General features: G+C 43.5%; 4 protein-coding genes across 5 annotated transcripts; 3 read left to right on the top strand and 1 right to left on the bottom strand.

The window, feature by feature from the left end:
* Positions 1 to 200: 200 nt before the first annotated feature.
* cyp1d1 (cytochrome P450, family 1, subfamily D, polypeptide 1) lies at positions 201 to 5,814 on the top strand. The gene is made up of 7 exons (XM_071924020.2): positions 201 to 488; positions 568 to 1,197; positions 2,302 to 2,425; positions 2,578 to 2,667; positions 4,412 to 4,535; positions 4,646 to 4,732; positions 5,532 to 5,814. The coding sequence occupies exons 1-7, from the start codon at positions 201 to 203 to the stop codon at positions 5,812 to 5,814; spliced, it is 1,626 nt and encodes a 541-aa protein (XP_071780121.2).
* A 664-nt stretch (positions 5,815 to 6,478) lies between these two features.
* On the bottom strand, positions 6,479 to 20,767 carry kifl (kinesin family-like). Its single transcript, XM_078285164.1, has 23 exons — positions 20,665 to 20,767; positions 19,578 to 19,775; positions 16,887 to 17,005; positions 15,805 to 15,897; positions 15,572 to 15,694; positions 15,206 to 15,298; positions 14,975 to 15,035; positions 14,765 to 14,866; positions 14,629 to 14,638; positions 14,193 to 14,361; positions 13,816 to 13,979; positions 13,477 to 13,589; positions 13,198 to 13,292; positions 12,827 to 12,926; positions 12,513 to 12,705; positions 12,082 to 12,262; positions 11,663 to 11,900; positions 10,924 to 11,084; positions 10,539 to 10,643; positions 10,067 to 10,164; positions 9,875 to 9,953; positions 9,594 to 9,710; positions 6,479 to 6,730 (listed from the first exon to the last, which is right to left on the bottom strand). The coding sequence occupies exons 1-22, from the start codon at positions 20,765 to 20,767 to the stop codon at positions 9,660 to 9,662; spliced, it is 2,649 nt and encodes an 882-aa protein (XP_078141290.1). The 3' UTR covers positions 6,479 to 6,730; positions 9,594 to 9,659.
* A 3,200-nt stretch (positions 20,768 to 23,967) lies between these two features.
* anxa1a (annexin A1a) lies at positions 23,968 to 29,548 on the top strand. Its single transcript, XM_078285054.1, has 12 exons — positions 23,968 to 24,089; positions 24,962 to 25,042; positions 25,602 to 25,692; positions 26,483 to 26,577; positions 26,725 to 26,838; positions 27,199 to 27,289; positions 27,455 to 27,534; positions 28,001 to 28,145; positions 28,300 to 28,395; positions 28,509 to 28,567; positions 28,676 to 28,795; positions 28,954 to 29,548. Exons 1-12 carry the CDS (start codon positions 23,976 to 23,978, stop codon positions 29,011 to 29,013), a joined length of 1,146 nt encoding a protein of 381 aa, XP_078141180.1. The 5' UTR covers positions 23,968 to 23,975; the 3' UTR covers positions 29,014 to 29,548.
* A 2,733-nt stretch (positions 29,549 to 32,281) lies between these two features.
* Positions 32,282 to 52,316, top strand: slc33a2 (solute carrier family 33 member 2). Of its 2 annotated transcripts, none has more exons than XM_071924169.2 (5): positions 32,282 to 33,079; positions 40,055 to 40,202; positions 44,831 to 44,931; positions 47,600 to 47,709; positions 50,250 to 52,316. In XM_071924169.2, the coding sequence occupies exons 1-5, from the start codon at positions 32,380 to 32,382 to the stop codon at positions 50,454 to 50,456; spliced, it is 1,266 nt and encodes a 421-aa protein (XP_071780270.1). In that variant the 5' UTR covers positions 32,282 to 32,379; the 3' UTR covers positions 50,457 to 52,316. The 2 variants fall into 2 exon arrangements, with proteins under 2 accessions (XP_071780270.1, XP_071780280.1); XM_071924179.1 differs by lacking the exon at positions 50,250 to 52,316 and adding an exon at positions 47,996 to 48,051.
* The last annotated feature ends 8,632 nt before the right edge of the window (positions 52,317 to 60,948 follow it).

Here is a 60,948-nt window from a genome sequence, read left to right as displayed (position 1 = left end):
CTCTAGAGTTCTAGCTAATTCATTGATATAGATATTAAATAATGTTGCTGATATTAAATAATGTTGATAGATATAGATATTAAAATAATTAATAGATATTAAATAATGTTGATATTAAATTATCTCTCTCTCTCTCTCTCTCTCTCTCTCTCTCTCTCTCTCTCTCTGTCTCTCTGTCCAATTTTGCAGTATCTGGTATGATGAGACTGACCTTTGGGATCCTGCCCATCAAGGAGAGCCCCTGTGTCTCCCTGTCGGGCGTCACCGTGGCTCTGTGTCTTCTCACCCTCCTCCTGGTGGCCCTCAGGGGCTGTAAGGGCCACAAGTCCCTCCACCAGCACCAGCACCTGTCTCAGCAGGACCAGGTGAAACACCCGCCTCCTCCTGGCCCCACACCTTGGCCCCTTGTCGGCAATCTACTACAGATGGGGGACCAGATCCATCTCTCCCTAACCCGCTTGAGGCTGCAGTACGGCGATGTGTTCAAGGTATCAAAATGTTGGTGTTTCTGTATGAAATTATGTTTTGGATGGGCAAAGGATTAAATATGAATTCACTCATTCACAGATGCGTCTGGGCTCTCTGACTGTTGTCGTTCTAAGCGGCTACACCACCATCAGGCAGGCATTGGTTCGGCAGGGTGAGGCTTTTGCTGGGCGTCCTGACCTCTTCACCTTTTCGGCCGTCGCCAACGGGACCAGTATGACCTTCAGTGAGAAGTACGGACCGGCCTGGATGCTGCATAAGAAGCTGTGTAAGAACGCCCTCAGGTCTTTCTCCCAGGCTGAGCCCAGGGGGTCTGGAACCACCTGCCTGCTGGAGGAACACGTTTGCGCCGAGGCAGCGGAGATGGTGGAGGTGATTCGGGAACGGGCCGCTGCAGAGGAAATGGGGCGCGAGGGAGGCCAAGATGTGGCGGGTATAGACCCGGTGGTGCCCCTGGTAACCTCGGTGGCAAATGTCGTCTGTGCCCTCTGTTTTGGGAAAAGGTACGACTATAACGACAAGGAGTTCCTCACTATTGTTCACATCAACAATGAGGTCCTGAGGATCTTTGCTGCTGGGAACCTGGCCGATTTCTTCCCTGTGTTCCGGTACTTTCCGAGTCCTTCGCTGAGGAAGATGGTCCAGCACATCCGGAGGATGAACGGCTTCATGGAGCGCAGCATTGAGGAGCACATCAACACCTTTGATAAGGTAAGGAGGCCGGGGGACACACCTGGCTGCAGACCAGGATTTATATCATCTGTATAATGTGAATTCATTGTTGGAGCGAACAGGAACACAAGAGACAACAGAATTAGGTCATGACTTTAAAAAGATTCCAGTTTAATGAGACTGTTGTGCTGGATGATGAGACATTGTTTGTTGTGGGACAAGATAAGGGTCACAGCATCAATTTGGGAGCTATGTTTCCTGTTTTGAAGGTCCAGATGACCTGTGCCTTCATATTGAGGTCTTTGTTTCCTGTGTAGCTTGGAGTAGGTTTTACAGGTACATTAGTTTCAATACTGGACTAATTGCAAAGAAAAATGAAGGAAGAACTAAAAAAGGAGGTGTGGAAGAATAAAGGACAATTTAAGGGGTTTTGTCAGGAGATGTAATTTCCTTTGTTAACACATACAGTATATAATGATTTCTCTTCATTAACAGTAGATGCTTAGAAGAAAGGGGCAAAAACACCACCATCCCTTGTTAAATATGAACTAATTGTGCACTGGTTTGATGAATATTATCCCTGTGCATGTTAGCTGGTGTATTGAAGTATTGTACTGAGTGCAGTTCACACACAAAAAGGCAGAATATTTTCAGGACAGCTTCATGTTGTGGATGGCGTGTCAGTAAGTGTTGTTTTCTGTAGATCTGCCCCACTAATTTGCTCTCCACTATTTAATTTGACATTGCACACATACACTGGTAGCTGTGAGTGCGGTTGTAGCCAAAAAAATAACAAACAAGTTCCCTGGGACGGACCTTTGTTCTTGCGCAGAGTGGCTAAAATGTTCGCACGCACTCTAATTAGGAATTAGCAACCTACTGGAAGACACGCGTCGTTTTGATGCTTACCATAACCGATTAGTGTTAGTGTTAGTGTTTCCAAATTATTAGGGTTACAAATTTGAAGCCCAATTTCAGCATAATGACAAATAGTCCTATACTTAATAATGACAATTTGATTTTTCAGTGAAATTATGACAGAGCCAACCTTTGACGGACACAGTTGATGTTCAATTATATTTCCTGTCATTTTACTATACTGTGTGAATGTGTGTGTGTGTGTGTGTGTGTGTGTGATTCCAGAACTGCATCCGAGACATCACAGATGCTCTGATCGCACTTTGTGAGGACAGAGAAGAGGATACGGACACATCCATGCTCTCCAACTCTCAGATCATTCACACCGTCATAGACATCTTTGGAGCAGGTTAGATACACTGGGAAATAGGTTAACATTTTACTTGGATTGCAGTCATAGACGGCACATACTGCTGGTGATGATGATAACGTTGATCACGGTGATGAAGTTGGTCATTATCCTCCATTCACTGCGATGGTGTAATGTGTTATTTCCAAAAGGATTTGACACCATCATCGCTGGCTTACAGTGGAGCCTGTTGTACCTCATCAAGTTTCCCGACATCCAGGACAGAATACACATGGAGATAGGTACTGTCTTTAAATATCAACCATTTAACATGACCAACCACTGCAATATATATGAAAAAATGTGCCCTGCTTCCCTTTTTGTTAGTAAACCAAACATATTTATTTTCTCTGGAATCTGAGCTAGAGGGGTTTCTAACTGGTAGAAGTTGTTTTTTCAGGAGAGCTTGACTCTTCAACCCAGTCTTTTATTATAGAGTAAAGATGAGAAAGAATCAATGATATGCTAAGGAGCAAGGGCCTGTCCAGTGTCCAGTTTCATGAATGAATCGTAGTCGTTGTGTATCTCGTAGTCCAAGAATGAATGGCTGCCCGTTAATGAATAACACATCACTAATGAGCAGAGATTGCCAGAGTGTGTGATCCAGTGTAGATAAAATGGCTAGAGGAAAAGAAGCTGCTTCTCATATAGAATCATTCATATTTGAGACAAGCCATACACACAGAGATCAATACCAAATTTAGCCCTGATTTTATCCATTAAAAGATACATTGAGAAAGAATATTCATCCAAATAGGTGAGTTATGTTGAGATATTTTTCAGGACATAAAACATCTGAATGTGCATTGTTTATGTAACAAATCTATTAACACATGATTAGTCAAGGACCCGTATCTTTTAGGAGTGTCAAAATTGCAGGCAGAATCAATAAAAACCCAACAATACCCGACAACCCTAGTGCCCTTCCCGGATAGACAGAAGCCACCAGCCACCAGAGTAACTCACAAAAGATCAGACCAATTTGCTGACGCCAGAGCTACTTTTGAAGCAGGCTGAGAAAACTGGTGCTGTCTGTTCTGAGGCACGTTGCATTTTCACAGAGAGAGGGGGCAGTAAGAGGAGACAGGATGAATCAGACTGAGAGAGAGAGGGAGGGAGAAAGAGGCAGAGAAAGAAAGGTTAGAGAGTTGATCCAGACAGGCACAAAGGCAGTAACACGCAAGGCCTCAGACACACATGGTTTAACATTCTCCATTCAGTCACCGTGCACATCGGGATTTGCCCAGTCAGTCAATAAAATACTTTGTTCAGTAAGATTATTAGGTTGAGAAGCCTTCATTCATTGGTTCACAGTGGGCTTCACAATTTACTGCCTCACTGGTGAATTAAATCATAGCAATACTTTTCATTAGTCGAAAATCATAAGATTACATCCGCCCCAATTCTGATGTCTTTATATTAATTTGTAAAGTGGCTGTTCATGTTAGAACTGGTTATGTAATTTTACAAAGTCTACTCCTAAGGCACAGCTGAGTTTGACCTCTGGCTGCATCACAGACCTTTTAACCCCCAAAGAGTTGCAGCACAGCTGAAGATCTGCAGCCAGGACCCTTTTTGTCATTTCAAAGTCTACAATAGACTGGAGACTGAAGATGATGCAACTATTGTACCTTTTTTCCCATACAGCTATTCAGTAATTTCATTTTATTGTAGACAAGAAGCATCAGCAGTTATTATTAAGTTTCAATTGAAACCCCCAACCTCAAGGGGTCTACTGGTCAAACTGATTTAGTCTCAGTAGCGTAGAAGATGTCATATGGCTTTACACTAAGCTGAGTACAAAATCGTCCAAAATTTGGCCTGACTGATGCCCTGCCCAATAGAAATATCTAAATCTATAACTTGCGCAAACCCAGACTTAGGAATTTTTAAATGGCTCCCCAATTTCCCAATGTCACCCTTTAAAAGTATTTTAGTATTTAGTATTTGGGCATGACTCTGTGACTTTGTCTCTTTTTTATTAAGATGACCACATTGGCGCGGCCAGACTGCCCAGGTTTGCAGATAAGCCTAAGATGCCTTTCACTGAGGCTTTCATGTATGAAGTGTTTCGTCATGCTTCCTACGTCCCGTTCACCATACCTCACTGGTAAGACAGTAGTTATGTTAGATGTGTTTGCAGTGCATTAATGTTCGCTACTGCAAGATGTGTGATATACTTGACCTGTCTTGGCCTCCCTCTCCTCTCCTCCCCTGCAGCACCACAACAAACATCACCCTGAATGGATACTTCATTCCCAAAGACACCTGTGTCTTCATAAACCAGTATCAAGTCAATCATGATACGTGAGTAAACATTATCAATCATCACTCAATTATGACTTTGATTTCTGAATTTTATATTGCACACTTTGATGGTGCATTTGCCTCATATTGGGGGGAGCAGGACATGTGGATGCTGTGGTCGCTGCATGTCTCTTATTAGCAGCACTGCTGCCTGCTCTCTCCTGCTTTGAAGTGAGGGCAGGACTTGTAAAGTGACACCTGCTCTCTTCTGATTATTTTAAGAGCCCATGCTTGGACTCTCTTGAACTTGGCTTCTTGTTTTTTTTGGTGCATCCCACTAAAAGCACTGAGCCATATTAAAGGCATGGCCTGATAAGAGTTGCATAGACCATGACCATGTCATATGCAACTTTGCAGGTAGGCCATTACTGGTCAGCACTGTTAGGGAATGAGTCTTTTTTTACTGCCTCTTCAATGTGGGCGTCTCTATTGAGGTCTGAGTCGAGATAATAGTCCAGACACTACAGGTACCTCTTGTCCCCCCAGCCTCAGAGACTCTGGCTGTGGTGGGTCACGTGTAAAGCATATTCTTAGCTCCACAGGTTTCTCTCCATTTAGCAGCATGTTGTTTCTTTCTGCCCATTCATCTGGCCCCCTCGCCCCCTGTCCATGGATGTATCCTCCTTGCTTTTGGATAGGAGGATGGTGCCTGACAGCCTTACATCATCTGCACAACTCATTACCTCCTTTGCATTTGATATGTCTTCCTGATTTGACTTCCTAGTCTTCTTTTTTGTTTTTTGTCTTTATTTTCTGTTTTACTGGTTTATTGATCTTCATGTTCTTCACTCTGGTCCAGTGATCTTTGGGGCGACCCAGACACGTTTCGTCCTGAGCGCTTCCTGGATGGGTCAGGACTCCTCAACAAGGAGCTGATGGACAAGGTCCTCATCTTCGGCATGGGGAAGAGACGCTGCCTCGGTGATGGATTTGCACGTTTGGAGATATTTGTCTTCCTCACCACGCTGCTCCACGGGTTGCGGATCCAAAATGTTCCCGGGCAGGAGCTGGACCTCAGCACCGACTTCGGTCTGACTATGAAGCCTCGACCCTACAGGATTATCATCTCCTCGAGGTTGTAGACCTTCAAGAGCCCAAATGATGCTCTGTGTGGATCTTTTGGGAATCTCAAAACACTGCATATTCTAAAAATGTCTGGGTTTCTTGTAATAATATTAGCCATTACTGGCTTTTGTGGTTTTACCATTAGCCACCATCTTAGGCCAGACTTCATAATATACCACAGAGATACCTCTCGCTAAGACATACTTATTCACAGACTCGATATAGGATGGCAGCATCATACGATAGCCTTGACCTGATATTTATTCTGTACATTTCAGAATTCTGTTAGGGCAAAGAGATCACACATGAACAACAAAAGGGAAATATACTGTATTTACAAATGTCTTTCTAAATGCTGCCGAGAATTATATTGTAAGAGAAGTCTTTTTTTTTTGTACATAAGGTATTGAAAGGTATGTACTAACTGATGAGCTTGATGTTTGTGTTTCTTATTTGAAAAATTGGAACACAATATTTGCACAGCGAGGGTCATTCAAAGTGCTGCTGTGCCTGTACTTTGTGATAGGGTAGAATCCCTCCGCCTTCCCATCCCAACCGCATTAAAAATGAAACCAGCTTCAAGACAGCCATTCATTAAAAGTCCTTATCTTAATTTATTAGTTACAGTTAAACACTGAGGGAGGGAAAGAGAGGGTGTTGTTACAGATTAGTGATCAGCGCTGCGGGCCTCAAACAGTGTTCATGCAGGGTTCATCCATACCCCTCTCACTCTCTTCAGTCCTCCTCTCCCACCCCTCCTCTCGTCTTTCCTCCATATCTCCTCCTCATCAATCCTCCTCCTATATGTCCTCTTCCTCTTCTTCCTGTTATCATCCCCCTCCTCTTGTTCCTCCTCCGCTTTAACTGTAGCTTCAAGGCATACAGTGACTAGCTAACTCATCTCTCTTCTCCAAAGTCTTCCCCAGTGGCTCTCTAAGGGATGGAAAAAAAGATATATTAAGATATATAAGAGTTCCCCATCTTCTTTAAACGCCCTCCTCCTCACCCATCAGCACCAAAACCTACAACACACCCAGATTAGATACAGTCTCTGGATTGTTCGAGACCTCTTGGAGGGAGGTAAAGAGGACAGTGAAACGCACAGCCGCTGTGAAATCAGGCATTTCTATTTTCATGAGCTAAATGTAAAGAAGCATGGCGATATGTGTTTGAACAAAAGGAGAGTCGGGCAGTATTCCTTACGGGAACTTCATCTTCAAATGGGAAGTTTGAAAGTTATGTTCGTGACAGATTTTTTTAATCTTTATTTATCCAGGGAAAGTTGACTGAGCGCTCATATACATTTCCAGCAGCACACTGCTTCACATGCTATACACAGTTGCACACTATCACACCCAGTATTACCACAGTCTTCTACTATTGATCAGTGAGCAGCAGTCAAGTCAACTCAAATTTATTTATATAGCCCTTTACCATAGGCATGTCTCAAAGGGCTTTATATACCATATCATATACATGTCATATACCAGACTACACCATATACATATATCATGCCACTGCCTCATAAGATAAGGAAGGATATATCGTTGAAACATTTTGCCGAAATCACAGTGAATCCTGAGAAATGGCGGTCCTTATTTCTGTGAATTGTTCACTCTGTTGCTGAGGATGCTAATGGAACGGTTCATATGTTTGTTAAAGCAATGGTTCACTTTGGTAGAATGGCCACATTCCTTGATAGGAGTTCATGAATCCTTGACATTTGTTGTGTGAATTCATAACCATCATAGGCATTTCAGGCTTTCTCTTATTTTATTTTTTTTGTCATTATTGATCATTGTGAACATGCCAGATTACCTCCAGAAAAGTTTGGCTCAAAGCATAGAAATGATCTGGGCCATATCATTGCAGCTAATACTGTAAGCAAAACAATTTCTTGGACTGTGTATTCAAAGTGAAAGGAAATTAATGGCACCTCTACAGATACATAAAGATACAACTAGATACAATGGCAGTTGACTGTTTATGAAATCTTGTCGGGGTAAAAGAGCTAAAAAGTGAAAATGTTCTAAAGTGAAATAGTGGTTTGAATTTAGACTAATACTGCCTGGGATTGTTGAATATTTTAATTTCTGAAGTAAAGTGTATAACGTGTAGAACATGCATAATTGTATTGAACTTTGTATGTAACATGGCTAACTGAAAATGGTTAGCTTTGAGGTAGTATCTATTCTAAAGTTTACAAAGGTCTTAATGACGAAGTAACTGACAGTTAGTCTTGAATGGCAGACTGATGGCCTCCAATACTGCCAGCACCGTCATAACAACAGTGGGCCTACAGCCATTTATTACAGGCGGTATTTTCAATTTGCCTGTGTGTGGTCATGTAGGATTTGAGAGGGCAGCACACACAAAACCATGTACAGTGAGTGAGACTTGGTTTGAATGGTTTTGTGTGTATGTGTGTTTGATTAATTAACAAAATAGCTCCAGGGGATGAGACCCCTCAGTCCCCTCATCAACCCATCAACCCTGTTCCCTCTCCCTGTCCTTTCTGTAGCGCTCTGTGCTTTTGTCCCTCACTTAGTTCTAGTCCACAGAGCGCATAGTATGGTTTAAACTATGGACGTTATTAAAGAATAACAAATCACAGTGAACATGTGCTAGGTGGCCTCTGATCTAAAGCAGCCAATAAAACACAGCACGCAAAGCTAGGAATCGTGGCTCTAGTGTGGCGTAAAAAGGAAAAACACTTGTGGGGCCCGCGGTATAGATTAAAAATGCTGAACAATTAGGATTGGGCCCCACTGTAGACAAAAGACAGTCTACTTATAGAATCTGTTACCCTTCATCACACTCGAACACTGAGCCCAGCACTGCCGTGCTATCCTAGGTCAAATGGTTTTCATTTTCCGTTTGTAGCCTTGACTCTTTGTTGTCGTGATCGTGAGCTGGAGCAGATGCCTGGAGTGAGACAAGCGGGTGTTCCTTACAACTGAAACTAAATCACACTAAACCAAAATGATCCCCCCAAAAAAACAGCAACTAAAAAAAACCCTTCAACTAAATGATTGCTTCTCCAACACAGTCTCCTATACAAAACACTTCCATAAACTTATAGGGAAACAAAACCTATGAGGCCTACTTTAACTCCTAAAAATGACAAGAACACACTTCCCAGTGAGCACCACTTCCCTCTCGGCCTATCACAACGACCAAACAGCCCCACTGTTTACCCCTCCAAACCTTGGCACCCTTTCAGCTCCCTCCCTCCTCCCTCTTCCCCTCGGCTGCCATTGCAAAGCTCTAATTTTAGTGAGCTCCCTACCCTCCTGAAAACCCAACAGGACAGGCCCTGTGCGTGTTTGAGAGTGACCCCATCTGATCCCTGCAAAGGAATCTGACTGTGTGACAACAGGGATGGCCTTGGAGGTTTTACCTGCCAAGAAAGCCCTAATGTGCTTCAAACTGAATGCCTTTTTTTCTCCCTACAATAGAAGTACAAACCCATTGGCCAAGTGACTTCCCAACTGCCTTGCCGGTACACGGGGCCCCGTGTTGTGGGGGCCTCACTCTACAGACCCAGGCAGGGAGCTCCCATTAACAACCTGCACGCAATGCCCTGAATGCCACAGTTTCCTTTCCACTCTGTCTCTCTGGCTCTGCCCCTGTAGTGATGTCTCCTGTCCCTGCATCTGACTAAATGGGCGCAGATCCAAATGAACATTAGAATACCTATTTTATCTTTATTTATTCGAACACGCACACAGCTCATGAGAACAGACAGCCCTCTCAACGGCTACAAACTGTCCACTCAAAAAATTATTTTTATAACCTGGTCCAAACATTCCCAGTTCACCACTCATCTCTGCTACTGCAGATCGCTTCAATTCAGTGCAGTTCAAACCTCCTCCTCCTCCACTGTCTGTCCTGTCCTCAGCTTCAAGATCACCTATCAGAACAAGAAGGGGAAAGACAAAACAGAAATGAAGTCAGTCAAGTTCCAGTGTGGGGTATTAGATCTTGCATTATAACATCATTTTTTATTTTTTTACTGTAAACGGATGCTGCACATCACAAAGCTGGCTTTGGCCGTTATAGAGATTAACACAATACCTCTTTTAGCTGGGCAATCTCTTTACTTTCTAGGTTTCTCTGAGCATTGTTGGTTATGGCCTTCACTCTTGTTGCATAACTGGGGGGTTCAGAAAGTTCAAGTGTTAGTGTTCAGAGGTTGTTCACCTTCATCTGTGAAATAAATTATAATGTTGCTCTCTCTCTCTCTCTCTCTCTCTGTGTCTGTCTTACATGAGCGAGGTGAGTGTCTCATCAAGGTTGCATTCTGAAGGAGAGATGTTGACGATCATGAGTGTTTTGGCGTTGCCACCCAGGGAGTCCTGCATGACCTGGGGTAGATGAAATAAGTAGATTTTGTGTGTGTATCGCCTGCAGTTCTACATTATAGTAACACACACTTATTGTTCAGTGCAAAAGCTCATTATGTGGTTGGAATTCATGCACTCTATAATAAGGTCTGGGGTCAATGAACCTTCAATTCAGAATTCAATTCAAAATCAAATCAAACTGAAAATGAAAGCAATTCATTCACGAATAATGAAACACACTGTCAAACAGCACGAAATTCATATTTTGCAATATGAATTTCATCATTTTAAAGATGGTTAAATTTGTTTATAGAATTTTAAAACAAAATACCAGTTGATTGATAAAATCAAAAGCAAATTGATCATAATGATTGTAAAATGTCTTCTTTTATAACCTGGGTCAGTTTACTATTCCTGTAGGGTACGTGGGGCAGTTCAGAGGACAAGGCTGAGATCACATCACCCAGGGTGCTGAGAGACTTGTTAATGGAGTTAGCCTCCTGAGGAGAGGAGAGGAGAGGAGGAGAGGAGAGGAGAGGAGAGGAGGAGAGGAGAGGAGAGGAGAGGAGGGGAGGGGAGGAGAGGAGAGGAGAGGAGAGGAGAGGAGAGGAGAGGAGAGGAGAGGAGAGGAGAGGAGAGGAGAGGAGAAAGCCCCATGGAGGAATTCAGAAAGGGAAAATCTCACACATTCTATCATCATTCTATCATCATATCAATCAATTTATCAACCAACCAATCAAAATCATTGATGGGCCAATCAGAACATAGCAAACCAGCAACCTTGAGCTGGTGGTCCTTGGCACCGGTCTTGGCTGCTCTCTCGCTGCCTGCCAGGTCCACGAGGCTCAGCTTCCCACAGCTCACACTGCCATTGGTCAGATTCCTGCTCTCCACCATGATGCCAACAATCAGGTGGGAGCGGGAACTCTCCACATTCATCTCTATGGAAACATTAAAAAATCCTAACTTTTTAGTTATACATTCTGATTCTGATACATTGTTGATGTTCACATTGTTGATCAAATAACCCTCACTCATAGCCAGTTGCAGTCAAGATATTGGCTATGGGTTATTTGATTGAAGTCTGATATGATGATGGTATTGCCAGTAAAGCATATGTAATCTACATAATAAAAAAATCATAACACTATCATTCTGTACTATTTCTCCTCCTACTTGGGGAGAAAAAACAGGACAACACATGCTAGCGAGGAGCACACTGGCCCCTCACTCATACAGTATGCTCATATCCCCATCAAAATCACAACATTTTACATCAACCAAATACTATGCAAGTACTGTACCTCGCTGACATGTGTGTATCTATAAAACAATGTTGCTCCTCTTCCTATGCTGACTTCACCGTTTGGCCGCTGTCCTGTCCCACTCACCGCCCGGTCCAGTAATGATGTACCTAGCTACCGCCCCCTCACACTGACTGTAACTAACAGAATTAATCCAAACCATTTAGCAGGGGCCTGTTTGAACTGGACGGCATGGCATGGTATACCCGACTCACTGGTGGCAGAGATGTGTCGGTTGGCGCAGGCCTGCTGGAACAGAGCGTAGAGCTCCTGGGCGCTGGAGGCCTCCTTTGTCTCTGCTCCTTGGGCGAACACAACCCCCTTTCTGTTCCTCTTGATCTCCACCCGCCTGGGCTGGCCATGGGACTGGGCCTGTGCATGGGCCTCACCAGCCAGGCTCACAAAGAGGTCCTGGAGCTTGTCATTGTACAGCTCCAGCATATAGGCCGAAACCTGAGGTAGAGGGAAGAGAAGGGGAGAAGGGGAAAGAGATGAGGTGAGGTCAAGAGTTAAGAAAAGTAGAGATAATATGAAAGGAAGGAGAAAGATCTTTCATATCTCCCAGAGTAAGTGTTTTTTTGTTTATTATACTGGTGTACTGTCTGATCTGAACCCTCTCAGCTCCCCCTCTCACCTTGAAGTCAAATTTGGTGCTGTTCTCCTGTATGATATCAAATATAGCGTTGAAAGCTCTAGGCATGATTCCCGGGTTCTTCTGTTCCTTGTCCCCTACCATGGTGAAGGTCTTCCCGGAGCCCGTCTGGCCGTACGCAAAGATACACACATTGTAACCATCCATGGCCAACTGGATCAGTCTGTGGGGGATGATTCAAGGGGAAAAAGGTTTTTATAAAAAACATCCTGCTCTAGATTATTGACCCGCTTTCCACTCATTGCTGTCATCAAGTGAAAGTTGAAAAACTCCAGATGATTGGCCCACATTCATTGCTATTGTCACACTTAGTTCCTGATATGGACATAACCACCTCATCAATTAGGAGTTTATCCATCAGTCAGTCATCGATCAGTTATCAGTCACTGATCGGAGAGCATTATAAGCCTCACCTGTTGGTGTCGTGGAACAGGTCTTCCTGTGAGGACTCAGCGCTGAACACCTTGTCAAACTGGAACTCCCTCGGCCCCCGGGGGGTCTCCAAATTGACAGAGAAATCATCTAGTTTCTCCACAACGATGGCCCCACCCTGCGCGGCCTCGTTTCGGCTCACCGGTCGAATCCGACAGAACACACGGATTTTACCTGAGAAAAAACAGACAAGAAACCTCAAAAACCTGAACAGAGGCCTAAACTGAAAGGCACAACAAAACTCACATGTGGTTAACTTTCATTTCATACAGAAACAGTTGATCATAATGTGTACCTTTCATGTCCTCTACCATGTTGTAGTACTTCTTCCTCATTGTCCTTTCTGAAGTGTAGTTCTCTATTACCTTCTTCTTCTCGTCTTTCACTTGCTTCAGCTTTGCAGAAAAGGGGTGCAAACGGGATGACAACACAACTGTCACAGTGAATAAAAACATTTAAAACATATATTTCTAGCTCTTTGCAGTCAGATAGCTTAACTTACTGAGAAACAAACACTTTCAGGCCTTGAATAAGTGCATGATGGTACATATGTTCTACAAAGAATTTCTTGTCTAATGTAGAGGGCAACTGGGAGGTTACCATTACAGTTTTACCCCTGAGACCTCACCTGACCTTATATTCATCTGGTCTGAATAGAAAGCTAACCTGATCTTGCAGCAGGAGGAGCTGCTGACCGACACTCTTCACTCCCTCTGAGGTTTGGATCGTCCCCCGTCCCAAGATGTCCTCCAACTCCGAGACTGCATCACAGTCTGAGCAGAAAATAAATGATTGGTTCTGATATAAGCGATGCACCATATCATCGATTAACCAGATGTACCCGCAACACAGAAGCATACGGTTTGTGTGAAGATCCCAATATTACAGTTCATGTTGACAGCATTGTTGATCACAAGCAAGTGAGAGCAAAATGTATTCATTTACCAGTGGTTGCAGGGCTTTCTCCAGTTCTGATGCAGTCTAAAGCCACCTGAGCAATCTCAAACTCCCTCACTGCTTCTTGCAGCAAAGACAAACTGGACTCAAATTCATCTGACCTAGTGGGAAAAAGAAATCAAAATATGCTAGATTAGTATCTACTTTACATGACAAACAGAGGAAGGTAATATGAAAGTTGACTCATTTTTAATCTGGCTTTGAGTTATTGTATTGTTTAGGCTAACTAACATTTCAGAAAGCGAATTATTGACTAGTTAATTGTGGCTATTTCAACCAATAAGAGGCCATAGTGTATATCTGCAAACTATTTCTGTGATCTCTGACCCCTCTTGGCCAACGGTCTTCTCCTCTTTATTGCTGTGGTTGTCTGTGCTCATCTGCAGACGGTCCAGTTTGTCTCTGGCTTCGATCAGAGCGGCCCGATTCTCCTCAATCATCTGGTCCAGTACAGTTCTGGTCTCAGCCACTGCACTGCAGATTGCATGAGCCTAGGAGACATAGTAGTCATTTGGTAGCAATACAGTAGAGTGATCTATAAAATGAAGGGAATGCACAGAAAACAGAATGAAGCATATCCTGCCACCAGCAGAACAGATAATATCAGATTTAAGAGGATTTGATGCACAGGATAGTAAGCCATTGATTTACACACAGTTGCATCTTGGTTGGGAATTAAATGGGTTGATAGTTTCACACATCACCTTGTGTATGACAGTGGGCAGCAGGACACTGCAGGGTGCCTGGGGGACGGGAGGGATGGGGCTCCTCTCTGCCTCCAGCAGCTCAGTGATCTCTCTCTCCCTCTGGTACAGGCTCTCCTTCAGCTCCTCCAGACGGGCTTTAGCCCCCTCCAGTGGCAGATCGGACTCACTGCAGGCCTGCAGTTAAAACCACCTTATTACAACTTCAGAAAAACTCCACTCTGTTTCAAGCCTGACATGAGGTTCCATTTAATTACAAACTATGAGTCCAGGCACACAGCTCTTGATGACTCTTGTGTCTATCCTGACCACACTGAGACAATTTCCAATCAAACTTGGCTGCTGCGGCAATAAACGATCAAATCTTAAACTTGTGATGTTAGGAGTCGTGCCCCTGCCTGTTGTATAAACCACTCCTAAATATTGAAGCTAAGACTTATTGTTGGCTGCTTTGTTGATACGTCTGTGACTAGATCATAACCCCGAGATACGAGCAGCAGGCTGCCATGGTAACCAGTTCCAACCCACCACAGTTTGTTGTGCTGAAGGTTCTTTGTTCTCTGAGCTTTCACCTTCCTCAGCAGCTTCCTGCTGCTCCTCCTCCTGCGATGATGTCATCAACATTTCTTGGACCTTCCCTACTTCCTGTCTGGCCATCTGCAGCTCCTGCAGCGCTGTACAGAGTCATAGGGCATTTATAACGGGTTTATAATAGTCATAGATTTCACACAGACACACACACACACACACACACACACACACACACACACACACAGACTCACTGGAGGCCTGGTGGCTGTGCAGGACGTCTAGCTTGTTGGAGAACAGTTCCAGCATTTTGCTCTGGTAAAGACACAAGAACTAAGTTAGTCTGATGATTATGTAATGGCAAAAAACCCCTCAGTTGCCTCATGATAGTTGTACTCAAATCAGGCCACAAGGGGGCGCCCCGGTTCACAAGATGACATAAGAGGTCGCTGAAAGCTGCCTGGGATTCCTGTGGTAGCTCCAACCTTTTCTCTGTGCCACTGCAGGGCCTCCTCTTTACTCCTCCTCCTCTCAGCTCTCTGCTCCTCCAGCAGCTGCTCGTTCTGTGTGGCCAAGGCCTACAGAAGATAGGACCAGGCAGGGAGAGAAATACATACACATGTGTTTGAGGTTTCATTCATTCAGTGCAGGCAGCTATAGGAGCTTTAGTGTGTGCACCAACATGACAGACAGCAGAAAGTGAGATAATAAGGGAGACGATGGGGTAGGAGGTAGTTTAGGTTTGTATTTAGGGAGTTGGAGAGCAGGGAATGTAAGGGCTAAGTGAGTTGAGGGGTGGATGGATGGGATCATTGAGGGAAAGAATGGACGGAAGAGGGAGGGACACTGACCGTGACTCTCTTCTCCCAGTCGGTGTTCTTCCGCTCCACCTTCTGCTGGTAGAGATCCAGGATTCTCCTCAGAGCGTTCAGCTTGTTCTGGTAATGAGATCTGATCGTCTGCACCGTCCGCTCCTGATCACACAACATGAGAGGGTTGTAGCATTACTACCAAATGCAAGTGCACACACACACACACACACACACACACACACACACACACACACACACACACCTCTCCTCACCTGGTTCTCTCGTGCTGCGATCTGAAAGTTCTCCTCCAGCTCCTGCACCATTTCCAGGTGTCTGCTCTTCATGACCTCCATGTCATCTGCTATCTGTTTGTATACAATGTACACACACACACACACACACACACACACACACACACACACACACAAATACACATACATATGACTTAGACTAAAGTTTATGTTATATTTATTGGAGTTCAAACCTGCAGGTTTTTTTTTCAGTTCACTCATTTAATGCCCAGAACTCTATAAACATAAACACTCTGCTGTCAATAGATGGCAAGCTAACCAACATGAGGGAAAAGGAATATTCGATGTGATGTAAGGATAGTTTCTAGCAAACAGTAAGTCAGATGGTTGATGACGCACTCATACTGTGTGCATGTACTAAAATGAATAGTTCATATTGTATATTGTTTACATTGTTTACATAAGATGTTGACATTTTGCCTTCTCTTAGGAAACAGAAACACCCACTAAATACAGAGCATGAGAATACATATTTTTTTTCTCTCTCTCTCTCTCTCTCTCTCTCTCTCTCACACACACACACACACACACACACACACACACTGCTTGCATCCACTTCAGGACACCATTCTCCACACTGATACAGTGTTATGGTTCCACACAGACATCATGGAGGCACATACTAATCAGATGCCTTCTAGCGAACACTGGGAGCGTCAGGGCGACCATGTGAGTAAGAGGGAGAACACAACACAGTTTCTGACAATGACTTCAGTATGTGTCTGCAACAACTGGGCATAGCCTTGAGTCACAAGTCTGACTAATATTCAGGCCTCTGCTCACTGTTTCATCAGATAAATAAAGGTCATTTCATCTGCTCTGCTGTATTGGGTGGGTTTAGAACTATGGAGTCATACCAATTATAGATGGTTTTCACTGTTTGTTTAGTATAATGGAACTGGAACAAAACCAATTCAACAATTGCTATGTGCAATTGTTGAACATACTTGTCTTACACTTAAAGTAAGTCATGAATGTACTGTATGTTCTGTGCCTGTATCCCCCTATGATGCATGGGGGACTCTGTGTGTGATCATTTGTACCTGAGTTATGCAGAGTTCGGCGGACTCGTAGGGGATGTAGATCTTAACATCTTTCGACCCGTCGCCTTCCATCGCCTGCTCCACATCGCTGCCGTCTGACAGCTGAGACTCTGACAAGCCTGGTGAGACCAGTGCAGAAATAACGGGTCACAGACTAGTCTCCTCAGAGCAGGTATAGTGAAATCCACTTTGAATAAACTTCTAAATGCATTTCACATGGATAAATTTGATTCGATTTAGCCTGAATCAGAATATGCAAGACACATTCAGTCATCATAGGGAATAGTTGATACTCAACTATCAAGTAGACGTTCAACAAAGTGTCTCTTGCCTATTTGCTGCATCTCTAGACTATGTAACCCTAACCCACACACTGACTATCAATAGACTACTTTTCACACTTCTGCATCATCTGAAACTCAATAGACTTTTTAGTGACACATTATAGTCACTCGATAGTAAGTTGAGCATCAGCACTGGACTATCCAAATAAAGTATGACCAAATCATTTACACAGAAGCTTTCTCAGAGCACGCTGACCCATGTTGTGTGCATCCAGCCCTTATCAGAGTTTGCAAAGACACACCTTTCTCCAGATATTCCTTAAAATCACATCTACCCCCCCTATTGGTCATACCTTATCAGAAATGCATTCCATACTCTGTCTAAGACACACAGTACACAGGGTGATGGTGAGTAGCACGCTTCACTTCTCTCCTTACCTCAAAACCTCTAGAGTTTCCATACACCGACAGTATCTTTCTCCCCTCCCTACCTCTAGTATCCCTCTCCTCAGACACACACACACACACACACACACACACACACACACACACCCCTCCCTCTCTGCATAGGTCTTTACCGCACCTCGGCTGACCTGTTGTCCAGGGTGTTTCCTGCGATCGGCACCAATCCAGCGGCGGAAAGCAGCCCACCTCTTCAACCACAGAGCCTTGTGATGAACCACAGCTTGAACAATGAAGCAAATGTTGATGGACAATTGAAATCAACTTGGGGAGTGGAGTAATGAGCCAGGGGGAGGGGGGAGGAGGGGAAAAGCAGGTCTTACAATACAGAGTTTTCTATTGCCTAATTGTGTTGCAATGTAGTGAATGCACTATTTGATATTAAATTGTAACACAGCACCACACCCTGATTAACCAATGAACTGTTGCAATTTTAATCATTGTAATGCAAAACAAATTCACATGAATGGGGTTCAAGTTGAACTTCTTTCTGGTTGGTAGATTTGTGATTTGAGAATTTTCTCTGTCTGACAAGGTCTGACAGTTCTGATCTGGTTCATATTGGTCTTACTTTTCTTTTTCTTTTTTTCTCACTCACCTGTGAGGAAAGAATTTCCCCCAAGGCAAACAAAAGCATTCCAGATATCCTAAGAAATATCTTTCAGCCGCTTGACTGAAGAGGATTAGAAATATTCAAGTATATTTTTAAGAATACATCAGTGATAAAACCTTACAAATGAATGTAAAATGCAGCAGACGCTTTTATTTGCCGTTATCCTTGTCATGGTGTTATAGATTGTGCAAACTCCTTCATCTCCGGCCCAAATTCAAACTACTGTCAAAGTTGCAGTCTGGCTGCTGTAAACTGTTGCTATTGTCAAACTGGGGAGAAGTTCAGGCCCGAGTGTTGCTGGTGTCTCTCTTAAGTGAACAAATCAATTGTATTCCAGCCAACTGAAACAAGAACTAAGCCCTTTCAACCTGTTCACTTCCCACTTTTCCCAACTGAAAAAAAGCAAAGTGTCTATGATCTAGTATGCTTGTTTATAATGGATTTATCATCATTTTATTGCAGTTTCATATGTTCTGACGCGGATGCAGTGTTGGGGAAAATAAAACACAAAAAAACCTCAGTGAGTCAGTTTACCTTTTATTCATCAAGTTTAAAACGCGCTTTACATCTTCATGATTATGATGAGTGATTTAGCATGCAGTTTAATGTCTTTATTTACATGTTTATTTCTGAATATTACAGTCTTCATTAAGAAAAAACAGGAGAAAAATGCATCCTGAATGTCAATTGTTAATTAAATTCATTCTTCGTAGTTAAGTGTGTTAGGATCATTCATAATAGTCAGTAGTAGTTAGTCCCTGTTTATTTTCATTTTGAAAGTAATGCCAACAATGTGGCTGGGCTTATCTAAAATATTGACACATTCCAAACATGGCCCCTTCATTTCATCACTCTGTCTCGCCCATTCCCATCCCACCCTCTTCCCTCTTTCTTTCCTGGTGGAGGAATGTGGGCGTGGCGTCATGCTGTTACTTTCCTCCTAGAAACACCTTTTAGTGGAGAAACAGAAATGATGTCATGAATGACAGGGAACAGTCATGCAAAAACACACGGGTCACCTGCTGCCTGAGCTGGAGACCAGACAGAGGGTAGACCCAGAGGCAAAAAACAAAAGACTCCAAACACAAAAGACTTAAAATTTGTGTAAGCATGTGTGGTGAACACATACTTTGGGTTTGGTTAGGGGTTAAAAATGCATCTATGGGCAGATGACAGGTTATAATAACATTTTGTAGTTTGTAGATTATGATGAGAAGGGAAGTGTGCATACTACAGTACATGCCTCACTGATTGCATGAGTGTGTCTCTGAGTGTGTGTGTGTGTGTGTGTGTGTGTGTGTGATGGGGGTGGGTGTGTGTTACCAGGCTGACCTGCTGTGTCATCCAGCTCCTGGTCCAGGTGTGTGTTGTGAACCGGACACGGCCTCTGGTGCCGGGCCTCCTCCCTCAGGTCCGGCACGCTGCCCGGTAAATCCTCCAGCACCGGCGCTGCCACTGGGACGCGCCCGGCCCGCGACAACACCACGGGGTCCTCGGGGCACGAGGACCGGTTAGTCGTCTCCCAGGCGCCTGAACAGAAGTCAACATGGGTGGTGTAGAGGGTGTGGGGAAAAGGGGAAAGTTTGATATACCACATGCATACAAACAGACAGAGAAAAAGCTTTTTACACCCGGATTACCGGAATGCCAAACACAAAGACAAAACATAAGTGGATAGACATTAATATGAAGTGTTGAAAAGAGGGAGAGGCAGGAGAACAGATAACCTGCAGGTAACTGAAACATCTGGAGAGAAGATGGTGGAGTTTGCAGCTACAGAATGTTGGCATAATGCTGGTCTACGTATTTCCCATGCAAACATACACACACACACACACACACACACACACACACATACACACACACACCATGTGTATACACAAAGACATGCAGCAAAACACCCACACACTTGGATACAGTGTGCTAGTCCTTTGCACCCTACTGGGTACGAGTGTCCACCAGCTGTCCCTACTGTCATTGGTTTTAGGGATCAGCGTGCACATATGCCTGTTTATGATTATGTGTGATTGCATCTGTGTGTGTGTGTGTGTGTGTGTGCGTGTGTGTGTAAGTCTGGTTCGAGTGGACCCGACTGGCCTCAGATCCAGGGCTCCAATCCAGACCCCGTCAGGAACAGCGTGCTATGTTTGTTCTGATAAACTGGCTGCTTCGTTGCCTCGCAATGGATCCAGCCAAGCAGCTGAAATATTTAAACCTCTTCTACCTTCGCCTGTCTGTCTGCAACACATTTCTGTCAGGTGGAGCGAACAGCGCGGACACATGCTAGGGCCCATAATCTGCACCAGGGCTGCCCGAGTCACCTCACCCATACACAAACACATACAAGGACATCATTACCTCCATAACGATGAATACAAGTCAACATTAGCGTGTGTGTGTGTGTGTGTTTTATACTCACGTTGCTTGCCTGCAGGGGCCACAGCATGATGTCTCCCTACTTTCTTTCCCAGGAAGGTGAGTGACAAGGACACATTCTCAGCTCCAGGAGAATTTACATACATGATGTATATGAGTTGATATGTGTATATGAGTCTGTGTATGGCAGTGGCTGCGACTGGTGTTGTTGTGTATGGTTTTTATGTGTGAGCACATGCAATTGTCCTGGTCCACGAGCTGCAAAGAAAGCATGACATTTAATTTATCACAAAACCACAAAGATCTTATATACTAATTTCTTAGCAAAAACAAACAAAATTCTTCTTCTATCTCAGTGTTTTAGCAGTTTTATTGTGAGCATTTTTCAGTTTTAGTTTCTGAACTCCAATTCAATCCTCAAACAAATTGCAGATGTCAAAAAGCCCACACAGCAGAATTCACTCAGGGAAAGGAATCCTTATGTCATCCGCTCTAAGCTGCTATAAACTGTAAGTACCTCTGCAGCAAAGACAGAACGTCCCAAAGTTTGAGTTGAGTTTGGGTCTAAAATTCATCTTTCATATCAGTCCAGGTTTTAGATCGAAATTGGGTCTCCATCAAAGACAGTATCCAAGAGTAAATCTTACATCTCACTTGGGAGTGAGACAGTAAGTCAGTTGAGTTGAAATGTGCACTATGCCAGTTTTTTCACATAATCACTCATATGTAAAATCCCCTACAGGATATACAATTTAAATTCCTCTGAGTAAAACACTCACCCACAAGAAAAGATGATGAAAGACAGAAAAAAAAATCAAATCAAAAAAAGGCTTGATTATAAACGACCACCTGGTATCAGAGCAGATCAGATCCCTTCAGTGTGATTCAGGCGCAGCTAACCTGCTGCTGTGCTGAGCAGGTGTTGAGGAGCAAGAGAGGAGGAAGCTGTGGAACACATCGCTCCTGTTCTCTGAGGGGAACCGAGCTCTCAACAGTCTTTAAATATTAAACCTGGAGAGATGGAGTTTCACCAGGTACCGGCTTAAACCCCGCAGAGCCTGCGGGTAAAAAGATGCCCTAAACAGTCCTCAGGTTTCCCGTGTGTAAGATAGAGATTGTAACTTGATGCTAACTGCCTCACACACACAGACATACACACACTCTCATGTCTGTTTGTTTTTCCTGGAGACCCCCACTCTGTTGTGGAATTATTGGGCTAATCTGATCCTCCACTACTGAGTTGGGGGGGGGGGGGGGGGGGGGGTCACAGGTCACTTGTATCCAGGTAAACAGAATTTGAATACATGATAAAACACCAAGAATGATGTAGGAACTCTGGGACAGGTAACTATGTTTATGTCTGGTTGCTGGGATGAAGGGGTTGAAACCTCTGGTCAAAACAGAAATTTGAATGTTTAGTTATTGTTACTGATGACGACGAAGATGATGATGATGATGAGCAGGTTTTGCACTCTCTAGGCCTGCTGTTCTTGGCCAAGGTCTTATGGAGATTTCCTTATTTGGAACATTTGGACGGCAGCTAAATCATCTGTTTAACACTCCAGCCTGAGATAAATCCCTCATGAAAAATAATTGATTAATGAAAATGGGGTTTTGCCCCTCCTTCCTCTTTCTCAACCCAATCCCTGCCCTGACCGTATGCCGCAGATTTGGGCGGATATACAGATGTGTCACTTTGAGAAATGAGAAATACAAACACAGACTGAGACACACAGGCATAGCGGAAGATATGCTACGGCAAATAAATATAGAGGTGCTGTAACAAATATACAGACACACACGCACACACAAAGAGATACACAATAGGATACTGCACAAACGTTGGGTTGGCACACTAGAAGTACATGACATGGACCATGGACCTTATCAAGGACCTATCAAGCTTTAATGGGTTTGACTCAGCTGTATCTCGTCTGATGACAAAGTAACTCCAGTTGTTTCATTATCTCAGCTGTGTGAAAGCATTACGTTGTGTTGAGGCAGGTAGCCAACAGGTAGCGTCAGGCCCTGGCTGTGCTGTCATGACAACACACCACACCTTAGGGAAGCTCATTACCTCATCCGACCAAAAGGAGAATCCATAGAGGAATTGCCTAGAGGTTGTTAGGGTGGTCTTTTTTTTTCTTTCTTTCTTTCTTTTTCACTCCTGGCGGAGCATCTTGTGCAGGCATACAGGTATTATAATGCTGGGGAATAGCATAGATGAGGGGCTCCCAAACGCTTTCATGTCAAGGCTCCCCAGATTTGATGAGGCTTTGTTTGAGGGAACCTCGTCTGACAAGATTGTTGCAAGTGGGGAGATAACATTAGGGATGTCTCTGATCAAAAGAGACATTCCTATTTCATTCTCTCACCGTCTTTCAAACAAATGAAACAGCAGCAACTATTCCTCATGCTGATGACACCCTGAGGACACCCTTACTTTGGGAGCCACTGGCACAGATAAGACCTGCATATCTGTATCCATAGAGAGATAGTCCTATACAACACAGACTAAATGGCTGCTTTAACAACATATTATAAGAGTTGTGTTTACTACTGACGCCTGCACCCAGGCTACCAGCAAACACATCAATAGATCTATAGGTTACAAATATTGAGTGATGGAGCAATGTGGGTAGAACCTTTAATTCTTCTATTGGAGGTGTTCAACTTGCAAAAACATTAAACATTCACCTCAGAAAAATAACTGTTGTAATTCTGTTAGAAAGTGTAGCAGGACAGAGGGAAGAGGAACTCTGAAAGGCGCTGGAGGCCAAAAAAAACACATAGGACATTCAAAAAGAAAGTCTTCCACACACTATCTCCATTGCAAGCTTCACATAATTTATTCACAAGAGTGCTAAGCTTTCGGTCAGTGACCTGTGTCAGAGCATGACACAGTTCAGAAGGACACTATATAAATATCACAGTACAACTTTAAAATATGCAGCTACTATAAATGATACCACAGATACCTAATTACCACAGAAGATTAAAAAAGCCATAAAGTACAATAAAGTCACTATAAACTCGCTATAGTGAGTCCCTATTGGACTATTGTAGCAATATTACAGTGATACCATACGATATTAAGTAGAGATTTTTCATTTGGGAATCCATAAATTAATACAAATAAATCCAATGTGTCCAACTTTTATGGAATATTTATGGAAGATTATGAACTGATCTGCATCTGTTTTCAAGTAGGCAGAACTGCGTGCGTGACTTTTTTTTTTTTTTATCTGCTGGAAAAAGCTGTTCCATGTTTTTACGCACGGGTGTGCGTTTTGGATGGAGTCTCCCTGCGCTCTGCAGGCAGCGGCTCTGTCCAATAGCAGCGGTGCAGGGAGTATGGGCTGGACCCTGTTACTAGGTGGGGTTTATCATGGGTATAAATATACTGTTTCTGTCGCTACAACGCCCCTGGAATCACAGCAAGAAAAACTTCTCCCTTTATCCCAAACGGTAAGTCTTTTTTCCTTAAATAAAGATCACAAATCTGTCCTGCAATTCCTGAGATTGAGACGTGGTGAGAGTTTGATACTTGGTGTGAAAGGTGAAAAGTTTTTGTCCCCCCCTAAGATGTTGATGCAACCTGTGGGTGTGGTTGGGAGAACTGCGGTGATAATTGTTTGAGATAAACTTTTGACTCCAGTGGTGACAGGATTTAATTACGCAGCAGAATTTGCCCTGCATGAATATGAATATTATCTAATGGCACAGACAGTTAGAATGGACCTATAATCTATCCTACATATCCGTGTCAGAGCTGAGCGTGGGTGTGGCCCGGCAGTCTACACATGTTTGCCGTTATGGAAAACCGCCTTGCATAAACCTACGGTAAATATACATAGGATAGCGCGATCCGGGACTGGCTGATGGGAAAGTATATAGGGGTTAAGTGTTGGCTTTGTTGAACTTTTCTTCTGTTGACATGTTCAGTAGATAAGAACTTCAGCACAAGCGACAGCACTCATGTCACTGATTTGCAAAATAGTGGTGATTTCTAGATTCGAAATAATCTGCAGTGTGTGTGGTACAAGTTATGAGATCAAACGAGGACAGAGATTCTGTTCTATTTTATTCTATTCTCCAGTGTAACTTCTTCTATGTCTTAACTTAAGGTCCCTCACTCTTCTTCATCACAGACTCCCATACTCTTCTCTACTTTCTACATTTTCTACATTGTATAGAATGTCGTGTCTTTTCTGTTGCATTGGGTCCTATTCTACTTCATTTCCTTAATATCCTCTCTTTTTGGATTCCAGCAGTGCCCAAACTTCCTATTCTATTCTATTCTATTCTATTCTCTAATCTTGTTTCTGCTCTCCCTGCAGACAGACTCCAGCAGCCCCACCATGTCTTTCATCCAGGCGTTCCTGCAGCAGACGGTCTATCTGGGCCTGCCTGATGAATCAGTACGTCACTCTGTGGTTCTGTTCCAGTTACGAGGGCCAACCAATCCAAACTGGCTTTTTTTTTTTTCTTTCTCTTCCTGTGGTATGCTGGGGTGGAAAAATTTACCAGGCAGAGTTCAGTTCACCACAAGGGAGGCAGAAAAGGGTAGAAAGGAGTGAGGAAGAGAATGAATGAGTGGGAAGTTTTAAGGTGTGGAAGGAAGGAATAAAGAGAGGGGCAGAGCAGAAAGGTAATGTGAGAGTAGATAGGGTGAAAGGGAGTTTGAGTGATAAAGAGTTCATGCCCACACAAACTGAGGAAGATGACCATACTAAGTCTTGTGAGTGTGTGACTCATTGGAGCAGGAATTTGAGCCCCTCCCTTCATAAACTCTGCAAACAGAACAAAATACTACTTCTCCTTTCCCTTAGTTTCTTAAAGTGAACTCCGTTGAAGTCGCGCAAGGTCATCCAGCGTGATTTCACTCTGCTACTGCTGTGCCTCTGCTCATCTGCTGCAGCTCGATCCAGTCCAACTCATGTAGGTTGAAAACATAATAGTCTGTGTTGTATCCCTCAGGTCCTGCCCAACGAGGGAACTGTGACCTCAGCACCCAATTTCAGCCCCAATGGAGATGCAGGAGTCTTGGATAAGGCCATCAAGGCGAAAGGTAAGGTTTACACAAACACACACACACACACACGCAGACAGAATAAGAGAGAATGTGAGCGTGTGTGAACTTGTCTTGGCTTTGCAACATCTCTACTGAGAGAATGAAGTGCATTGTAGGAACACTAATGCCCTCTGCTGGAAAACACTTATCATTACCAGTAACAATACCATCCCCTGTGGTAGGAAGTCACTCACTTTGCTAATCATGCATAATGGTACCAATAACAATTGAAGGTCCAGTGCAATGACAATAGCATTTCTCAATTTCATGGTATAATTTAACAAAGCACCTGTTAATGTAAAGTTACCCAAATTGTTATAACTGTCAGCATTGTGAAACACCCTTTGGAAAACTCTCCCTCTGGTTGCCAACAGAATCAAACAGATTTACAATTCCAATCTACTTCTTGGTATAAATGATGTCACCTACACCCAGGTTTTAATTAATGCTCTGATTGGTCGACAGTATGCATGGTTAAGAGACAATAGCCAGCCAGTTATTTGCCAAACTAGTTGAAATGTCCGTGCCTTCATTGTTGCTGGGTGCCGAAGTTCCAACACGAAATCAACATCATACTTATCCTGACTGACTGAGTTGAAATCATCACACTAGATCTTTAATAATTCAAAACTCAAACTGAATTGCAGGGTGGCTTTTTTTTGTCTGTGACAGACAATTCGCTGTTTATCAAACTTGACTCTGTTATACATATGCAGAATAATAGAAGCCATCAGATCCGTCTTTCTAACAACCTTCTGTCATTCTGCCATTTGTGTGTGTTTTGTAGGTGTGGATGAGAACACCATCATCGAGGTTCTGGTAAAGAGGAGCAACGAACAGCGGCAGCAGATTAAAGAGGCGTACCAGCAGGCCAGCGGCAAGGTGAGGAGAGGCAAACACAGTCACACAAAGACCGTGTTCATAACACAGGAGAGAGGAGGCAGACAAATATTAGATTGTGTTAAAGTACACACAGAATGTACACGCACACACACACACACCGTATCACTCATCAATTGTTCTCCGCAGCCTCTGGAATCTGCACTGAAGTCTGCTCTGAAGGGAGAGCTGGAGGATGTGGTGCTGGCTCTGCTGAAAACACCGGCCCAGTATGACGCCCAGCAGCTGAAACTGGCTATGAAGGTACACACACACACACACACACATGCACGCACACACACACACACACACACACAGTCTGACTTGCAGACAAGCAGATGAATGCATTAACTACACAAACCCTCTGAAACCAAAGGCACTGGAACAAGACTGAAATCAAAGTTTTGGCGTTATCATGTTATTTTTACTGTGCAATCATATCCACCCACTTCCACACATTCATTCCCCATTTGATGTTTTCTTAATGGGAGGGCAAAAGGTGTGTTTGTTTGTATTAGGTCAGTGAAGAATAACAGTGATTTCAGAGGCTTACAGTCCATATCTCTCTCGCTCTCTCTCTCTCTCTCTTTCATCCATCCATCCCTCCCTCCCTCCCTATCTCAGGGTCTGGGCACAGACGAGGACACCCTGATAGAGATTTTGGCTTCTCGAAACAACAAGGAAATCCTAGCTATAAAGAAAGCCTACAAGGAAGGTGTGTGCTTAGTTTAGCAATTCATGCAGAATGGGTAAAAAGAAGTAGTTTATTAAAATAATAAAAGGTTCCAAACAGATTGTGATGGTGAAACACTAATCTCAAATTTTGAACATCAATATTTTGTACTTGCCAATGATATTTTTGTGATTTCTCTCCCTACAGAATACAAGAAGGAGCTGGAGGACGACATCAGGTCTGACACAGGTGGAGAGTTCAAGAATGCCCTCCTTGCACTCTGCAAGGTGTGTGTGTGTCCCTGCTTCCTTACTGTCTTGTACTGTATGTTTAATTCTATATTATGTAGCAGGATTTCCCCTGGACATTTTTTCAGCCAGAGCACAAGGAGACCCTAAGGTGCTGTGGCAACGCAACACACTCCCCAGCTTCTGTAGTGCAAAGCTGACTTTGGTTCCTAAAAATAAGCACAATCACACACACACACACACACACACACAGACCATAAGGTGCTGCCTAAGACAATTCCTACTCCACATTACACAATTACATAATCAATTTTAAATGGAAATTTAGGCTAGTACAGCACCGTTTAATTCAGATCCTCAAAGAAGTTTCATTATTGAGGATAGGCTACGCTGTCCCATAAAAACATTTACCAATACAATCATCTGAAAGTGAATTCTGATTTTGGGATCCTGGAGCCAGCCTGGTTTGGTTCAGCACTGTGAAGCCGCCCTCTGTGTCTCGTAGGCCAGCAGGACTGAGGGAGTGAGTGAGGAGCTGGTAGACAGCGATGCCAGGTCTCTGTACGAGGCAGGGGAGCGGAGGAAGGGCACAGACTGCTCCGTCTTCATCGACATCCTCACCACCAGGAGCGCCCTGCATCTCCGCAAAGGTCAGCTGGCCGGCCGCCTTGTTCAATGACGTCTGTCTTTGTATGTCGCCGTCAAGAATCTAACGCTCTACCGTCTCTCTCTCTCTCTCTCTCTTCTCTCTCTCTCTCTCTCTCTCTCTCTCTCTCTCTCTCTCTCTCTCTCTCTCTCTCTCAGTGTTTGAGAGATACTCCAAGTACAGTAAAGTGGACATGGCCAAAGCCATTGACCTGGAGATGAAGGGAGACATTGAGAGCTGTCTCACAGCAGTAGGTAAGAGAAAAAAAACCTACTCTAAATTCATCAACTGCCTGAAGATACATTCATTGATTTCTACGCAGACTTGGTGTAAACTGAAACCACTCTTTTTCTTTTCTTAACCGCAGTGAAGTGTGCTGGAAGCAGGCCTGCATTCTTTGCTGAGAAACTCAACCTGGCCATGAAGGTACTATGTGTTAAGTTACAAAAATATTAAAAAGGCATCGAAGGCAACTGTACGATACTGTGCCTGTTGCCCAAAGCCATCCCTCCCTGACTCTTTGCCCCACCTCAGGGTAAAGGAACCCGCACCAAAATCCTGACCCGCATCATGGTGAGCCGCTCTGAGGTGGACATGAAACGGATCAAAGACGAGTACAAGAAGTACGGCAAAACACTCTCCCAGGAAATTCTGGTGAGTAAGCATTTGACGCCCTACAATAATGAATGAGCCTATAGCCTATATAGCATGTCAGAATTGTTGAGCTTTGTATTGGGGTACATATAATATACAAAAGGAGGAATCTGAAACCCCTCTTTTTGCAGTTTATTAAAATCTTTTCTCCCCTTCAGGATGACACGAAGGGAGACTATGAGAAGATACTGCTGGCTCTGTGTGGCGGTGAGAACTAACAGCCAACTGGGATTATGGCTCATACAACTGAAGACGCACCACCCCGCCCAGCTATGGAGAATGTCCTCTATTATCTCTTCACACATTAGACCTTTGTGCCCTACGCTCTCGTGGAAAACTGCCAAAGCTGTCTACTCTCTTCACTTTCATGACATTAAACAGCAATGAGCAGAGATTAACACGGAAAACAGCAATGCTTTAGTAGATATTCTCTTTCCTATCAAACTCTGTTATCCCTTTTCCATCCAATACTCTAGGCATAGATCTGAGAGCAGTTTTCCAGTAGACCTACGCTCTGAATAGTCTATTTAGTGAGAAAGTGATTGGGACCTTGCTTTCACCTGTTAGATTCTCATACCAAGGGCTGGTGCTAGGAGAGAAGCTGGAGTCAAAGCTTATGATCACAGCGCAGCTGCAATAAGTTTATAACAAATTCATATGAGCTCACCGTGTGCCAAATGTATTCAGGGGCAGCAGTTCTCTGGAAGGAGCCTGGACGTTCTGCAAATAAAAGCTTTTTGTATGAAGGCCGAACTGAGTGGTCTCTGCTGTGTTAAGTTAGTTGACTCACACTGTGATTCACATATCAGAGGTGGGGACTCGAGTCACATGACTTGGACTCGAGTCACAGTTTTAATTGCTTGTGACTTGACTGGATGCATGAAGAGATTACTTGAGACTTGACTTGGGTTCAGGTGATTCAGTGCTTTGACTTATACTTTGATGACTTGAAAAGGTTTCTAAAGTCTTGACAAAATATCTTCTGTATGTGTGAATGACTTGGATTAAAAGTGATGAGATTTGTTCCACCAGACAGCTGAATTTAAATTCTGTTTTCTTAATATGTATGGAATTATTTAATTTGTTGAAGTTGAAACTGATTATAGAAATCAAATTCATGATGAACTTACTACTTATTAGTACTAAAGTTATTAGTACTAAAAGGATATTGCATTGAAAAGTCTTAGATATTTTGTTTTCTTTATTAAATTGATACTGGACTCTTGATTTATTCTGACTTGACGTGGTGTTCAACATTTAGACTTGAGACTTGACATTAATGACATGGACTTGACCAGGCACGTGCACATACAGGAGCCAGCCGGTGCCTGGGCACCTGCCCAATTGCCCTGTAGGAGAAAGTTCCATTTAAACCTGCAATAAGCGATATCAGACCTTATAACCAATCCTGAAACTAATGTGTGCTATGTGGAGATTTCATTAAGACATAATGATATAAACCAGTATCCACACACGTGGGCCAGCTATGTTGCTGTTTTCACCTCTTTTCTAAAGCTTGTTGTCAAATTCTGGTCCGGAACAAAGCTCCTCCCAGTCCATTCAGTAGCTTTTCTTTTTTTTTTTTAACTAGCTTTGCACCACCCTCGCTGTTTAAAAGCGGCCCTCACCCCTCCCATTCCTGAACATTTTCTTGTAATGGCAGAATAGATGAAGCGAGGGAGTAAAGTTAAACTAGTAAACTTGCTACCTACCTCTTCACTTGTCATTGTTTGTGGCACACGTAACCTTCAGCAGGAGAAAGGCCTGCAAAGCGAAACCGGTAACCAGCAATAATTCTCCGTAGGTACGGCTTAGCTATTAGCCTTACGCATGGTGCTTTGCAACATTTGTCCTTGGTAGGCTTCCATGTGCAGTGGCTTTGCTGTGCTCAGTTACAATGGTGTTGCAGTTTCTGTCACCCTGTAGTGGTCAGACAATGTCGCTTATTGCAGCTTTAAACCTACATAACCAACATATGCCTGCATCTGGGTCTTGTCATTTCTCATGTGGCACCACAGCCACTCTGCTCTCATTGAACACAGACAAAGCCAATGGGAGAGAACAGCGTGCTCTCTGCTGTTTTCACCATGCCCGGCATAATTACTATTTTTTTTATTTATCATATATTCATACCACATAACAATGTCATAGGAACACAAAATTCTGGTTTAATAATAAGACTTTGATTAGAATATTTAATACTTTGTTGTTTAAATCTGGCATCCCCTGTCCATACTTTTAAGCGAAATCATATACCCTACAGTGCTGTGAGAAAATATTTTCTACAGTTTTGTACATTTTCATATTAATTTGATCAGATATTAAGACAGATAATCACACGAGGTCATTAGCCTACTTTTCATGGTGCTTTTGTCTGTGACATTGGATAGGCCATAGTGTACTGTTTTCACATCATGCCTTAATAAGTGCATAACCTAGATATTATCATTATGGCAAAAGTACAGTTTCATAAGTTGGGATCCATAGCCTATGCTATATCCATTCATAATTAACAAACAAGCGGCAGTAAGAACTAGTGTTGGAAAGCAAGATGGTCACAGTACAGTTGTGTGTTGGTGTAGTTGGTGCAGGAGCGGGGGTCCAGAATCAAAACGAACCAAAAATCATGGGTTGCCAGGTTGGGTAACCAAAATTGCTTGATTAAAAAGCGGCGTAATATATCATAATTTCACAAGAAAATTAGAGAAAGAAAGCAGGCAGTAGGCCAACATGCCACTAAATGATGAACGTGAAACAAAAGTAAATCTTACTTACTCGATTTGCCATCCACTCAAGGGGGATTGCTATTGCAGAACTTGGCAACCCAACACAGACTACCACTATAAACAAGCGGAGCACCTCCGGTCAGCTAACATTACGCTAACTAATTCTCCCGTTTAAGTATGTGTCAACATTTCTCTTATCTGGGGCTGTTTTATGCGCTACAGCATAGCCCCAATTAATATCGACAAGTTATGCAATTCTGTTCGTTAGCTATTCGTGGATTGATTTTAGCTTGACAGTAAGGTAGCTAGCTAACGTTAGCTAGCCAGTCAGTGTGACAGCCAGTTATTAATAGCTGTCAGGAAAATGCCAACGATGCAAAGTCATGCTTGTGTTTTCGAAAATATAAAATAATGAAAACACATTGTCACCACTGCACAACTGTATACCATGTTTCTATACATAAAAATGAGTGCTCTCCAGTGCTTGTGCACTAACAGTTAGCTAGCTAACGTAACTACCTTTTCAGTTGATTAGTTAGTCGTGACGTGACCGTGACAGCTGAGCTGGCTAGTGAGGTAGCCTACAGCAGCAGTAGAGTAATATAAGTTTCTTCTCAAAGGCTACTTACACAGACTGTGAATGTGTATCTTTAGCAACACCAACTTTCACAACTAGATTTTATATTCAACATCAACAAGCCTGAACCCTACAGTATTTCTCCCTTTTTTCATTTCAGGTCACTCAGTTCATCCTGGCCAACGGGTCCATTTGACTTGCTCCCCCATAACCAGAATAGTCACAATGACCTGACCAATGGACCACCGCAGTCTGTCAGTGGGTCACTTCTGAGGTAGATCATGAATGACAAACTAGTCTTCCTGGGCCTGCTGTACTTTGTCCAGGGCATCCCCTACGGTCTCCAGTCCTCCCTGCTCCCTGTCTACCTGCGCGGAGCTGGCCACTCTCTCACCCGCATCGGCTTCACCAAGATCCTCTACTTCCCCTGGGTCCTCAAGGTGCTCTGGGCCCCTTTGGTGGACCGGATCGGCACGAAGCGTCGCTGGCTGGTGGGGACCGTGTCTGGGCTGGCGCTGACATGCCTCTCCAGTGCTGCCCTGGCCCCAGAGGCTCATATCTGGGGAGTAGGAGGGACCCTGTTGGCCATGAACACCCTGGCCTCAGTCCAGGATATTGCTGTAGATGGGGCAGCGGTTGCGTTGCTGAAGGGTCGTGGGGAGCTGGGCCTGGGTAACACAGCTCAGGTAGTGGGGTATAAAGCTGGGTCAGTGTTCGCCGGAGGCGGGCTACTGGCTGTGATTGACGTGGCCGGATGGAGCTGGATGTTTATGCTGCTGACGTTTGTGTATGCAGGCGTGGCTCTGTTTGTGTGGGGGGCCCCTGTGCTGGATGATGAGCATGTGAGGGGCCAGCAGGCAGATGGCAGCAGAAGGGGAGGGCAGGGAGCAGAAGTTATGAGGCCATGGAGGGTGTGGAGGAAACTGCTGGCAGTGCCCGGCACCCCTTGGACTGTCCTGTATGTGCTCACATACAAACTGGGTGAGTCTGACTAATGGGCAAACACATGCTTATATCAGGGTTGCCACAGGCCTTGAAAATACTTGAACGTTTGTGGATTTGAGAAAAATAAGGTAAAGCTTAAAAGCTTTTGAAAATGATTGGATGACCTTAAAAGTACTAAAAGTAGCTTTTTTTATGAAAATATAGCACCAAATGTATCAGTATGTCTCAGCTCCTCTTTCCATCCTACGATCAGTACTTTGCACAAAAAACCTGTGATGGAGATTTAATTAGTTTTAAAATGATGGATTTCACCAGGATTTCTTGACAAGATCAGGAGAAAAGCTGAGGCCAAAACATGCCAATTTTGAGTACTTGAAAAAGACACTGAAAGTCATTGAAAAGTCCTTTAATTTGATGTCCAAGTGTGGGAACCCTATTATACAGAATGGATTAGCCTCATTGACATAAATACTCAAATACTGGAGACTGTCATCTATTAAATGTTTACTTTTACATTTTTACTACCTAGGCCTAATATTAACAGTAATCATCTGTGTGAACTTTTCCTGATGAGTGTGTGAACGATGTGTGCACAGGATGAGTTCAAATTACTCTTTTGGACTAGTGAGTATATGTTTATGGACTAGACAAAAAAAACAAAAAACCTTGAAGTTAGGGAAAGCCAAATAGCATTTGTATTATCTCAACACAACACTCCTGCAGTAGCTGTCCTGAAATGGTCTCTTTTGTCCCTTTGTAAACTTTTCTCTAGTTTGTGTGTAGTCTGTCTGGAACACAACCTTAGCTCTTAGTTAGTTCTTGCCTGTTTGGGCAGACGTTGGGCCCATATTTCACCACTAGATGTCTCTGTTGGCGTGTCCATGACGGCTGTGGTGAAGCCTGAGTCTGCTGAAGGAGTGAGGGAGGTAATCATTGGTAGGCATTTATTGGACAGAGAGTCTGTAACTCACAGAAGGTTCTCTATGTAAATAGGAAAAGTTCAGCTCAAGTTAACGCAATTGTTTTAGTGTCACAAATATCTGCTTATAAGCCTCGTGAACTTGAAGCAGAATACACTGTTATTTTGAACATAAATGAAGTTAATTTAGAAAGTTTGTATTTGAATGAGATACTCCCTTTTAGTAACTATAATTCTGAAGTAGTTTTGGAACAGTGGAGCATCTGTGTGGGAGAGAGAGAGAGTTGATATGGCCAGAGTTTGGTGTTTGGTAGCAGAAGGGGATTATGTAAGGATTAGAGTGTCTTTGTGTCTATGGTGTTTGGAAACTGAAATGGAAGACGCCGCATCATGCTGGTGTGTGTCTGTGTGTATGTAAGTGGGTGGGTGGGTGGTTGGTGGGAATGTATTTTGTCCCTTTACATTTGCATAGTCCCTGTATGTGTATGAATGTATATGCCTTTGTTTTTACTTGGTATGTGTGTGTGTGCGCGTGTGTATGTGTGTTATTGAGAGAGAGTTAAGGGTGGCTTAGTAATCGGATGAGCCCCAGCAGACGACACTGCTAGACGAAACATCAAGACTGGCTGGACCCCCTAATCTGTCTAGGGAGCTCCCCCCTTACACTCTCTCTCTCACCCACACACACACACACACACACACACAAAGGATCGACATCAGCTGAGGGTCATGATTACAGCCATAATCACTCTTCATGTTTTCATTGTTATGATTTAGCTGTAGATTCATCAACGGCACTGTCGTTTGTTAGTATTTCCTGGTGTAATAGGCAGAATATTTGCCACCTTTGGCAAAAAAAAGATTGTGCAATATTTTAGATTAGGCCTAGATGTGCCAGCATAATTGCGTATGTGAGACGGTATTGTTTTTGTTCAAGGGGTGTGTGGGTATGTTTGTGTGAGACTGGTGATCTGCTTGTCTGAACCCCCCTTACACACACACACACACACACACAAGCACAGACCCCTCTCTTGCGTTCATTCCTAATGAACTCTTTGAGTTTGCACTGTGTCCAACCCAGTGGCCAATCAGAGTGAGCCTTGTGTCTGAACTGTGACCTCTGTGCCATCTGAGGCCACAGGCATGATGGGAGAACTGTCTGGGTAGACTCCCAGGGACGGATAGACGGAGGGAGGGAAGCAGGCACTAGTGAGGGAAAATGCGAGGGAGAGATGGAGTCAGAGGGAAGCCAGGAGAGAGGCAAAGAATGGAAGTTCAGGGTTGCAAACAAGACAGGATATGGGATACAAACAAACTAATATCACGTTAGCCTAGTGGTGTCATACAGAGGGTAATATAGGAGCCCTATTTAGTTCTGCAAATGTGACGGCTTTCCCATCACACTTTCACAAGCTCTCTATCCAAATTATATTATTTGCACTTTGTAAGGACATTTTTAAATTACAAAAGAAAGAGAAATACAAAATTCTGCAGTCATACTTTGTTGTCATTGAACTTTTATTTATTACATCGTATCGTGGCTGTATTGAATCGTGAACCCCATATTGTGTATTAAATCGTATCGTGAGGTAAGTGTATTGTCCCACCCTTATTACTCACCATTATGTGACAATTTAAAGAAAAAAATAATGTTACTGCACCTTTGTCATCTTTTATCAACATTGTGACTATTTTCAACTACAGCGGACATTCTAATGGAAATGAAATGTATTGCTGATACTCCAATATTCTCTGATTATTAATTTTGGAAATTAAAATGGTGACACATGATTTTACACAATTAACTGAGCAGCCCTAGGCTAAGTGCTGCTGCCGAGTGATGGGGACGTTGGGGCTGGGGCTTTCGAGAGGTAGGGGGCCAGTAGCCCTGTATGACCGACATGAGAAGTGAATGACAGTGAGAGATGGGAGGGCCCGTGGAGGAGGGGGACCTTGATGATGGCTTCCTCTGGGAAGTGACCAGGTGGACGGAGAGATGGTCGGATGGATAGAGAGAGAAGGACGGACCGTTTGTAGGGCTGTGAGAACACATTATAATGTGTCTTTTTTGTGTTGCCCTGTCCTGTCCCAATGATGACATGAGAGCTGTAGTCTAGTCAGCGGAATTGTTTTAGAGATATGGGCGTATGGTGGGGGAGAGATTAAGGGAGGTGGAAGAGGGCGAATGAGAGAAGAGGGAAACTTGCGGGGGTGGGGGGCTATTTTCCAGGGGGAATGAGGAGGACTGCAGGGAGGGAGGCTGAAGGGGGGATGAATTAATGAACAACCACCACATGGTGCCCTGAGAGAGAGAGAGAGAGAGAGAGAGAGAGAGATGGCATTAGAAAAAAACAGATCTATCCATGCAGAGACCTTGGGACATATAGGCATAAGAAATAGAAAAAAAACAGTACTGTATGTGCTCTTTCATGGAGTCTCATTTATTCTAGATGTTTAACTTGTCAGAATAGAAGCCTGATCTCAGCAAATTCAACACCACAGTCTTGCATGGCCATCACTTGGTTTGTCCACTAACCAACGATAATGTGCAGCCCAATATATGTACGCTGGCTTCTGTAGCCCAGATTGCCTTTTTAAAAGGTGGATTACCATTTTGTTTTGATGTAACACAACCAAGCCCATGCACAATGTGACTTTTTATTGTTGTATAACATCTTTCAAGAGTATTTGGTCACACAGTAACCAAATATCAGTTCTCATCAACTTTCCGTTGATGAGAACAATGTATCAGCTCTGACTAGCCTTTCCTCTCAATGGCTATTGATTTTGTATTATCTGTCAGAAGACAAACACAAACAACAAACAAAACCAACCTAGTAACCTACCAGGGTTGGGTGGAGTTGAACAGATAGTTGTCTTGTTTCTGCCTAGTTAAAGAGAGTATTTTCCCATGGTCTTTGGCCCCGAGGGCCACAGAGAACTCCTTGACATCTGTGTGGTCCTTCAGGGACTTGTCGTGTGTGTGTGTGTCAATAGGCAAATATGCATAGGGTATTATGAAAGTGTGCATTGAAGGTGTGTGTGGTCATGGCTCTGTTTACTGTTGTGTCCTCAGGGAGTGTGAGGAGTTGAAAGGTGTGCGTGCGCGTGTGTGTATGCATGTATGCATGTGCGTGGTTATATGTGTGCGCGCACATGCACACTCAAGCATGTGCTGTGTGTGAAGCTGTCTTTGTCCACCATGCCCTTGGCAGGGAGTGATATTGCTGTTGTGCTTTCCAGAATGACTCGGTGTCCTCAGTGATCTCCCCTGATTCGCCAGCCCTTTTGTCTGAGCTGCAGCATGGACATCGGGATGTGACCCCACTGTCCTCATTGACCTCTCGCCCTCATCCGGCCCTGATCCCTCTCTGCACTACCCAGCCACCCCCCCCCTCTCCCATACACACACACACACACACACACACACACACACCGTTTTTGTCTTTTATCAAGTAAAAATGATGCTGACATTTAGCACCTTTAATAAAAAGGTTACATAAAAACAATTAACTCCCCTTTTTTTCTTTCTGTCTCTTTCCTTTTTAATATTAAATTGTTTGTCCGTCTTCTACTCTGTCTTTCTCTCTCTCTATCTCTCTCTCTCTCTGTCTCCCTTGCTCTGTCTCTCATATAAACATAAACACCTAATTCTCTTTGAGCCTGCCAGCCCTCCTCTGTTTCCTCTTCACCAACTTCCTAACAATGTCTCTGTTCATCTGCCCCCCTCCTCTCCCTCTGTCTTTAGCTGTCTTCATCCCTGGCTACTCTTCTTTCTCTCCGATCATGTCTAACTCGTTCGTTCTGTGCATTACATCTCTCATTTCCCGCTCTTTATCTCCTTTTTTGTAATTGCCCACCCTTGTCCCTTTTTTCACTTACTGTCTCATCTCTCTCTCTCTCTTCGCCTTTCTTCTCTCCATCTCTGACTTTCTCTTGGTCCCCCCCCCCTTCTCTCTTGTTTCACCCTTTCTCCTTCCCCTCCACTCTGCTTGTTTAATCTTTGTGGATGTCTAATGAAATCCCTGCTGAAATGGACAATTGTTGCTTTGAGAATATTTATAGAAAGGCATAATCAGCCTTGTTGTGTTTGTCTGCACGCCCCCCAACCCCCCCCACCCCAACCCCCCTCTTTAAGGAAATAATTAGTTGAAGGCAGGACTGTGAAAGCTCTGAGCTTTGAGCAGAACAACAGGCAGGCAGAGGCGCAGGAGCACAGAACCATGGGTAAACAACCCAGGCATCATGGGTACTGCTGCTGCCAATGTTTACTTTATTATGACTAGTATGGTTACAGCACCGTCAGTGCAACTCAAAACAGTTCGGCATTGAGGGTGATGGAGATTAAAATGTGAATACTGAACGGTGGGTCTAAGTGTATCAGTGTGGCTCCCAGTGGGTGTGTAGAGTGATGGTAATGTAATGCGATGCAGTACAAAAACCTGCTTGTAGGCCTGTTAAGTCAGGCCCAACCAACATGATTTTCAGATCCAATTAGAGAGGGAAATGTACATATATTGCCTTTATGTTATTCTATAGTAAAATAAGCACCATAGCCTGTTGTATACACCAGTAGAATTTGGTTTTATTGTTTGTTCATGTAACCTTTAACTTGGTAGACCTAAGTGCTGAAGATCAATACAAACAGCTTCCTATTTACAATTATTCGAGGACACACTACCACAGGATCTACACATACAATTGTTCTTTTTCTCAAAGGTGAAGTAAGGCTGAACATTGCAGAGGATATATAAATGCCAACATCTCATTTATGTGCAGTATCAGTATGTCATCAGTAGGGTCTATTAAAGATAGTATATATGTGAAAGACAGTATTGGGGTGTTAATATCAGGGGAGCATGGCATAGCAACAGACACAACAGTAGGCCAGACAGGCAGGTCTGCAGTTTGGAAAAGTCACTACAGGCACTTCTGGTTGGCTACCACTGAGGCTAAATGAACCTTTAAGGCCAAACTGAATTTAACCATTGCTGGCTGTGTTTCCCATGTTTTAATCTGCTGACAGTGAAGAATGAGTGACAGAGTGAAGTGAGAGAGAGGTGGTTCCTACACAGAGAATCAACATTTCCTACCACACGTGTGGCTGGGTTGTCACGCCACCGTCAGAGCGGTGACACTCGCGTTCTGCTGCTGCACTCCCCATCACTGGGAGCTTCGCAGCTTCCTCTGTGTTTTTTTTTTTTTTTTTTTTTTCATTTCAATCTCTGTTTCATCTATGTCTTTTTTTTTTTTCCTTCCTCTTTCTCTATTTTTGTTTGTCTCCTGGCTGAGTGAGTGAGTGAGTAGTTGGTTGTGTTGCGTCGTCTTTGACAGCAGTCTGGGAGCCGAGCTGTCACTCACACAGCTCCTTGGTCCCGCTGTCTTTCTGAAGTCAGTCTCCATTAATATAATAATGGCGTATAGTCGGCGCCACTGAATATTTTACTGTAACGTTCGGCAGAACATTACCCCCACGCTCAACGCCACACAGAGAAAGTCTTACTGTCTGACAGAAACTTTTTATTTTGACTGAGAGGTCTTTGTGAGGCCCGTTTCATCTGCCGAAGTTTTCGCGTTTTTGTTGTGTTTTCCTTTTCGTGCTTTAGGAAAAGTGCTAGGCCTCCGTTTGATAAAGTGACTGAGGGTATTCTTTTTCTTGTCAGGCATCTATTATTGACACTTTCCAGGAATAGGCCTAGGTGTGCTGTATTTGATTCTGCAGTCGTCATCTCAGGAAAACCATGTTGTCTAGTCTTGCAGGCTAAACAGTTTGATAAAACACAATCACGGCAGTTGACAGTGATTGGATTTGGCCTGTGTATTCGGGGGGTCTCTGTCATCTTCCTGTGAAAAATAGTAATGCTTAGTCAGAGACATACACCTTGTTAAATCTTTGGTCTATCTTGAATGTTGGTATATTTTTCTCCACAGTGTCTGATACTGCCTTAAGCATTTTCCCAACATGGAAATATCTAACAGGGCAATTCTTTCCCTCTTCTCTCCTCCTCTTCTCCTCTTTCTATCTCTCATTGTCCTTTTTCTCCTGCTCCTCCTCCTTTATCCACGTCCCTCTCCTCTCGCTGTGTATGTAGGTGAGCAGGGGGCGGTGACCATGTTTCCCCTCTTCCTGCTGGACCACCACATGACCGCCAGGGAGCTTGGCTTCTGGAACGGTGTTATCGCCATGGGATTCTCCATCTGTGGCTCCTCCCTGGGAGGCCTGCTGCTTGCTCAGTTCAGGTAACCTTCATCATCATCATTATTGTCATCACCATCATCATCGTTTGTCAACAGTAGTTTCTGACTGTTTGGATGTTTGTGAGACGCCTGTGAAGGCTTTTCAGTGGAAGCATGCAGCAGGGTCAGAAACAAATGGGAGCTCAGGGCAAAAATGCCCTTGGAAGTTCAGAAAATGCCTGTGAAAATAAAAATGAGGGGGTGAAAAACGCCGCTGATAATTAGGAGTACCCTTTTTTGCATTTCACTCCATTCACGGGGTGAAATGCAAGTTGTCAAATAGTTGTCAAATATTCATGCATGAATGTGCCTACTGTCCCCCGTTGGCCACTGTAAGTCATTCATGGGAGCCTTTGACCGCGTGAGTCTTACCTCCTACTTTTTATCAGTTTTCTTTTCTTCCTCCTCTTCTTTTACTTTTTATTTGCTCTTCGCCTCCTCTTCCTTTTTCTATTTTTTTTCTTATCCTGTAGAGGCGTCTTCTCTGTGTGTGTGTGTGTAGGTGTATGTGTGTGTGTGTGTGTGTGTGTGTGTGTGTGTGTGTGTGTATGTGTGTGAGAGATGGGGTTGCTGCTCCTGCTGCTCTCACACCACACACCTCACACAGGGGGTCCCTGAGCTCTCAAACAAGGCTATGTTTACTTCAATTACTGTACACACAAACACACACACACACACACACACACACACACACACCCCTCAGGGTTTGATCGCAGAGACTGGCCTCAGCAGTTGAATTTCATTTCTCAAATTTAGAGACAGATACGTGTGTAAGATGTTAGATGTGCTCATCAACATGTCAATATGGACTTAGATGTGATGACCTTATTCTTATTTTGGCAAAAAATGTGACAGTCAGTGTGAACTGAACCCACAATTTCCACCAGATAATAGCCACCAGATGACCGTCCATATTGGTAATGAGAATGATAGGAGAATATTTGAGTAAATGGAAGATGCTGGACAAGCTGAGTCACAGCAGCAAGATGTGCGGTCTCTTTCTGCTTGAGAAAAGAGAAAAACTCTACAATCACGTTATGGTATATACATCCAGTATCATCATCCAGTATTGAAAGTATAACTCTTTTCATGCTCTTGCTCAACAAGGATATTTTCCACACTGCTGTTAAATAAGTTGTGATAACAGTCTACAGCTTAACCTGCTTGTACCTGTCACTCTCACAAACAGCAGCCCCAGTGATCTGCTTCATCTTTCCCTTTAATCTGAGATCTTTGCACATCTGAGCAGATACTTCTGATTCTGAATTGTAACTCTGATGATGATGCATTTAGAGAAATTTCTATACATCTTAAAACTTTATTTTTACATTTAATCTTTACATGTTTACCCCTTTAGCGTTTTGGCATAATGCCGTTTGTGCCTAACCGTCGTTGCATAAGGCTTTACGTCTGTCTATACTAGTATCACATTATAGCATGCGCTCTGCCTATGGCCAATGTGATGTAATGGGAACTATAAATAACAACAATGCTTTTATGGAGGAGAGTGTGTTGGTTCCCACACCATGTATTAGCCCACAGTTGACGAAACATCCATCCATCATCCTTCCATTACTGCTACCTCATACATGGTGGGTTTGTCGGAAATGTCCCAGGGTGAAAAAAATGCCCCAAGATTTTGTCAAAATGTAGCACCAGTGTAACCGCCCCGCACAGAGTTAGAGGGCTGGAGGTAAAATGTTGCAGGACACATTTTTTTAAATAAATAAACTAAGACATTTTTCTTTAGGTTGGCATTGGCAACTTTGTGCTCAGTTACTTCAGTGGATCAGCATGCAGTGTTGTCAATATGAGTCTTAGATGTGTCAGTCATGATGAAGAGTTGAAATGTGCATGTTTGTGTGTTTTTGCTTATGTGTAGGCACTGTGTGTGTGTGTGTGTGTGTGTGTGTGTGTGTGTGTGTTTGCATGCCCATTTGTTCACATGTATCAGTTGCTGTGTGTTCTGTCATGTGTCAGTCACTTTGTCCTTACGTTGTGTTTTGAGCTGGCTCCCAGGTTTTTTTTCTCTCTGTTGTAAAGTGACACTAGCAAGCACAATGCAAGCCTCCAAAGGCAAAACTTTTTGTTTGGGGGAAAGCTCTTTCAAAAGCACTGTCATATTTTCGCTTTTTATCTTTCACTCTTTCTTCTCATCTCGCTTGTAAAGGACTCAGGCAGTAACATGTTCGCACAAGAGAGAGAAAGAAAGACAGCTATGTTCATCTGACACTGAAGTGCGATGTCTAAATGTTTTTTTCTGGTGGAGACAGAGAGAGAGAGAGAGAGATATTCAGTGGGAATCACAGATTGCTCTTCAAGAAATGTCCACCTTAACAAGCCATTCAGTCTTAAAATCTCGTTTTCCCTGTAACAAGTGAAAACAAGGCAACAGTAAACATCCCATCCAAATGATGCAGCCCCCCTCTGGGCCAGACAGTAATAAATATGTCACCTTGTTTTGACCTGTAATTGAAGCGCCCCCCCTGGGCCAGTCAGTGTAATTGTGTAAATGATGGAAGACAATATGGTGAAATGCATAATTTCCCCAAGATTTGTTTAAATCCGATCTGTGGTGTCTGAGATATCATGTGTGACAGCTGGAGGATGGGGACCGATCCATAGCAAATTGAAACAAATTGATTTGTTTTGGAAACAAGTGCAATTATCTCACCCTGTTGGCAGATTTTTTTCACTTGTTTTAAGAAAAATAAGATTTTAAGACTCAATAATAGATTAAATGACTTGTTGAGATGGATATTTTTGGTAGTGTTTATGCTTCAGTGTCAGATGAACACCTCTCTCTCCTTACCTCTCCCTCTCTGTCACACACACACACACACACACACACACACAAAAGGCCTGTCCAGTAGGCTGTGGTCCCACCTCTAAAAGCTCATTTGGAAGGTTTATCCTCTCCCCCATCAGAAACGGCTGAGTGGTCAGTGAGTGACCCCCTTTACAACCGCCATCGGCAACCCGAGAACATGGCTATTCTTATCTGGGCCCGGCCCGTGTGAGGTGGCAGCCAGGCAGGTTCTCTTTCTCACACACACACACACACACACGCACACACTCACGCACACTCACACACACACACTCATGCAATCACACACACCTCAGCATCTCCTGAGAGAGCGTGATATGAAAGGCTGTCATTGAGAAGGGCGGTAAAGGAGCAGGAGAGAGAAGAACGTCTTTAGCATGTGAATGTTGCAGGATTGGTTTTCTGGTGGAAAGGTAAAGAAAGGCTGGGCGGAGAGGGGAGAGGTGGTGAGGGGAGAAGATAGAGAGAGAGAGAGAGAGAGAGAGAATAAAGAGAAAGGGACAAGAAAGAGTTTTGATGTCAGTACAGAAATAGGAAAAAAATGAATGTGACAGAAATAGAATTAAATTGATTTAATGTCGGTGTTATGTGATATTTGTAGACTGTACACAGCATCTTTTGTCATATCAGAATTACTTATGAATGGTTCAAAAGTAAGTATATTCTTTGCACGACTCCCACACATGATGCTGTTTTCCTTTGAAAATGCCTCTCTGTAAATCTACAGTGACACACAGCGATGTGTTTACTAGTTTGTTTGAAAGGGGCAGTGCACATTAATACACATTTCTGTAAATGTGCTACAGTTAGCCAAAAAGGCTGTTTTTCATCTGTAGTCCCTGGGCAGACGCCATTAATGGCTACCAAGGAAATAATTAAAAATAGCAGAGTATTGGTGACAGCACAACACTTGAGCAGATAACACATAAGGATATATTGTGGGTATGCTCACAGGGAGCAAGCACATAGATGCACATGATGTACATTATAGTGAAAAGCCACAGGACAACATTTACTAAGCACACAGACCTTGATTAGAAGGATACAAACAGTAAATAGTTAGCAAAGACATGGACAGACAAGTTAAAGACAGAATGTTAAAATGACAAGTGAATCACAAGGTGAGCAGGGTCAACCAGGGTTGGCTGGTGGATTAGGTTTGATTATGTTAACACACAGGCAGTGGCTAGACAAAGCTGGGGTGTTGATCAATGTTTGACCAAATACTGATCTGGCTTTAATCGCTTCCTAAGACCCCCTTCACACATAAACAGTTACATGCAGAAATAAAATGCAAACTAATATTCATATACACACAAACACACACACTCCTGTGATTGGCAGGCATCCTCTGGAGAGTGATTGGCATTGTTAATCCCTGATGTCACACAAGCGTGTGTGTGTGTGTGTGTGTGTGTTTTAACAGTGATTAATTATCTTCCTCATGCTGGGGATCTCCTTAGGTTATTGATTACGTCATGAGCCAAGCCCACAGGGGGATGATTTTCTTACACTAACAGCGAATCAATTAGTGTCTGGGGACTTGTTTACTTACTGCGTGCACTGTGTGTGTGTGTGTGTGTGTGTGTGTGTGTGTGTGTGTGTGTGTGCATGGGCATTCATCCGTGCATCCGTTTATGTGTGTGAGTAATTGTGTCTGACAAAGAAGACATCACTTGTCTCTAAGTTTAATGATGTTAGCCTGAGAACACTGTCACCAGATATCACCCTGCTCATCCATACGCTCATACCTGAAAGTTGGTGAGCATCTGTCTAACTGGCTTGTTTGCTTGTCTCTCCCCAGCATCGGGTCTCTGATGCGACGCGTGTTTGTAATGCGAACCATCAGCATGGTCTTCCAGAGCTCCCTCCTCACCGTGCTGGAACCGTCACCACTCATGAAAGGTGAGAGACGGACAGACAGAAACACAGCCACAGGGTGGCAGGCAGGCAGAGGCTTCAGAGAGATTTCTGGTAGCACACCGACCTTAACAGACAAACACACACACACACACACACACACATGTTCCATTTAAGGTGCTATGTGTAGCATTTATAAACTTCAATGCATCATTGTCAAAGTAATTGTGGTACCTTGGTATAATTACTGTGAACAAATGAGATCATGGTCAAGATGATTGGTAGCCTCTGTCTCACACCAGTGGTATTGTTAGTGTGCTAGTGTTGCTCAAAATTAAGATCACATTTCCCATAAACCCCTTTGCTTCCTGTTGCAAAAAGGATGTTGCTACAGTGGTAAAAGGTTTTCTCCTTCACTTTACTGAAGAAGAGAAACATGTTGGAAGTGATTTTTCTATCAGCTTTTCGCCATCTACCATTGCAAGAAACAGTGAAATCTTTAGCCCCATTTGCGCTGGAACAACAGCCGCTTCCTGTTTCCTGCTATAAAGCAATCCAGGAGATTTCCGGCCAACTCTGACCCGATGGCACACAATGTAAAATGCAGACTAGAGGCTGCCAATCTTGTCAGCGATGGTATTGTTTGTGTATGGCAATTATACTAATGTCACAAAGGTTATGTGTAATAATTTATTGATGCTACATGTAGCACCTGTAATTGATTTGGCCAGTGTTAATCCCTGGACAGACAGAAAGGGTCAGACGCTAGCGTCAACAAACACACCTATTGTTCGGAATGGCTGCAGGCAAACTAGAGGCGTTAAGTGGCGTGTCAAAACAGTTTGACACAGCTTCAGCTCAGAACTCGGTTCAATTTCGGAACGTTGACGGGGGAAACGGAACACCAAAATACAGTGTTTTCTGGCATCCATGAACTGCAGGAGTGACCAGCTGATCTTCTATTTGTCCTCCTGTGTTCTCCTGCATGCAGTGTGCACTAGTGGTGTCATATGCTGTGCATCAAGAGATGCACATCCACTGACGTTTCTATCCATCCAGGGCTTTAGAGTAAAACAAGGAATGAAATGACAAGCAGGAGTAAAACCTCCGTAAGAGTGTTACATGACACTCTTCAGTCACTCATCAAACAGTCTCACCAAGTGACCCTGTTTGTCTTTGATTCTTTCCAATGAATAGTGTATTAACGCACCACATGCCGTTCACTGAACCCTGTACATTTACATATTAAAACTATGTTATGTTAAAGCCTTTCCATGATGCCCAAGTACCACATATACATGTGGCCCCTCTGGTTCATTGAATAAACACACAAAAACACACAAGCATTAACATGAGTCCGCGCGCACATACACTACTTGAAGTCATGGATGTGCAATGTGTGTGTTTGTGTGTAATCAAATTTCTTGGATAAACACAGACACACATTTACTTGAAAACATACATGAGTGTATATTTGTGACATAACGTGTGTGTTGTTCATTGTTTTTAATGGAAATGGAGAAGCCTACATATTCATCTCATGATGTCAGCGAGGCTGGCAGGTGTGTAATGCGTTGGAGTTGCATAATATCAGTACAGTAAGATTGTACCATAGACTTTTAATTTAAGTAATTTGCTTAGTGCTCTGCCTGTTGAATTGTGAATCCTTCCGTAGAATTACTGACCCCTTTCCCTGTCTGATTGTTGGTTGGGGGACCTGGAGCCTGTCAGCCTGCAAGCAGTTCGCCTAAAACTAGTCGGACACCCATCGATCGGGCTCTAGCACAAGTATTTGAGCCAAATGAACGTTAGTATTACAGTAGGAGACTGGGTGACGGCGAGGACATTGACAGACAGGGATGTAACATCAGTCACCCTCTCCGGTGCGCTTCTCCAGAGAGCCATTCAGTTGTTAACGTCTGAATGACACATCTGATTCTGTTGCACAGCCAGTCGCAAAGCATTTGGGATTCAGATCCGCGCCATTCATCTCCGCCGGAGTCGTCTGTTCCCTTATCAAGCCTCTCAGTCTGAAAGTTGAGCCCTCGCCCCCCTCCGTTTTAAACCCAGAACAAAGATTTCAGGAAAACGGAACCAAAAAAACAAAAAAACATTCAGTTTCGAATTTTTCAATATTACATGATAACCCTCCGCTTCCCACTCCCCCAGTCTGATCAGTCGCTGTATCTGTGTGACTCCCACAGTCTTGTGTCGCTGACAGAAGAGTCTTATTCGGCAAAAACTCCGGCGGCTCGAGTGAATAATTCAGTGTTAGCGGGAGCAGAGACAGATAGGCTCTGTGGTTCCTCTGTGTTCCCCACTAACACCGCGCTGCCGCTCCCCCTCAGAGGATACACTACATGTGTTTTGGGGGGGGGGATGCGGCGGGGGGGTTAGAAGGAAGGAGAGGAGACACTTCAGCAGCTTACCGTTTCCCCCTGCTTTGTCTCCCTGCTTTGACTCCCAGATAGAATAGGATAGAGTACAGTGAGCGGTGTAGCAGAGCGCAGAACAGCGTAAAATCGATAGTTTTCAGGCTATTTCAGGAAAAGAATTTTCTTTTTCTCTGCATCTTACTGTAGTCACACTCAGACACGCACTGAAGAGCATGATGTTTTCATTCATCCTCCCTAGGCATGTCTGTACTGAGTATTTGTCTCTATGTGTGTGTGTCTGTATGTGCTTGGTTTTGCACGTGTGTTCCCTCTCTCAGGTATGGCTGTCCTCAGTATGAGTGTTCAACACTTCCTGGGCGGTCTCATCACCACACTCACCTTCACTACCATGATGCATTGCACTCAGAGGGCCGAGGAGAGCATTCAGGTAAAACCGACTGTACATACACCTGCCAACAACCTCATTCTGGAGACCTAGGTTAACATTTAATGTCTGTATTTTTTGTGCTATGCTTATATAAGAAAAAGAAAAAAAATCTAACCCTTTTGGCTTGGTTGTTGTTATGTAATAGTATTGTAGCCTATGGAAAAAGAACCAACAGTTTTACCTGCCTGTCCTTTTCACTCTCTCATTATTTCTTCTCTCTTTTGCTCTCTCTCTTTCTCTGTCTTCAAAATGTTGTCCTCTAATCGTCTCATTCTCCCGCCGTTAGGTCATCTCCTGTGGTTGAAGAAACAGATAACACACAATCTATCTTTGCCGTCCCACTCTCTTTTCTCCTCTCTCTCTCCTTCCTTCACCTCTCTCTCTCCTCTCTCTTGCCTCTCCTCTCCTGTCTTGCTGTAATTGTCCTATTTTGTAGCGTTAGATCATTTCCTTTGGTCGTCAATGGGGCCGGAGAGGGAGATCCTTGACATGCAGCACCACACCTATCATCACCTATTCCCCTGTCATCTACTCTACCTGTCAGTTCTCATCAGCTGTTTCTACCTGGAAAGTCTCACCGGTCTTAGCAGACCCACTTTCTATTCATTGGCCCTTTTTCTTTTTGTCCCCCCTTTCTGTTTTTTTTTTTTTTTTTTTTTTTCTCACTGGCTTTGTCCCTCCTACCACCTCACTCCATTTCTTTGTCTTTCTGTAGTCCTCTAAATACTCTCTTTCCACTGTGTCTTTCTCCCCTCTCTCTCTCTCTCTCTCTCTCTCTCTCTCTCTGTGTCTCCCCCCCCCTTTGACATAACTCCTTTTGTCCCTGTCGTAACTGGGCCATGGTTGCCTGGAGGTGATCGTTGTTCACACAGCCTCTCAGACGTCACTCAATCAATCTCTGAAGGTGACAAATTATCATTTAAATTGCTGTCGGTCTTAAAGTGGAGAAGAAAGGGGAAAAAAAAAATAAATCACAGAGAATACCCACAGACTGTAGCAGAGAGTATCCGTTCCAGTTACTAATAAAATAAATACCATAATGGAAAAAAAAACTAATCACAACCTCTGATGATGAAAACCGCGATAACCCTGGGGTTAATTTGAGAGGTTCTCATGACACATAGTATAGCTTTTTAGCGTGTGTGTCAGTGTGTGCGTGCGCGCGCACCAGAGCACACACACAGGAGGGAGCATTAGCTTGCGTGAGTGTGTGTGTGTGTGTGTTATTGAAGGTAGTGCTATCCAGTGACAGTAAGCCGATAGTGTGAGTGCTTGTTAAGGATCCCCAGGAGAAAGAAACAGAATCTGTTAAACAAGTTGCTCAGAATAAAGGCACTCCACTTAGCTGTGGTCACACAGGCTCTCAGTGCTCTACCCTCGCCTGGCCTGGGACCGGCCTCGCAGCTCAAATACTACAAACTCTACTCCTTTCCTCCACATTCTTCTCAAATTCAAATCATTTCTTTCTTTCTTTTTTTCCCTCCCCCATCGAGGAACTTCCTGTACAGAAAAATATGACGACGGGTTGTCATCCAAAATGGGTGGTGGGTTTGTTTCTGGTGGGTCCTTAAATGACGAGAGAAATCCTGGTTCCTGGGGTAAAAGTCTGTGGGTTCATTTATGGATGAAAAAGTTTCAGAATCAGAATAACTTCACTTGCCAAGTACATACATTCATTTTTCTTGGTGACATTAGTGCGGAATTGTCTTGATGACATTTGAGAACTACAAACAAATAACTGCAATTTGATCCATATACAGTACGTACGAGGGAGGGATTAAAGGCATTCGCTGTAATGGAGGAAAGAATCGGCCTTATGGATCAGTGTAGTTAGTGATTAGTCCATCGTATGTTAGGAACTAGCATAGGTGTCAGTAGAGTCCTTCTGTTTTGTTGGAGTGAGCTACCGAACGCTGTTGTGCTGTGGGGCAGAGGGAGGAGGCTGGGAGGTTAGGTAATCTCTCTCTCTCTCTCTCTTTCTGTCTCTCTCTCTCTCTCCGTCTCGAGAGCCTTAAGGCTGGGATCAGATACTCTTCTCCGGTTGGCCTCCATCCATCGTCTCAGACCACGATCTCACGCTTTCTTTCTCTTCACAGCTCCGTCTTTTATTCTTTCCTTCTATCATTTCCTTTTCCACTTGCGGTCTTACTCCCTACCTTTTCAAATCACACCTTTTTCCCTTCCTTCTTCACTGTGTATTTACCTTGGCCAATTGTTCTTCTGTATTACAGTTTAAAGGACAAATCTACAGTATGGGATTTTGAAGTGTCACAAGTTTAACCATTGTGTTCTACCCTTTCCCTTCCCTTTTCCATCCTCTGTTTTCTCATCCTCGACCCCTCATTTGGCAATACCACTCTGCTTTACTACTCTCCCCTTTTCCTTACAATGCCTTCCTTTCTTTCCTCAAACCCTCTACTTCCCCCTTGTCCTTTTTCTCCTCTCCTCTCACTTTTCTCCCCCCCGCCCCTCTCTCCATCTCATCATTCCCACCTCTCTCCTCCCTTCGTCCTTCCCTTCCACTCCCTTTCCCCCTCTAGGCGACCCACTACAGTTTCCTAGCGACTCTGGAGGTGCTGGGGAAGCTAACGTTCAGCGCCCTGGCCGGAGGTGTGGTGGATTGGTTCGGTTTCCAAGTTGCCTTCCTCCTCTTCCTGACCCTCTCTGCCGGGACGGCCCTGCATGTGTGGACAGCCACCCTCACCGGAGCACTCAGGGAACACCAGATCAAAGAGCAGCCCCAGTGAGATCGAGAATAGGGTGTCTGCAGGTGTCTGAAAACCTGTATTCAAACGCCTCAAAAGTCCTTGAATACTTTTAAATACAACCTTTAAGTCTTCATTTCAGTTTTAGAGGTCTTAAATATTTCCTTTTTTTTGTGGCGCTTTTTTTGTAGTGAGAAATCAGCCTAGTCTTGCAGTCCTGTACTCTGAAATGACAAAAGTTTTTTTGTTTGTTTGTTTTTTCAATTTTCACATTCATTTCACTGGCACAAATTGGCCTTATATTTCATTTTATCTTGCATTCAGAAGGTCTGGAAAAGTCTTAGATTTACCTTGATGAAACTTGCAGACACCCTGTTGATAGGGATGGTATTGGGCTTTGGTGCACTGGGTTTTCTGGATGGCTGGGATTGGTGAATTTGGTTGGTGTGTTGAATTGTCAGGGCTTAGTTTTAGGGTTTAATGGGTTGAACATGGAGAGTTAGGTGCAGTACAGTCGTACTGTACACACTGCATTGGGTTGTGAGAAGTAAAATATGTGGGAAAAATATAAAAGCTGTTTTGTGTGGGCTGTCTTAACAGATGATCATCTGAGCCATTTTAGTGTGATATAATAAGCCAGCAATAAGACTTGTAGCCAAAAGCAATATTGCTACCTTGTGATGGTTGTTCTATCATATTGTACTGTATGTCAATAGGTTTGTCATTCTCCAAAGTTGTATGGTTTACAGTTACAAATGAATGAATCTCTACTACCTCGTATCAGCACTGTATAGTACGATACGGAGAGGAGGATATAGCTGCAGCAAGTAGAGTATACACTCATTCACAGTAAATGCTTGATTAGATATAGCTAGCAATAGCAACACATACAGTATGTTACATAAACCATAACAGCTAGCCAAAGTAGGTTTGCAATTATCGGGGTTGAGGAGCAATCTGTTTCAATTTAGAAAGGGAGTAAAAATGCAGCTCAGCTGTTGAATGATCAGCATTTATTCAGTAGATTATTATGCATTATAATGACTTGTTGTTCAAAGTAGAATGAAAATCCCTTGCCTCAATTGGAATTGAACAGAGCTCAACCCTGGTAGTTAGCTAGTTAGTTACTGTAGGAGCCCTTAGCCTTACACTGCATGGTGCCATCTTGTCGCGGTTTTTGAATCGAAGAATCAGATTCATCACATGATTTGAGTTAACCAACTCTGAAGTTCGAAAGACCAATGCCATTGGCGAAGTGCAGTATCTGCTGACATTGTTTGACTTTATGTAAAAAAAATATCAAATGCACAAGAATAATATGTACTATAAAATGTAATAATTCTCCACAGTACTGTATACTGTATGAAATACGTTTTCCTGGACTTGAAGTGTTAAATGAAACAGCAGCGGAGAATGTTTTGTATTTCACTGGGTGCTGTAAGAACAAGATATTCTGAGGAATGTCTCCATGTAGGTGAATGTATTAACAGAAATGCAGTTGTACAATTGATAATTGATTGTGTAGACGGGAGACAATTAAAGGCACATAAGATGAGGGGGGTGGAGTGGCGGACAAAAAAGTATTCTCCTTGAATTTGGCAAAATCAACTGAATTCTGTTTTAATGGCAGTCACTAGACACCAGTGCAAATATAAATACTAAAGTAAAAAAAAATTACTGGTCTCCTGATTTTATCCCCATAATAAACATGACAGCTAGAAATAAAGGCATAGCCATATTAGGAGATTCCATACTATATCATTACTGGGTCATGGTGAGCCATTTAGCCAAGCCCACTGTCATGTACTGAACAGTAGAGCACTTGTTGCAAACCACATCTCTGTCTCTCAGCTCTTGTTGACTGAGATTTGCACACAAAAAATAAAGCTGCTGAGTGAATTACGAAGCCTCAGGTGTTTGTGTTTTGAACTATAGGCGATCCGATATTTAAATACCATTAGGTTTCCCGTTTTCTTGTCAAACTGGAGCAGACATCACCAGGTTTCACTTAATCTTCACCCCGGGGAGAAAGGGTCCTGTGTGGTCCCTGAAGACGGTCCCACCTTTCAGAATCCACCGTGGCTTATAGCTACTGCTCCCTCTGCAGTATGGTGGCTGAAGGCTATAGGAGTGAATAGGGTCCGTGTCACAGGATCCACAACCCATACAGCTCTAATAACACAACAAACGCTGTGAAGGGGGATTAGGCCAGCTTACACAGCCTCTCAATAGACCTCCACTTTACACTTTCTCACCCTGCCTCATTATGGAGGCCTGCTGTTTGTATAGCAGGAGAGGCGATGCATGGATAGAGGGAGGGATGAGGAGGGAGGCTTACGTTTTATCCACTCGCCATTCTCGGAAAAGAGCAAGTGTCAAGAGTGAAAGGCCTGTTTAGGCTGCCGTCTATTGAAAAGACTGTCACATGAAACCATTAGCCCGCTGCTCATTCCGTCATATGTACTTAACTTTCGAGCGCCGTATGTTACAGAGGAGGGCTTCTTTTCCTCAAGCGTGCAGATAAGCCCGAGACTTTGCTGGTGAAGCTGCTGTCTCTGCTGTGTAACACTCTCTAAACCATCAAGGAGGGGCAGCCCTAACTATTCAGAGTCACACCCTAGACTCTGAACAGGTGTCAAGGTCACCAGCCTCCATCAATCAAGAATCAGGCTTTATTCACCTGGGTGCCATCTTGAATTGAAGATGAGTCTGGGTAGGGAAAACCAGTAACTGCTCCAAAGCACACAGCTACTTCCATGCTTTGAGATGCTGAGAACTGGAAAATATGGATAAGAGAAAAAGGGAAATGTTTCCCTATGTGTGTCATATTGTATCACTCTAAAATTTAAAGGATAGAAAATCAAATTTGAAAAAAAAAGAGACCTGGAAAATATGAATCAAAATCAGATTCACAGTTATCATTTTAATAACTCACATAATTTCCAAGGTTGATTTATTTTTCATTTGGAATGAAGGCATGTTAATGAGTGGGCTGCTCGTTAATTTGAAAGCATGAAAGCAATGTTGGTGAATTACAGTCGCGCTCAACTATGAGTTTGTGATCATATTTTTCTCTTTGCTAAAGCGCATTAAAAACGTATCGCTGCAAACATCTTTTGTTTGTCAAATAACGTCGCTGCGTTTGTGTTGCGTCCGCTTGTGTGTTTGTTCGTGCTACAGTGTGCAAGGCAAGAGCAAAGGAAAATGAAAGAAGAGAGAAAGAGAGTGAGGAAAGGTAGATGAGTGGTCTGTATCCTACAGTGCTGATGAGAGTGAGACCTCCCACTGTGGTTGCCAGATTGGCGGAAACCCCCCACGGAGAGAGTGTGTCTAGGGGCCACCCTCCCTACCAAGGTAACCATTGTAGTGATAGATTGCTGGATTTTATGTGCGTGTTCCTGTCTTGCCGCTGCCAGCGTCTGGCAGCGGAGTGACATAAGGACACCTGTTGCCAAGTGGTATTGCTTGATTTGCCAGGCATGTGCTGTAAACATAGTGTACCTTACACCTGAAAGTGCTTTGGTATCAAGGTACATGCATCAGGCAGTTATTCAGGGAATATTTCCCTTTGAAATACCAGTGCACACAGCGCTCGTGTTCATCCACGTGTGAATTCCTAAACTGTTATCATCAGAGTCGGATTCCCTAGTGTAGATTCATAAGGAAGGGTAAGGCTGGCCATTCTTTTATGTCAAGAGCTATTCCGTTTCATTCATTAACAATCGGTCTGGTCATATCACCAACTTTATACCCGTATCACACAGGAGGCACAGCAAAAGGATAGGCTCGCCCATTCACCCCGCGCCAAGGCTGCCAGCGCTAATCCGCTAATCACAGTGTCACGAGACACACTACAATGACACCCGCACAATAGAAAACACAGAAATAATAAAAAAAATTTTATTAGCTACCAAGAATGGAAAGAGAGGAGTTCAGCGGCAGTTCCATCTCTCGCCTGGTAGAGTTACCTCAGGGGAAAGCGAGAGGGAAGAGCAGTGAGAGAGAGAGAGAGAGAGAGAGAGGGAGCGGGTGGGTGAGAGGTGGAGAATGCAACATGTTTTAATCTCAGCAAACAAAGGTGTTGTATCTCTTTTTTTTTTTTTTCTTTGTCTCCGAGCGCCCAAGGGGGAAGAGGTGTTGGCTTTTTGCGCTGCTTTTGTCCTGTGGCCGGCAGAATGGCCTTCTGGGAAACCTGAGTGGGCAGGTGGAGGAGCGAGCAGCGGCATCGAGTGTCACAGTGTTTCCTCCACTGGTGTTTACTTTTTGTTTATTTGCAGAATGAGAGACATGGACACCTCTCTCGCTCTATCTCTCTCTCCGTCTCTTCCAGGCTCGTACCCAGCTTCCTCCTCTCTCTCTTCCCACCGCTTTGTCCTCCGTCTTTGTTTTCCTCCTCTTCTTTCTCAACCAGCTTCATCATCCTCCCATCTGGTTGTTCCAAAAGCTTATTTTTGTTTGTTTCAGCAGCAGTGTAATCAATATATCAATCAATATTCTTAAATATTACAATCCAAATTCTAATATTAAAACCTGAATAGCCTCTTGAATAGCCTTTCCTTTGATTTTTTTTCTTTCTCTCTTTTTTTTTTTTTTGTGTGTTATGCAACATACTGGATTCGGCTTATGTCACTGCATTTTTCCACCGTGAGGCAGGGGGTTATTCAGTCACTTGTATACCATGCGGGAAATAAAGCGACAGCGATGAAAGGCGAGAGATAATCGCCCCTCAAAACGTTACAGTCGGTGTGGAGAGGAGGAGGCCTTGGGTGGCCTGCACACTTCCAGCAACCATTATGATTTGGTAACTTGACCAGTGCAAGAAGAAGTTGTAAAATGATCAGAGCACTCTAGTAATATAAAATGGTTTACACTTACTATAATAATTTAGAAAGCCTGCCACCACCTTCATGTTGGAATGAAATAAATCTGGAACACCTGTATATGTTGAAACTAGGGTTAAACCGATATGGGCTTTTGAAGGCCGATACAGATATTGTTAGATTGAAGCTGATGGGTTTTTTTTGCCAGTATTCAGTATTTTTGAATTTTTCAAATTTTCTGCCATTAAAAGTATTTAGTGCTTCAAAACATTCCATCATGTGACACTAAAACTGATCCAACTTCAATGGAAGGGAAACTCTGGGATAGGTTGCTACCTTTAAAGGAAGAATTAATTAACACAAAACAAATTATTGAACAATTAAATAGAATGTGCAAAGAAAATGAACTTCCATTGCAGGTTTTACAGACTGTTTTCTGTGGCTGTGGTCAGGGAGGAACCTCCATCGTATGGGCAGTGGACGAATAACTGTCAACTGTTCAACTATTTGATAAAAGGCCAATATCAGCAAACTGATATATGGGCCTAACCCTAGCTCAAACACACACACAGAAACACACAGGTGAAAGACAACAATGAGACAGGGAAAGAGAGAAAAAGAGAAACAAAGAGAGAAAGCCCAACACACATTAGATCACCGAGGCTTACAGTCAGTAATGAGGAAGCCATGCAACTGAGCAGCAAAACATAATAACATAATAATGCAGGGAAGAGCTCATGATTTGGAGAATACAATGCTGCTGGAGCGGTGCAGTGTACTCCGGACAAGTACAGACAGTTCATTGAAAAACAAATACAGACATTCACTATGAGATGGCAAAGTAGCAGTGTCTACCGCACCTCATTACTCAGTCTAATCACAGATGGAGCTCTTTTGTGCTGCCTCATTTTGATGTAGCTTTGATGCACACACACATACACACACACAAAGGCATGGACGGGCCACCTAAACTGTAAGTGGAAATAAGGATAATCCAATCATATCTTTGTATTTAACATTTTGAGCCATACATGTGTTGATGTTACTTCACCTCAAAACACAAACTTCTGGTGAGTCATACACTGAAAATAGCAGGTGAGGCATGTTTCAGGTATTTAAAGAACACAACTATTCAACTTAGAAACCGGGCAGAGACGGAGCCACAATGGCTGACCGGGACGTATAGAGGAAGTATGGGAGCGAGGCCTTACAGAACGGACAGAGGAGCAGTGAGGGTTCAGTTCGCTATTAGCTAAGACCCAAAGACCGAGCCGTAACTCTAGCCTGAGGAGAGAGGAGCGCTGCTGTATTTTCTTCCATTGCAGGCAGGTGGATATCTTTACCTGGTGACAACACAAGCCTGTCTGTAGATCACATGACCTGACCGCGACTGTGGGAACAGGCAGCGAGATGGAGTCCGCCTGCATGGGGTTTTGTGGACGCAGACCGAGGAAGAAAAGCAAAGGGAGAACTCAGGGAGGAACGTTTTTCTGCAGCCAACCAGCTGAGCTGAACGATTAAAGATTAACATGTTGAGATGGACCTACAAATCTAGATTAGGTTTATGTGCAGCCCTATCATTCAAACTGTAATGAAAATGAATTGTTTAATCTTGATGGATGTGTCTGGCAAATCATGACAGGGACGGCAGTGATTGTGTGTTTTATTGAGTTCTTTATCTTGAGGTTTTTGTGTTTTATGGGGTTTTTCTAATTTGCAAATCTCTGCTTTGTGTCTTCAAAGCCTTCAAACCACTTCTGGCAAACACAGAATCTGTAAACTAAATCCAGCACATGACCATTTATCCTGTTCTGTTCATTCAGGGTTTCTGATAATCTTGTTTTTTTGAGAATTTTGTTTCTGGGAGTTACTTGGAATTTGAATACAGTTAATTTCAAAATCATAATCCCCAGTCCTTAATTTAGAAACAGTCATTTTCCACGTTGATGAGAAGCTACGTCAGGAGCATTTTCAATTAGTTTCAACTGAAATGGGATGGGTTCACCTTAACAACCTCTCTGCCGTAACTACAAGGCCGACCCCACTGAATAACTTGATGGAAGAATAAATTGTATATTCCGTACTCATTTCATTAATAATACACAACTAATTTTCATACGGAATCTCTTCTACTCCCTGCCAACATAATCATAGATGTCTATTTTTAGATACAGGCTTTTAATTGGCATGAATATTCCAATGAGAGAGAAAAGAGCGTGTGTTGAAGATGGCAGCGTAAACAGTTGTGTGTGTGTGTGTGAGTGTGTGTGTGTGTGTGTGTGTGTGCGTGTTATGTGTGTGTGAGAGAGAGTATTTTATATAGTAGTCTATGTACATGTGTGCACACTGAATCACTCATATATGAGATTATCCTCATAATCACACTGTAGTTTTGGGGTGACAATTTTGGCATCCTGCTAACTGATTGGTTTGTATGTGTGTATGCGTGTGTATATATGTGATATGTGTGTGTCTGTGTGTGTGTGTGTGTGTGTGTGTGTGTGTGTGTGTGTGTGTGTGTGTGTGTGTTGTATTTCTATACTTATGAGGACCAAATTTCCTCACAAGGACAGAAAGATGAGGAAAATTCTCTGAAGTGAGGACACTTTTCTGGCCTTTACTTCTTTAAGTGGTTATTTTAAGATTAGGAATCAGGGTTTACAGTTAAATTAGAATTAGGATTAGGTTTAGGTTAGAGTAAGGTTAGTTTAGGGTTAAGATTAGAAGTAAGATTAGGTTTAGGTTCGGGTAAAGTTTAAGGTTAAGGTTAGGCTTGGAGGTGTGAGGGTTAAGGTTAGGGAATGAATGTAGTCAATGAAGATCCTCACAAATATAGTAATACAAGCGTGTGTGTGTGTGTGTGTGTGTGTGTGTGTGTGTGAAGTGATGGGAGCTGCTCTGTGGTGAAACAGGGAGTGGGAAGGCTGTGCTCTCCAGTCCCTCGGTGACGGTCTGGGATGTGACAAGCTGCCAGCTCATATGGTGTTGAGCCTGAGTCACTTAGCTCTGGTCTGCCTCAGTCTGCGGCCCGGACCCACCCAGCTTCCCCAGTCTCCCCATCCAACACCCCCCCCCCCATCTTCTGCCCCAACCTCATTTGGACCATTAGGGCCAAGACAGGAGAAGCCTCATTCCTCTCCCCCCATTCTTCTCTTTCATTTCCTGTCATCTTTTTTCCCAACGCCGTCCTTCCATTCCTCCATCTCGCTGCCTTCAAGTGTTGACAGGGGAGTTAACAGCGTCGTGTGATGGTGTCTAAAGGGGCAGAGCTCTATCTATCTATCTATCTATCTGTCTGTCTATCTATCTATCTATCTATATCATTTTGTCTGTCCATGTTGCCGCCTTTTTCTTTGTCCATTCATAACAGCTGAGAGACAAAAGTTATTGGCTGGTCAGTGAAGATCTTGTCAGGATCTTTTTTGTTTGTTTGTTTTTTTTTTATAGCAGACTTGATCCTATTGAATTCCAGGTCCAGATTATTTTCAATATCTCCCGGGGAAATCAATATTTTATTCTGTAAGAGATTGGCAGAGAAGTAACTTTTGTTTAGCCCCCATTGTTTCTTAGAGCGCAGTCACACACTCAAATTTCTCCTAATCCCAGAACAGAATACCTTTGGTGCGAATATGAGGCTACAAATAACCGAAAAATGTCAAATTAGTCATGTTGATATCAGTTACGCAGGTTCAGTGATATCATTCAACGCTGAACAGTGGCCACACCTTTGATATCCCAGGTATCGCTCTCCAACAGTTTCCAGTCCTATTCATGTGCAACATGAAGAGTCTGAACCCTTGCTGAAAAACACATTCAGTTTTGTTCAGAAAATGTGAATGAACGCTCGCTCGGCGTTATTATTCGACGATGTCGAGACCACTGACTATACCTGTGCCGTTTTTTTTCCCCAAAATGTGTGTGTATTTGATTGGTGTGTTGATGTGGAGATAACATGAAGCGACGAGGTGATGGAGCGGAGAAGAGGGGAGGAAGGAAGGAAGGGTGGAGATCTGATGGAGGAAGGGGAGAGAGGATGGAAGTGACCGAGGGATGGAGGGGGAGATAGGACCATTGCTACGCTGTCTGACATCACTGGGGATTCAGCCTCGGGCCAAATCTACTAATGGGGTTCTCTCTCTCTCTCTCTCTTTCTCTTTCTCTTTCTCTCTCTCTCTCTCTCTCTCTGACACACACACATTCAAAATGTACATACTACATGTACAGATATGAATGTATGCATGCTTGAATGCTTAAAGCCATACAAGCAGACACACATGAATGCACAGGCACACAACTATGGACACACACACACACACACCCACACACACATACATACACCAGGCAATGGTAATATTGTGAGGCTCCCATGTCATATCTAATTTGATTCAGAGTTTAAAAATGACAAATAGCTGAATCGATACCTCCAGAATTGGTTACCTTGAAATCATCTTCATTTCGGTGCAATGCTGAGAACTCACAGCATATACATTTTTTTTTAATCTCAATAATTTATACTGCGTGGCTCTATACAGCCCACTTTCCTGTTGCTCCACAGGGAAACCAATCGTCTATTATCATTCATATAAGTGTTGATGTGTCATCCGGGAGATAACAGGGAAGCGGTTTCGCCCCTCTATCTCGCGCCGTACCTTGAAAGCCACACCACTTGATATATTTCTGTGGTCTTTGAGGGAAAAAAGGCTTACAGTGCCACGCTGCCGAGAAAAACCAACTCATCCCCACCAGTATTTGTTGTGCTCTGCTTAATCTAATTCAACTGCTAAAGCCCTTGTGACAGCAGCTCCCATGCTTCAAGCGCTAAATTACACTCTGACAGGGAAATGGTAACGAAAATAAAGATGAGAGAGAGAGAGGAAGGGGGGGGGGGCAGAGGAAGAGAGGGAAGACGGAGAGAGTGAGAGAGAAGCAGGAGGTAATACATCCAGATAAAGAGAGATGGATGTGGGATAGAGATACAGGCGGAGAACGAGACGTTGCTATAGTGCAGAGAGACAGAGATACGGTGGAGCAGTGCTGTATCTGGTGGGGCCATCAGAGAGGCAGTGTGTTGACTGATGCAGACAGCTGGACATGGATTTTTTAATCTGTCTAAATAGGATCTGCCCAACGCAGGCTTTTCTCCTGAACAGCAGGCCCAGCACTGGGGTTGTGACAGCCAGACGACAGCATGGGACCACAGCACTCCGAGATGAGACCAACTGTGTGTGTGTGTGTGTGTGTGAGAGAGAGAGAGCGAGAGAGAGAGGGAGAGGGAGCACTTATACATGTATGTGTGGAAGATTCAAACAATAAGACAGACAAATCTTGCCGACGGAAGTGTCACACGAACTTCCTCGTTTTTTTTTCGTTTCGAGCGTTTGATTTCCATCTGTGTGTTCGTGCCGATGCCAAACATTAGTTGCGATGGTCGGACGTTCAGACGTTCAGGCTGGTTAGGATGTAACTCAGACGGAACGATATAGGCGTGACACGTGAAATCAATGCTGGTAATGAGATTGTTTTGGGGGGGGGGGGGGGGAGTTCATAGTGAGGGTGTGTGTGTGGGAGGGGGAGGGGGGTGGGGGTTGCTTGGAGGGCAGGCTGATGTGTCAATGTCAGGATTTTGTGTGTGTGTGTGTGTGGCTGGAGGCTGGGTTCCACACATGTTCTCTCCTTCCCCTGCAGCTAACCCAAAATCCTTTGGCCAACCTTGT

The sequence above is a fragment of the Centroberyx gerrardi genome, chromosome 8, assembly GCF_048128805.1.
Source record: "Centroberyx gerrardi isolate f3 chromosome 8, fCenGer3.hap1.cur.20231027, whole genome shotgun sequence".
Classification (NCBI taxonomy): domain Eukaryota; kingdom Metazoa; phylum Chordata; class Actinopteri; order Beryciformes; family Berycidae; genus Centroberyx; species Centroberyx gerrardi.
This window is presented reverse-complemented; position numbering and strand designations above follow the sequence as displayed.

Bases quoted from the DNA above. Each gene is read 5' to 3' on its own strand.
- cyp1d1 (XM_071924020.2), top strand. From the start codon at position 201: ATGAGACTGACCTTTGGGATCCTGCCCATCAAGGAGAGCCCCTGTGTC. The intron at 489-567 runs GTATCAAAATGT...ACTCATTCACAG, and splicing joins AGTACGGCGATGTGTTCAAG to ATGCGTCTGGGCTCTCTGAC. The intron at 4,536-4,645 runs GTAAGACAGTAG...CCTCCCCTGCAG, and splicing joins CCGTTCACCATACCTCACTG to CACCACAACAAACATCACCC.
- kifl (XM_078285164.1), bottom strand. From the start codon at position 20,767: ATGTATGTAAATTCTCCTGGAGCTGAGAATGTGTCCTTGTCACTCACC. The intron at 15,695-15,804 runs GTGAGGAGAGGT...TTGTGTGATCAG, and splicing joins TCGCAGCACGAGAGAACCAG to GAGCGGACGGTGCAGACGAT. The intron at 10,644-10,923 runs GTTGCTGGTTTG...TCCTCTCCTCAG, and splicing joins CCAAGGACCACCAGCTCAAG to GAGGCTAACTCCATTAACAA.
- anxa1a (XM_078285054.1), top strand. From the start codon at position 23,976: ATGGGCTGGACCCTGTTACTAGGTGGGGTTTATCATGGGTATAAATAT. The intron at 27,535-28,000 runs GTGTGTGTGTGT...TGTGTCTCGTAG, and splicing joins CCCTCCTTGCACTCTGCAAG to GCCAGCAGGACTGAGGGAGT. The intron at 28,568-28,675 runs GTACTATGTGTT...GCCCCACCTCAG, and splicing joins AACTCAACCTGGCCATGAAG to GGTAAAGGAACCCGCACCAA.
- slc33a2 (XM_071924169.2), top strand. From the start codon at position 32,380: ATGAATGACAAACTAGTCTTCCTGGGCCTGCTGTACTTTGTCCAGGGC. The intron at 33,080-40,054 runs GTGAGTCTGACT...CTGTGTATGTAG, and splicing joins TGTGCTCACATACAAACTGG to GTGAGCAGGGGGCGGTGACC. The intron at 44,932-47,599 runs GTGAGAGACGGA...TCCCTCTCTCAG, and splicing joins ACCGTCACCACTCATGAAAG to GTATGGCTGTCCTCAGTATG.